This window comes from Cheilinus undulatus, linkage group 15 (genome assembly GCF_018320785.1).
Source record: "Cheilinus undulatus linkage group 15, ASM1832078v1, whole genome shotgun sequence".
In the NCBI taxonomy this organism is placed as follows: Eukaryota; Metazoa; Chordata; class Actinopteri; order Labriformes; family Labridae; genus Cheilinus; species Cheilinus undulatus.
The window spans coordinates 14,860,581-14,932,669 of record NC_054879.1 but is presented as its reverse complement, the minus strand read 5'-3'; the positions used below and the strand labels follow the sequence as shown (position 1 = coordinate 14,932,669).

Below are 72,089 nucleotides of genomic sequence, written 5' to 3'. Positions count from 1 at the left end.
CAGGATTCGATCGGCTTCATCAATGATCAGACACTGCAGGTTCTTGAACATGAAACCAGGAGTGTTCTGAAAGCACAGAAGTCCCTTTATTAAAAAGGCTTTCTTAAGCATTTGCAGCATAGGTACATATCAATAAAGCATGATCTATTGCCGCATGCATGACAATTTGTGAGGTAATGCCACATATTACGCAAACTTTCAAGATCCAGAAACATTTGCAGAAATGTTTTCTGTACTAACAACAGATGCAGAAAAAAGGTTAAAAAAACAAGATACACACATTGTCAGCTCCCAATGGGTAATTTTTCTTGTTTTGCACCTGTATCTGTTTGCCTTGATGTGCACACTAGTTTAAAACTCCCTTGTTATTCCTTCTGTGCTCACCTGAAGATGGTCCAGCAGACGGCCAGGTGTGGCCACCAGGATGTTGACTCCATTGGCGAGTTTTTGAGCCTCTGCCGAGCGGTTGCTGCCACCCATGATCAAACCAAAGGTGTGAACATGATGAGCCATCAGTTCCTTCATCACGCCATATGTCTGCATCGCCAACTCACGAGTGGGGGACAGGATCACAACGCCAGTGCCTGAGGGGAGAAACAGAAGGAAAATAAAGACTCTGAGATTTTATAGAATTAAATAAAAGAATGAAGGATAAAGTAACAGAAAAAATCTTACCGTTTCTAGGCATGAACTTGAGTTTGTAGATTAGTTCTATAGACGGGATGAGGAAAGCCAATGTTTTACCACTTCCTGTTTTGGCTGCAGCCAAAACATCCCTACAGGAAAGAGAAAAAAAGTTCAAAGTTCAAAAGTTTGATGAAAGGGGTTAAAAAGGGGGCTTAAAGGCCGGCTCAGACTCAACGAATTCAGCCCGCTTTGAACCAGACTGCAAAGTCGCAGCTCGTCATCAAAACTCCTGCCCGATATACAACATTGGGAAAAGCAGTGTGGAATAATTAACAATGCATCCAAGACACCCCACGACCACGGTTCAACATGACTAGCATGTCAGAATTTTTCTTACATCGTCGTCTAGTGTGACACCCTGTCCTGATGTCAATGCTGGGAATCCTGATGTCTACCAACAGGAGAGCATTTGCTCCTTATTTATGCATCATCATTCTTCAGAATCCCCTTTTCTCCTTTCAGAGAACTAATGCGTATATTTTACTCTATTATACTTAAGTTATCACATGCATACCTTAAGTTCTACCTAAAGGAGAGCCAGTCCATATGTCCTCCTCTTGATACATCCATAACTATTATCCATGATGCAATCCATAATTGTTTCTTATTTTCCTTTTTATGAGCAAAAGACCACTACAGTAACATCGAGCACTTCTGGTGTAGATTGATTTATAATATTTGACCTGCCCTCCCCCTTACCTTCCCTCCAGCAGAGGACGAATACTTTTGTGCTGGATCTCTGTCATGTGTGTAAATCCCATGTCCTTCACAGCTTTCAGCGTGTTCTCACTCACCAGCTCAGCGAGAGAGGCAAACGACGTGTCCTCAAACGCCCCTGGGAAATAACAACAAACAGGTAGGAATTAGGCATGAGGCATGGATTCTGAACAGTCAAATAGTCATTAACTTGTCTTTAAAAATCGAAAGCTTTGTGCAGCTCATCACTCATATAATCTTTATTTCTTTCATGACTTTCACCAGCACCTGGTTGGGGTACAGTACTACCACCAGACACTGGCTCTAGCTCATCTAGTTTACTAACCACTATTAAATAACAAAAGTAGTATACAGCACAACTGTGGTGCTAAGGATCAAACTATGCTTCTCTGCAAGAAACCATCTTTTACTAAACACTGTTAAGAGAATGATCACTAAAACAATCTGTTCTACAGTCTAAAGCATAGTCAAGTCAATTGACTGTTACCCAAATTAAAATGACAGCAGTCAAATTTACATCTTTAAGCCTGTTAATGTAAAATTCCATTACATATTAACATAAAACTAATCGAGTTTACGCAGATTGTTCAGTCTAGCATAGTAATATATTTGTGCACTTCTCTCTTCATCTAATCTGTCATCATCATTTAGCGTTTTAAAGGGGTGGAGGAGGGGTTTGTAAGTGTTTATCAAGTTTATTCAAGCAACTTTCGATTCAATCCTTTGATTCAGAATGACATCACTTTTAGCAAATGGAGCAGAGCTTTCCAAATAACAAATTTAACTTAAAGAAAGGCCAACAATGAGGATGTGAACGCAACGTTACAAGACAACATCTGTTTATAAAAGAGATAATTGTCCATATGAAGTGTGTCCTTGCAGTCAGTCCTGTCAGGAGAATTACTATCAACTCTCCCAAAGATAACCACAAGTCTCTCTGTATGCCTTAGCTGACACCCGTTTCATGATGGAAACACTGAAAGGGCAACACATAAAGGCAACATGGCTCAACTTGCAACAATAAAGTGTTTTTTCAACTAGACTTCACATATAGGAATACAGAGAAGAAGAAGCAGACACAAAGATCCCAAACTCTGGGCCTTATCTTAATTTGATATCATTAAGCTATGACTTTGAATTTGCAGTGCAACTCAAAACAATTTCAATTAGATACTTTTTCAAAATTGTTCAGCCCTACTTTTAGTTTCAATCCAATTTGTCTCAAAGTTGATGCTTAAATGTGATGCTTGAAGTGTGACTTACTGATTGATTGTATTAATGGGAATGAAAGAGATCCCATTAAGTATTAAAGAAACATGAACCATATCATTACTACCTGTCAATCCTGAGGGTAACTCAGGCATATCTTCCTCCTCATCGTCTTCATCTTTGTCTTTATCATCCTCTTCTTCATCATCATTATCGTCTCCCTCTTTTTCATCTGCAGCTTCCTCTGGCATTTCTGTAGACTTTTCTCCATCCTCATCTGCTGTTGTTCCCTCATCTTCCACCTCATCCTCTTCTTCGTCTTTCACTGTTTTGGTCTTCTTTTCAGCTAAAGGGTTAATGAAAAGAATGAAGGTTCAACATAAAATAGAGTCAGTGGTTGTCATATCCAAGTCTACACACACTTTTAACCATTACCAGGTGACTCAGCTGTGTCAACAGCTTTTCTCTTCTTTTTCTTCTTCTTCTTCTTTAGGGATGTTTCTTCTGTTGTGGTCCCCTCTGTTGGTTTTTCAGTCTTCTTCTCCTCTGGTTTGTTTTCAGTCTCTGGATTCTCACAGGACTCCTTTAGTCCGTTGGCGTTTACTGTCAAACACAGATGGACATGTCACATGTTAAAATCTATCAACAGCTTAGTGCCATTCTGAGAATGAATCCTAGTCAATAAACATGTTCATCTTAAGTAAGCCCGTTAATTTGAAGTTTTAACCTTCGGCTTTCATCTTCTTGAACAGATTAACTTAATAAATCTGAATATGACACAGTGTTAGCTGGCTAAGTGTTTATGACGCTATCATTAAAAGTTCAATAAAATTTAATAGATAACAGAAAAATTAACATACTATATCCACATTATAAGTAGTATTCATTTTGAATGACGTGACTTTGATATTTATGTTGTATTTAAAAATGTATCGTTTAAGAATAAAGCAGTGAAGAGCTAAAGATGCTAGCTTAGCATGCTGCGTTCGTAGCCGTGTAGGAAAACGCATTGACCAGCTAATATTTTTCTTTAAGATACACACCTGTCTCTTCTTCTTCTGTCTGTGACTTCAACAGTTTGCGCTGTTTGTTCTTTTCACTTCTTTTCTGAATTTTCTTCCGAAGAAGCTTCATCTGTAGGTCCGCCATGGTTACTGTAGGCAGCACACGTGTGTATGTGTGAGGCGTTCAGGACCCCTCAGGGTAGGAAACTACACTGCCTGAGTAAAAATACTAAGGACCTCTACAGCGGCTCGAGGTCGGACCTGAAGATTACCTGAAAAAAAATAATTAATTGAACAGTAGCGATATTTAAAACACAAAACTCACAAAAAGCTGATCGCCTGTAAAGGGCTCATAAACCACAAAAACACTGCAAGTAGCAAGACACATTTTCTGAACAGCAAAACATTTTGTTAAATAAACACAAGTTGTAAAAAGCAATGATGTATATTTTCTTCTCTATTAAATTTGAACGTTTTTGCATCTTATAATGCTTGTAATGTAACATACCCTCAGGCCCTCCTTTAAAAAACATCACACTTTCCCTTTTAAAGCCCTTTTATGACATTGGATATAATATTTAAATATAATAAAAAATAAAATAAAATGTAATATTTAGTCAAAATATTTAACATGAAAGAAAAAAAACTGTTTTCCATCCTTAACTTCAGTCCTCATCACGTAAAGCAAATGTGAATTCATTTTCATAATTTTAATCCTATTATTGCCAGTCTATTTACATAATGCCATTTTTTCAACAAAAAATGAAGTATTTTCTATTTAATAAATGCGAAGTGTATTTTTTTGTGTGTGCATGGATTATCAGTCTGGGTTTCTCTCTTAAATCCCTTTAAGGACATTGGATATATTTAAAAAAATATTAAAAATGAAAAAAAAAATTTTTTGTGTGTCTGTGTCCTTAACTCCAATCCTCATCATGTATTTCAGATGTGAATTCTTTTAATAATTTTAACCCTTTAAATGTTTATTTACATACTGCCACTTTATAACAGGTGCACTGCATAAATAAGTGGACGCAGATGGTGGTATTGTTTACACTCTGCTCTGCAGGGATTGGCTGCTTCTTGGTTCCAAAACTTTTATTTATGCAAAAGAAATGGTTGCAAAGGTCATGTTGAAGAAAGAGGAACTTTAATCATCTTTTATCTTTTCGAAGATATCACTTCAAAGACATAAATCAAAGAAAATGCCATGAGAACCACTGATTACACAGACCACATCTCTCACTCGCAAACACACGCACATGCACATGCACATACCTTGAATGACAATATCAAGAGCCATTTCCAAATGAATAATCTTAGTTTTAACCCTCTAAGTTGCTATAATGCCGAAAGTAGCATTGTGTGCTATATAATGTAATCTACTGTAAATACCATATCATGTCTCTGCACATCAGTCATATAAGAAATGAGTTAATCAGATGAAAAACCCTAAAAACTACAACTTTGAAGGCCTCAGTCAAGGATGTATTCCTAACATAATCCACCATAGTCCACCATTGCTCCTAAATGTCTTTGTCATGATCCAGGTTCTGATTTGTTATGTTTTTGAGATTCTCTAGTGTTTTCCCCTGATTATTCTGTATAGTTCAGTTTAATTCTTGATCCCTCGTGTTTTCCTTGTTCTGTGATTTCCATGTTTCTAGTTTTACATTGTACTCCTTGTGTTTCATGTTTAGTAATTCCCTGCTTCATGTTAGTTTTATATTCTCTGTGTTTCATGTTTAGTAATTCCCTGCTTCATGTTAGTTTTATATTCTCTGTGTTTCATGTTTAGTTAATTCCTGTGTCTCATGTTTAGTTTTACTCCCTGTGTTTCTTGTGTAGTTTATTCCCTGTGCTTCTTGTTTAGTTATTCCATGTTTTAGATTTACTCCCTGTGTTTCATGTTCAGTTTTCCTCCCTGTGTTTTAGTTTCCCTCCTTGTGTTTGGTTCTTTGTATCCTCCTGTGTTTCCTTTGTTCAGCTTCTAGTGTTTAGTTTTGTCATTCAGTCCTCGTGTGCTTTTTGCGTTAGGTTCCATGTTTCCTGTTTTACTTTGTAGTTTGCCTTCCCTTGTGTGTGATTTCAGTTTTGCTTCCTGCCTGAGTTTCCCTCCACTGTGATTACCTTCACCAGTTCCACCTGTGTCTGATTGTCCACACCTGTCCTCTGTTGTTAATCACTCCCTGTGCATTTAAGCTCTCTGTCTCCCTGTGTCTGTGTCGGTTCATTGTAGATGTCCTCCCTGTTGTTACTCCTTGTGCTCCTAGTGGATTTTGTTTTTGTTTCGTTTCATGGACTTTGAGTTTCCAGTGATTTAGTTTCTAGTAAGTTCTTGTGTTTGTTTGTTTTAAATCCGTTCCTTAGTTTCATCTGCATTTGGGTCCTCCCTTCTGAGTTTTTTCCCTGGAAACGTGACAGTCTTGTTTCACTTAAAAAAAACCAACCCTTACAGACAGCTCAGTGGAAAATTTAAAAGTCATCTGAAAATTGTGACATCACACATTTAGCTCTTTACTATTCACTTATTTTCTTTTCAATCCATAACATTATTTTTCTGAACTGCACAAAGGCTACTTATTTGCTTTCAAAATAAAATCAGGTCTGTATCCTGATAGGAAGTCAACTACATTTAGTTTAAGAGTTCGAGTGTTTTTGTTTTTAGAGTCTTTCAGTTCACTTTTTTAGTTTTACTGCCTTAAAATTCACTTTGATAAACATTTTTCTGTCACATAATCCCATTGTGTTAACAACAAAGGCCTTCCTTTGAATTTTCTATAATATTTGAGCCTGTAACCTTTAAAATGCTACATTTTAATCAATGCAATATCTCCAACTTGTCACTTAGAGTCAAAGACACATTAATTTGGTACTAACAGCAGCTGCCTCACACATAACATCAACACTGGCTGACAGCAACAGTTCCCAGTTGAAACCAAAACAGTCTGAATGCAAAATAGTGGAACTCAATAACAATGTAACTGTGGTTAATTGCACAATTCTATTTAAAGTTTATGGTCTACCATCTGACATAAAATTAAGCAGATAGAAAGTGCAAAGTTAATTTTATAATCTTATATCTACTTATAAAGGCAGGTCTGTATAAAAACAGAAAGTTGATCACCTTAAGTTTAGACACAAAATACAGTTTTCAATACAAACTAGTTAAAGTTTCATATATATTTATAATATATATATTTTAGTCAAATTGGATTCATTTTCACTCTCTCACACTTGTAGTCATAGATTTCATCAACAAAATGAACACCGGGAAAAAACTGATGTTGATAGTTGAATAAATAAATTGATAAGTGCTGTCAAAATATTCCAATATATAATCATGATTGATCTCAGAATTTCTGTAGTTTATTGCAATTGATTACTTTCTTTTTAATTACATTTGAAAAGCCCTCTATTTTGCATTAAAACTGTTTTTGTGTCATTTTTGGAATTTCTAGTGTCTAGTGCCCTTACCCCTTAAGGATAGTTGACTTCCTGTTTGGATTCAGACCTGCTTTTAAAAGTCGATTGAAGATTATACTCTCAAAACAGATGTGTTAAAAATAACACATAATGTGTTAATTCTTAACACATTGGTGTGTCTAGTTAAGGACAACACATTTTGTGTTACTTTTAAAACATCCACTATGTTTGCACGTTTAACACACGTGCAAACACAGTGAATGTGTTAAAAGTAACAAAATGTGTTGTCCTTAACTAGACACACCAGTGTGTTAAGAATTAACAAGTGTTATTTTCAACACAAAGATAGGTTAAAAATAACAAATGTTTTATTTATTTTTTTTAATTATCCTAAAATGCTTATTTTTTACCGGTATGCTAAAACTCAAATAAATAAATAAATAATAATCACAAAATAACTGCATTCAGGTCAGATTTATTCTATTTATTTTCTAACAATATATATAAAGTATAACAACATACAGTCTTGGTGAGTCTACTGTATGGATGGAAAATAAGCTTTTTAGACCATAATATTGCATTCTGTACTGGAGTATAGGTCTGTCTTACAAAAATGGTGACTGTAAAAACTTTACGAGACACAAAATAAAGTAAATGCATTAGAAAAGTCAAATCATTCTCCAGTTGTATACTGACATTTGAAGGACTGATTAAAAATCAAACTGAAAAAAAAAAAAAAAAAAAAACAGTTCAGCGTGAAAATTCACAGAAGTTCAATTAATAGAAAATCAACAAGAGTGCACTAGCCTACAAATAATTGATGCATCAGATCATGCTATCATTAAACTGCACAACCAATAGACAGGGGGCACCATTCACTTGCTGCATCCTCTGAGACATTACTGAAATTTACTTGTTCCAAAACAGCTTAGAACAGCGCGTCTATGGTGCATGTCAAACTGTCATCTTGAAGTGGAATGGTGATTTTGTCGTTCTTTACTGCAGTGGCATACTGAGTTGTTGTGCTGGGGTGTCCTATACGCGAAAGATTGAGCTGATGGACTGCTGGCTCAGAAGCTGGGGATGCTGGTTCCAGTCTGGAAAAAAAAACTAAACTAAACAGGGGTGTCAATAAATCAATATTAATCATCTTTGTTAAAATGGGTTCCATCAGTGTACAAAATGTGTTGTCTTTATTCATGACAATAAACAATATCTTTATTTGAGTCAAACTTCACTCAAAATTCTGAAAATATTTAAATATATAATCCCAATGGTTTATTATCACTTTATTCTATCAAGAAGTAGATATTGTTTTTTTTTAATATTTTGAAAATGAAAAATTTCAACATGTAAATTAGTTATTCATTTCTTAAGTTGTGTATTTATTGAAGAACCCAACTGTCAAACACTGTAAGGGTCACATTGAGCCACCAACGTAAAATTTATTCTCAACCTGTGTGAAACGTCGAATACTGGTGCATACATCTCCCTACCAAGCAGTCCACTATAATGATCGATTGCCTAACCAAAGGTGATTTTACAAAAACCCTTTTAAACATTTGTTAATAACTGAGATGGGAATCACTAATTCAAAAGTGTGAGACATTCATAGTCAAAAACATCTTTCTTACCGGTCTAAGGTCCAAGATGTAAGGTAGGGCTGATTTTACACTGTATCTGGTCCATCCTTTGGCCCTTTCTAGAGGCAGATAGTGTACCAGGAGCTGAAGAGCTCTGAAGCAAAGTGACTCTGAGCAGAACACAAAAAGCATACATATAATTAGTGATTCCACCTTTCACATAGGCTGTTCAACAAATTACTACCACAGAGAAAAACAGTACCCACAAGGATGTGCTGGAGGACTTACGACTCATCAGTTTAAAGAATCGCAATAAACACATTTTTTGTTTTCTAACAGTTCAGAACAAGTGGCGATATGAATTAAAGTACAATTAAATATATATTATGCCCTATGGGGTTCCCCTCAGATAATATTCCTATAATAAAAATGAATGGTACAGGCTATGTGCACACCAAATAAAAACACATTAGACTGGCAGTCATTGTATCTGGTATAAATGGAAGGTAACTTACCATTCTCTCTCCATGGGGTTGTTTTTCAAGTGTTGCCACTTTTGGAATGATGTGTCCTTCCCATATCCAAAGGTACTCCTCCCCCGGACATTTTTCCAAACTCTGCATCACACTGAAGATAGCAGACAACACAACAATATTAAAAACCATTCCCATTTTACTCCTATCGTCTAAGACCATCCAAAAAATAAACAAAAATGGAAAAAAAAAAAAAAGCCCTAAATCAAAAACTACTGCGCTTAAACGAGGAGAGCTCATTTGAGTATTTAAAAGAAAATAAGGATTTTTTTAGCAGACTATGGTAGGGGACTGTCTAGGGGGTATCAGGGTGTGTTCCCCCAGGAGAAAATTTTATTCAATTTAATGTTAAAGGCATAAAAATTGCAACAGGTCACATCTCTCACTTTAACTCCAACTAATCTACTCCAAAAATTGTGTGCCAGACCCTTTATTTCCTGTTTTGTTTACATGATTGCACTGGAATCACACTTTAATATTTTTCAGCCTAAATAAAAATAATGTGTCAAATTATCTATTTAAATAATAAATGGAGTTAATTTCTTGCTCAAGTTCATACTCTGGAAAGATCACCACTGTTTATTCATCTCTGTTTAATGTCCATTTGATAAATCTAATCATAGAAACAGAAACGTTTATTGCAGCTGCATCTCTTACTGATGAAGGAATATAACAGGAACAAGTATCTTAAATCAATGACCGTTTCATTCAGCTGTTGCTCCACATCTTTAACCTGACAGCCACTCTCCTTCTCTCTGCCTTACTGAGGCAAAGGGGAGATTATTTATTCCCACTAATTATCAATAGTAACCCATACTTCCTGTAAAATTCTGACTGAAGCTCTGTCTTTATATCACACCCTCATACTTTGAGGCGTTATGCTTTGAGAAAAGAATATTACTGGAATATTAAACTGTATATGAACGTAACGAGCTATCCAGCCCCTGTGCGAGAGTCAGAGAAACACCGGGGGCGCGTACGTGTATAGCGCAATACCTTCACTGATCCTGCAGACATTAAAAAGAGAGGCGTGCAGAGAAAAGCCTGTGTCTATCCTTAAATGCTTCAGAGTTTCCTTTAACTTGTGTGTGTTTGTAGCTCACAGACAGTAAACAGCCTTCCTCCGCGCTGTTCACCCAGAGCCGTTAATCCGCTGCGTGTGCACCACGAAGCAGCTCGCATGCGTAAAGGCGGTCTCAGCCGACTGAAAAGGCAAAATAGGTGTGGCAAATCAAACTATAGCAAGAGTAATTAAATTATGGCGGATAAAGGTAAATGGGAAAACACTAGAATGGATGCCAACCCGCCGACTGAAACCCCCGAATACACGCCAGCGGGGGGGGGGGGGGGGGATAACGAACAGAAAACAAAAACTACCCAGAAGAAAACACTGAAAGTGCGTTGTCCGGTTAACACAGAGTGTTATACCGGTCTGTGTCACATTAAAACACAACGGTCAACAGTCCTACTCCCAAAGGTCCTAGTTTGGTCATAGTTATATAAGAAAAATGTCCGTTAAAACGTTAAGTAGTCTACAATATGAGTTCAGCCTCCCGATAAGCAACCTAAATCTGTCTGTCCCTTCCCAAACCAAACCCTGCAGTGCAGCTACAGTAAAATGGCAGCGTTAACAGACTGTGTGACTTTAACTTAAGTAGCTAAATGTTAACCGTGACCAGGTTTCATGCCGACTTTACTAAAAGGAGCGGTTGTTAAACCGACTACAAGGTCCCAATTGAACTCTACATTGTGTATTTTTGCCAGTAAGGTAGAAATAAAATTAAAAATCAACAAATGGAGTTAGGCGATGTAACATTAGCTAACTGCAAGGCCGCCCTGCTGAACGCAACCTAACTTAATCATGAATTTCCTTTAAAAAACGATTTAGTTGGTGGATTATATACATGCTAAATTTACCCTAACACATTATTTTTTGATGATATATATCTAAATAAAGTAAAAATGAATACTTACTGAGTTGTTGGGGAGCAGACCAAGTGAAACAGCCTCCTTCTCAGTCTCCTTTGTCTCCTTTGTCTCCCAGGCGGGAACAGTGAACATGAAAAAAGGGCGCCCCCTTCCCGCCACTCAAAATAACACAAATTTGGGTTGAACTGTCTAACACATGCACTAAAAATAACACAAAATGTGTTAATCTGTCTAACACATGCAGTGTGTACAACTTCTTAGGCTTTTTTTTAACACATCTTGTGTTGAAATCAACACAAATTGTGTTGTGCATGTAACAGCACATTTTTTGTGTCATTTTTAAACACATCCTTTCTGAGAGTAACGAAACTTGTTATTGATTGAAAAGCATGTCTTCATGTCTTCATGCAATAACTTGACTATTTATTAATACCGCGGCATATGATATTACAGCTCATTCCGAGCTGGAGGTGACTTTAAGTTGAAGCCTTTGTTTTTACACCTTACAGATAAGCAGAGATACGTCAGGATGAAACCCTCCTTCGTCTCTCTCGCTCTCTTCCTATCCGTGTCTCTGTGTGTAATAACTTATCTATATGACATCTTTACCCTACAATACGAGGATTAATTAAAATAAAAATCCACAACTGTTATTATACAGTATCTATGAGTGTGAAGTAAAGTCCCGTGTGCTTTAAAACAGATAAAGAACGGCCTTTATCATTTATATCCCCTTTGTACAGCCCAGTGAGCTCTGTCGCCGCGAGTTTACTTTGTAGGAATCTTATAAAAAGTTACAGACTACTTTAGAGCTGGAAATAACTTACAAATATTGATAAACTTTATCTACATTTCCCAGAAAAGGGGGCTAAGAAAAGTTCAGACGTTTCTAAATCTGTTGATGGGGTAATTATGCTGGACTTTGCTGCTGCAGCCACGTTGCACCTGTGGTTATTAATAGCCTTAACGTTAACACTTCTCATCACTGATCTACACACAGAAAGAAGAATTTGTGTGTTTTTTTTTTTTTAACTCACGATACCGTGGATCACATTACAGCCAGCAGTGCACTTAAACACTTGGACTTTAGAGAAGAGCACACCGCTGGGCCAGCGCCATGCCAAGGAGACAAAGAGTTTAAATACGCTCTATATATAGTATAGCTCTGAGCGCCTTCATTATTTGCCAAATAGAAATGAAATCATAAGCAGGATTTCATTTAGAAGACCAATGCAGGCAGGAAAACGTTTGTCATTCATTTATTGCAACATCAGTAAACAAGCAGGGTTAGTGGGGGAGTCAAACAGCATGCTTTCACTTTGGAGGGAGGTCTTTCCCATAAACCCCCCTATATGGATGGATAAATCTATGGCAATACTTTTAAACATTCTGAAATCTAGTTAAGCTGCAGTCTTCTCTGTAGCAGCAAAAAATGAATATGAGGGCGCAACAAAGCTTGTGGCTGAGATGCATTGTAGCTGTTTTTCCAGAAGCTTAAGGCCTGCTTTACCTCCACCTGTCTGCCTTTTTCTTGACTAAATAAACATTAGATGGAGTTAGCATTTCCAGTATGATGGGCTCCATTATTGAGCTTCTTAAGGTGGCTTCACAAAGCAGTGGTTGACATCACTGAGACAGCATCCATGTTTCAACCAGTCTGGCAGTAGAAATGAACACTCAGCTGTGTCTATAAATCCTGATTTCCCTGGAAACAACTCCTAATGAATGAAGTGCATAAGGAGCCCAAAGGTCAAAGGTCAAAGGCGGTGATTCACGACGGAAGCTGGAGGGAAGCCAAAAAAAACAAATGTGGCAAAGTAGGGATAAGGGCTATGATAAATTTGCACCAATACAAGCCAGACAACGCCACCTAGGGACTTTCACCCTAGGAGTTTTACCCAGTTCTAAAGATAAGAGGCAAACACAGGTTCACTCTACAAGGAAGACAGAGATGTGGTTCAAAAAGCAACTCAAAAATTTATTTATAAGTTTAAATGCAAAAATATATTAATGTGACTGGAAGTGGCTGTGGGAAGAAAAGAGGAGTTAGTAATTGGCAATGAATTTTAAGTCAAATTTATGGAAAGGATGTATCAAAATTTTATTACAATTTATTCTTTTTAACAATTGGTCTTTAATTAATAAAACACTTCCAGGTAAAGTGGCTAAAACCAACAAAAAGGGAAGGGGGAGTGAGTGGGAGCTAGCAAGAGGGAGGCAGTCTACCAAAGGAAGTGTCCCAGGAGTGCACTTACCCACCACACGTGAACTCACTGCAAAACACGGCAAACAGGTGCAGACTACTGTGTCCCAGTGCGCCTATCACTACAACAAAAAGGTGCAGGGAACCACCCAGAGTGCCTAGCCTCCACCGCTAGCCAGCAACCACTGCACTGTAAGGGACAAGAAAGAAAAAGTTACACAAAAGAAATAGTTAAAACCTATATAAAACCAGTTGGTCCAGCTAAAAAGGCCTATTTTAATGACAATTTGATAAAATGCTACCAAAACAGAACAAGCAAACTACAGCAAAACTAAGGACAAAACTAAAGGCTAAACAGTGGGCAAAACAAGACAAAACTCAGGACAAAACTCAGGACAAAACAAGACAAAACAGCAGCTGATCGTGTCTGAAATAAAAAACCAAAATCATTACGCTGTCATAAAAGATGTAATTTCAGACACTTCCTGTTGACAATATGCAGCTTCTCATACCTGCCCAGGTAGCTACATTTACCCAGCTTTCCGCTGATCCCGCTTAACACCACTAGATTCAATGGACACCAAGATGACCAGGTAAAAGTGCACAACCAGGAAGGAAACTAAAACAAACACAATTTGACTAATGATTAAAAGGTTTAAACTCAAAGGAAACTACAGACTAAAATTACCAAGGCCACATTACCTACCTCAGGTCTGACCATGTGACAGCCACCAGGCAAAGACAAAGGAGAAAGAGGCAGCTACTTCTTCTTCTTCTTTGGTTTTGGCAGACTAGACGCATCCAAGGCGTATTGCTGCCCTCTACTGTTTCCATGCGATTTCTGTTAATACTTAATCATATTCTGTTGTATACTCCAACGGAGTGCAGATACTGCAGAAGCTTCTTCATATTGTTCCAGTCTTCCAGATTCAGCAGTGTGTGCATGCTGAAAACAGTCTCTCCAACTGCACCCAGATTCCTGAAAAGTTTCCTCCTTTGAGATGAGTATCTCTTGCAGTGTAACATTACATGTGTCACGGTCTCTGTCTCTCCACATTCACATTGTCCATCGGGGTGTTTCCCAATCAGAGCCAGCCCACTTCTAAGACCACAGTGTCCGAGTCTTATTCTGGTGATGACTACAGCATCCCTCCTGCTGCACCCAAAGCAGTTTTTCCTTCCCCCTACGCTTTTTTGTATATTATAAAATACCCTGCCTTTGCTTTCCTTATCCCATGAGTTCTGCCACATTTCCTTTGCTGCCTGATTTATAACAGATGAGTATTCTGGTGGTCCAAAAACCAATTCCAGTTTAACTTTTCCCTGCTTTACTGCATTTTTAGCCATAATGTCCGCTTCCTCATTCCCCTGTATACCCACATGTGCTGGTATCCAGATGAATCCTACCTCACACCCTAATTTGTTAATTCTATACAAAATTAGGCACATTTCTGTTATTAAGTCAGGTCTGGATTTGGAGCGTGTCTCTATTATTGTCTGTATAGCTGCTGCTGAATCACTGCATATGACTGCATAACTTGGTTTGTTGTTCTCCACCCACTGAAGAGCCTTCAAAACTGCCATCATCTCTGCTGAGTATACTGACGTGTGATCTGATATCCTATAGCCTTCCCTTATACCTAACTGGGGGATTATAATGCTGATCGCCACCCTCCCACTTTCTGGTTCTTTTGACCCATCTGTATATATCTGCAAATGTGACCTCCATTTTTGCTGCAAATGCTTGTGAATTTTGTCAACGATGTCTTCATCCTTTTTCCTCTTATTACTATTTAAAAGGCTCAAATCAACCTCAGGTTCTGTAAAAAGCCATGGTGGAACAGTTGCCCAGCAGACTGGGGGACACACTCTCTTCTCCAGAATACCTACTTTCCCTGCAATGTCTTTTAGCTTGACTCCAAAATTAACTTTGATCCTTCTTCCCCTCCCCTCAAATTCCCAGTGCTGGTCTAACAGTGTTTTAGTTGGAAAAGACTCATCTTGCCCTTTTATTTTCATCAAGTACTTCAGCCCAAGCTTAACCCTCCTTATTTCCAATGGCATTTCTCCCAATTCTACCAATAATGCTGACACTGGGGTGGTTCGAAATGCTCCGCTGCATACTCTTAAGGCCTTTGCTTGCACAATATCCAGAGCTTTCAGAGTTGTGTGTGCTGCTGACCCATACACCATACACCCATAGTCTATGCACGATCGAATCATTGCTCTGTAAATCATCAACAAGGTTTCTCTGTCAGCCCCCCAATCAGTTCCTGCCAGACATCTTAAAACATTTATTATTTTTTCACATTTCACCACTGTTTTCTGTATATGTGTTTTCCATGTCACTCTTTCATCCATCCACACTCCCAGGTATTTAAAACTCTTAACTCTTTCTAGATTATGACTGCTGACCATCAGCCCTTTATCCGGCACTTTCTTTTTACTCCCAAACACCATAAACTTTGTTTTGTCTATAGAGATTTTAAATCCCCATTTTTTTGTCCAATCAACCACTTTATCCAGGCTTCCCTGTATTTTATTGAAAATGTGGGAGAGATTCCTTCCTCGCTTCCAAATAGCGCCATCATCTGCAAATAATGACAAACCAAGGTCTCTGCTCACTGTACTAAATATGCCATTGATTAAAATGTTGAAGAGCACAGGGCTGATCACACTTCCCTGGGGGTTGCCATTCTCCACTTCTACCTCTTCAGATAACACACTACCAACTTTAACCTGTATTGTCCTGTTGCCTAAAAAATCCCTAATCCAGTTAAATAGTCTCCCTCTTACTCCTGCATCATGTAGGGTGATTAATAGCCCCTCTCTCCATAACATATCGTATGCTTTTTCAATGTCAATAAATACTGCGACAACTGCTTCTTTGTTCGCAATAGCTCTCCTTACATCTACATCTAAGCTCATGACTGAGTCCATTGTTGAATGACCCTGCCTAAACCCATTCTGGTGCGGCACAAAGTATTTTCTTTTTTCCAGCATGTACACTAATCTGTATGTTATCATGCGCTCCATGATTTTACATACCACTGATGTCAGGGCTATTGGTCGATAAGAACTGGGGTCACTTGGCTTTTTCCCCGGTTTCAAAATTGGGATAATAACTGCATGTTTCCATTCTCTGGGTAATTTGCCAGACTCCCACACACTGTTAATTAATGCTAGCAGCTCCTCTAAAACACAAATTCCTGCATGTTTGAAAAGTTGATACTCTAGCCCATCTCTACCTGGACTTGTGTCCTTGCCTTGGTTTATTGCTCTTTTTAGCTCATCTAATGTAAAATAATTATTAATACCATCTGAGTTACCGTTATTTGCCTGCAGCTTACTAATTTGCCCTGTTACTACTTCTTCTCTCATTCTTTTGTTTCCCTCGCTTACATTGTCTGAGCTATGAACTTTTTGAAATTGCTTTACTAACATATCTGCTTTCTCCTTATTGTTTGTAGCCTCCTCTCCACTATGACAAAGGACAGGCAGACAGCTCTGCTTGCATACTCCAGACATTCTATGAATTAAGTTCCACATTTTCTTCGTAGAGGTCTCCGGCCCCAGTTTGCAACAAAAATCTCTCCAGCTTGTTTTCTTTGCCTCCTTTATGATCCTTCTGGCTCTGGCCCTCAACTTCTTATATTCAATTACATAGCTTTCTAATGGATATCTTCTTAGTTTCTTGTACGCTTTATTCCTGGCATGAACAGCTTTGCTGCACTCTTCATTCCACCACGGGACCATAGAGCCTCTTTTAGGGACCTTCATCCTAGGGATCGTCTCTGCTGCTACTGACCATATGTATTTGGAGAATGACCTATTCCATTCCTCTATACCATGTTCACTATCTATCAAGCCTATTTCTTCACTTAATTTTTCCTCATACTTTATCCAATTTGCTTTCCTGAAATTAAATCCCATTGCTAGGTTTTCTGGTTCCTCAATCAAACACCTTCCAAATTTGCTCCTTATAGGTACATGATCACTCCCCATTGTACACTGGTCCATTACTTCCCATCCACTTACTGCTGCTAACTCTGCTGATACCATTGTGATGTCTATTGCAGATGAAATGGATTGCCCTTCCCTAAACCATGTTGGCTGACCATCATTCAACACTGCCAGATTATTTTTATCCATAAACTCCTCTATCATATTTCCATTCCTGTCATTTTTCTGTTTTCCCCATAACTCATTATGAGCATTGAAGTCCCCTACCCAGACTGTTGGTGCACTAATTTTATCCATTACTTCCTGCAAATGCTTCCCTTCCAGATTATTACTAGGGTTATATAGGTTGATGATAGTGATTTTCCCTCTATTGGTCCCACCCCTATAGTTTACGTCCTGAGTGGACATAACTTCCCCTGCTTTGGGAATGTGGCTTCAATTTCTCCCTTGTATCTGGGGACCTGCAGATCAGTCAGAAGCTGAGCTAGAATACCGTCGTACCGGGCCAATAGGCCGTCGGCCGATATCCCGCACCCAACTCCCCACTCAAACCACTGGCACCCCAATGCACGATCCAAAATCCAAAATTATAGCCAGTTAGTCCGTTTGAATCCGATAACAGCACTGCTTCAACTCACACTCCCGCCAACCAACCAAGAGGCAGCTAACCTGCCACAGGTGGCTTAAGTAGGCTCTGCCAATCTGGAGGGGGAGGAGTTGACCTACTTTTGAGAGGCTGCACAGCTCACAGCATCTGCACTCAGATTCTCTCTGCTACACAAACAAAAAAAAAACAACAAAAAAAAAACTTTGTGACACTGGCCGGCTATACGCAGGGGCAAGAGAGGGCAGCGCCCCCTCAAACAAATGCTTTGCCCCCTCAAATCAAATCCGCCGAAAAGGGCACAAGCTTTCTCATCCCTCTCTCCCCTCCACTCCGGCTGTATGGGATCTACTCATGGCCGTAACTACCATTGAGGACACAGAGGTATGTCCTCTGTATTTTTTTCAAGTGACAAAAAGAAGGTGATATAACTGACTGCAAATATACTTTGTGTCGGACATCATTTGCGCCTCTACGTCACCGTGCGTTAGATCATCTTCTCGTTACTATACGATCTTTGGCCATCACAGTGGTTTGTGGGTGGGCTGCCTCAAAAAACCGCCAGATTTGTGCTGATTTCTAATGTACAGACCGCTACGACAGAGTCCAGCTAAGGTAACACAGTAGAAGTTCACTTTACATTTAACGTTATTCCCACCCCAGATAAACATCATCTGACCCGACCAAAATGTGCTGTCAACGTTACGTTAGATTATATTGACGTCACGTAACTGATATTGGTTTCACTTGAATGAAATAAATGTTAACGTTGTCGGTATAATACCGCTGTGGACAGTGTTTGTGTTACTCCGCGCTGACTGCGTCGTCGGGTGATTATTATGTTTACAGAGATGAAGCAATTTACCCAAACATACCCAAAAAACGGGACAGGAAGAGGATGAGAGGAGGAGAAAAAGAAAGAAAAGTGATGAGTGAGAAGTCAAGCGCTGCCCACAGTTCCCACCCAGGACAGGATTATCCTTGAGGTTTTCTTTGGCAATCATAATGGAACTTATATAGCACTGACCATCAACTGGCGGCTCGGGGGCCATATCAGGCCCCCCAAAACTTCCTGTCCAGCCCCTAGAAGATCATTAAATTCAGAAAAGGAGGAAAAGAAGATGTGGTGGTTTTAAGAGTATCCCTTGGCTTTTAATGTCTGCAGCTGTTAAATAAATCCCACAAACAATACTGAAATACATTTAGAATGACTCAACATTTGATCTGTTGGCAGATGTGTTGCAAAAATGACCAGATAAAGTGGTGAAAGGGGGTTAGAGATGAGCAAAATAGGTGATAAGTGGTGAAATGGGCAAAAAGGGACAAAAATTGACTGAAAAAAGTGGTGAAAAGAGGTTAAAATGTGGCAAAAAGTGGTAAAAGAGAAAAAAGGGGCAAAGAGTATCAAAAATTGGTTGCAAATGACAAAATAGTGCAAAAAAGTAATGAAAAGTGTTTAAAAGTGGCAAAAAAATAGAAGAAAAGTGGGAAAATGGGGATAAAACATGCAAGAAAAGTGGTTTAAATGGGTTAAAGAATGGCAAAAAATGTGTTATAGAGGCAAGCCCTGGCTTACCTATTTTAGCTACTTTCTGACCCTTCTCCTTTACATTTTCACCCATTTTTGTTGCTTTTTGACCATTTTTGCCACCTTTTTCTTATTGTTATTGGTACTTCAAGCTGTTTTTGCCAATTTTCACCTCTAAAATTGTGGCTCTTGCAAAGGTATTTCTCAACAATTTGGCTCTTTGGTTGAGTAACACTGCTTTACCAGAATGGAGGTACACTGTGGGTGGCTTCTCATCCCCATACAGTCCCCCATAAAGACAGCCACACATATATCCCATATGAAGTGAATGGGAGAGATTGTGTGTTTGTGTGTGTTGACGCGCAAAGCGCGCGTGTGTGTGTGTTCGTGCGTGTGTGCAAAAGTTACATGCATGTGTGAATCTGCACAAACTTCTCAGCCTCATGTTCCAGTAACTGCTATTAAACTATGACCAGGCCATGTGAGTAAGAGAGACAGGCACACTGTTTCATTAGATTGATTTCATTGTTTCTTTGTATCACAGCCATGTCCATTTGTAGTCATAATGTTACCTCAGCTCATAGGGAGGGCCAACACCACCAGGTATATCAAGAAGACAGCTAAAGCTCAGGTGCCAGGTGATCAGCATCAGCTAATCAGGCCACACATGACTAAAACACATGAATAAAGTCTCCTGTCATGTACATTGTTTCTCAACCATTTCACCATGTCACTGTCCAGCTACATGCTGCTTCAGCCTGGACTTGGACATGACTTTGTAATGACAAGTCGGGTCTATTGTCATAAATGACCCTGTGATGAAACCAGCTCAGCCCCCAGAGCCCCTCTTGCGATTTCCACTTGTGGAAATTGTCTAGTTTGACATCTTATTTAAGAAACATTAATGTGCTTTGCTATTTTTTCAGGTTATTTGTAAGTCAGTAAAGTTGAAAATTCATGGATAACAATAATAATTATATTTTAGCATTAAAAATATCATTTGGGTTAAAGAAATTCTACATATTGGTGTATTAACCATTGTAGAAACATCAAAAATGATGTTTGTAATTACCAGTGCTGTTAATTTAGGGCAACTGTGGCATAAACCTTACTTTGGGTGGTGGTCTAATAAATTTGTTAGGCACTGTATGTCAACAAATGTATTAGTTCTGCACAATGCATCCATTTTTCTGAGCTTTTAGAAAAGGTAGTGCTTCTCCTGCCTGTACCAGTAGCAGTGATGCTGCTGGCACGTCACAGGAAACAACAACAAAAAATAAGCTGGAGCATGATGTGTACGCATGCTGCCCCTTTCACATTTCTGCCTGCCCTCTCATGTATGCATGCCTAGAACCGGCCCTGACACTGACAGTGAAGTGTCTGTGAATGACAGGGTGGTTAGACAACACATACTGTTGGTAGTTATGATAGGGAGGGTTAGAAACAAAAGAAAAGACTGGGACCACATTAATGCTGCTGTATTCACATGCTCCTCATGCAGTGCCAAAACTTCAACCACACATCACTAAGCACAAGTTTTGCAACAATTTCTATTTGTTTATGGGAGGCACAGGGGTAACAGTAGTGCAAAACAAGAAAATGTGACCCACTTATGCATCTAAGTTTTATCTTTACATTTTATTTTATTTTATTTATTTTTCATTATTTATGTCTTCACTGCCTGTCCTGTTCAGACTGAAGCCAATCCAGGGTTTACCTTCCTCTAAATGGAAGTTCACCCCGGACTGGTTGTCAGTTTATCACAAAACAGACATAAAGACACAATAATGGGAGGAAACCAGAGCACCCGGAGAAAACCCAGCTAAACGTGGAGAGCATGCAATCTCCGCACAGGAAGGCCCCATCTGAATCAGGGATTCAAACCAGGAACCTTTCAGTGACGTGACAGCACTAACCTTGCTCCACCATGCAGCCCTATTATTACCTCTGCCAAGGAGGTTATGAGATTGGCAGGGTTTGTTAGTTGGTTAGCAAAATAATTTAAAAAAAGTTATGGATGAATTTAGATGAAATTTTCAGGAAATGTCAGAAATGGCATAAGGAAGAACTGGTTAGATTTTGGGAGTGATCCGGACCACTGTCTGGATCCTGGAATTTTTTACAGGTTTCTTTACTATTGGGAGGGAGGGCTAATGGCAGAGGTCTGCACTCTCTGAGTGCTTTTCTAGTTGATGTTACTTTAGTTTTTGTTCTAGTTGAATGGAGACTCATTTGTGCTTTTTCTGTGCCAAACCAGTCAAATCATGGCAACAGGGAGGTCTTTCTAATTTCAATTTTGTTCAACTTCCTGGATCTTGAGTTTCTCCTTTATCTTGGTCATGACAGCCCTCTTTTATCTGCAGGTTGTGTTTTGAGAGATCACTAGCCTGTTTGAGGCTTTCAACCTCACTCTTCAGGCTATTATTTTGATTCTGGAGCAATGTTACGGTTTGGATGAGCTCGAATAGCCGCCTCTGCGCCTCCTGAGACGTGGCCAACTCTCTTCGATACCAATCACCCATTTGTCTGAGGGAACGCTCCCTGTCATCTAGCTCAGCTGTCAGTGTTTCAACCTGTTCCCAGTTGGTTTGACTTTCCCTCACAGCAGAATCCAGCTTGGTGCTGAGTTCTGCCGCCTGCTGCTCTGCCTCCTCCTTCTGCAGTTCCAGTTCATCCTCGAGCCTTCTTATGATTTGGCAGAGCTTTATTCTCCGCCTGTGCTCCTCCTGACACTTGGCTTCCTCTTTTTGAAACATCTCCCCCATTTGTCTGAGGCAGCAATCCTTGTCATCTAGCATAGCCATCAGGTACTCAAGCTGGTCCCAGAGAGTTTTATTTTCCTCCTCCTCTAAAACCAGCTTGGTGCTGAGTTGTGCTACTTTTTCCTGCTCTTTACAGATTGCCTTACTCTGTTCTAACATGAGGGCTGATATCTGACCTTTCAGATTGTCTGACTCTGCCCCGCTGATCCTTCGGTACATCTGCATGACCTTCTCTCTGGCCCAGTTAAAGAGGCCCAGGATGTATGAAGACAGTCCCCAAAACATTTTTAAAAATTCAATAAATGCCTCCTGAAATGTTTGAAATAAAAATCAATTCTGATCTGGACACCTGAATATGTCTAGATGACCGGGTGGACAGGATTGTGGACTTCAACCTTTACCTACTCTTAAGAGTGTGCGAAATCCTGAACAAGGCTCTATATGCTTTTTTTTTTGGCTTGGAAGACGTCATAACCAAAAGTGGCTTCGATCTATGACCAACGTTCTGACGTCAGTAGGAAGTGGAATAAACAGCCTGACAACCAGTTGTTGCTATGGCAACCCATAGGCGTAATCTCGCGAGATCAAAAGGTCAGAAAAAGTTTTGACGGTCACCGCTCCAACCCCCACCCCCTCCTCTGCATGCTCTGCTTGGGGTCACACACGATCAGCAAATGCATAGTAAGTTCATCATTAGAGTGAAAAATTATGAAATGCTACTACTGGAGACACGTACAGCCTCCGTGAGGAGAACACTGTGTTTATTTAGGTCGTGTTTGTGCGTAGATTTGCTCGTAGTGTCGTTATTTGTGACTTTGTAGCTTTGATTCAGTCGCTGCTTCGTCATGTCTCCTTCTCTTCTCACCGTCTGACAGCCGTCAGAAACGCTCGCGGACCAATGCGCACACATTAACACACACGCTCATCTGTGCGTCCTCTCCAACACTGTCAAAGCTCACCTGAGGTAAAAAATACCATAAAATTTTGAAATAATCTATTTATCTAAATAACAGCAAACGTGTTACTGACAGAAAGTTTTTCTTTTGAGTGTTTTAAATATGTATGTCCTTAAGAGAATAAGAAATAGTTTGATTTTACTGATGCAGCTCTTTATATTTCAGTCTGTTGTAAAAAGTTTTTAAAAAGTTTCAAAATATATCTAAATGCTTTTATTATTTTTGTATGGGTCCGTAGTGTAGTAAAATAAATATATGGTGGACTATTAAAATGAAAGGTTTGATGTGAAGTATAGGCACTTTTTAACACCGTCATAACCTCCCCAAATTTTACCGGGGTATAGCCTATTGTATTTTTAAATTATGGACTTTTTTTAAAAAAAAGATTAATTCTGTAAATCTTAACAGCCCTACTTAAAAAGAAAACACTGACATAACCTCGATGTTCTACTTGTGTTTGTGCGATTAAACACACAGTGGAGAACTATCATATATTTTGAATATCAGTTATCAGCATAAACTGCATGCTGGTGCCAAGAGTTAAATTACATGCCTGGTTCATCACACAATGAAAAGAGAGTAAACAAACACTATGATGAGCTTTGTTGTGCTGGCTTTGTCGCCCTCCTGTGGACAAAGTTATCTTTTATATCCCTGATACCTTGTAAATGTGTTGGTATGCATAGTGTTGTTGAGTTTTTTTCCCCAAAAACTTGCATCCTGCTGCAAATAGCTCTTTACAGTAGAACTAGTCCAATTTTATATTTTCTAATCTTATCATAATAAAACATCAGACAGTAAGACAGTGACTCAAAAAGTTCAATGGTATGTCATGGTTATAATACTTGTTTTTCTGGATTTACCATATCCCTGAATGCAGAAAATATATATCAATGTTCTTATTATTATATATTAATGTATGGGAAAATCAGTCTTAATTTTGGTAGCTTTTTAAAAATTCAGTCTTAGTTTAAGTCTTAAGCAGGGCGGTCAGGATTAATCGGATTAATCACAATTAATTAAGGGCCACAATTGGTGCCCACATTTTTTTCAACTGCTAGTGATCACATGATTTATTGCCGCTTTAACACACTTTGCTAAAAAAACTTCATCATATCCCTGCAGTGATGTTAAACAAGTCCACCTCTGTTCTTCAATGTACCATTACACTTTTAAAAGTCATCTGCACCTTGTGTTATCAAACATTTACCTTTATATTGCTCCCTTATTTCCTTTTCAGTCCACAAAAAGGTACTTCTTTCGTGCATAAGTTCATGTTAAAACCCTCCATCTACCTACAAAGAAGTCAATTACCCTTAGTTTAAAAGCAAGAAAAAAAAAACAAACATGAAAAAAGAATTTTAATCTCTTAACAGCCCTCTCAAATTGTAGTCATTTTAACTCTTTCTTACATTTGTAATCGCAGTTTTATTCGACAAAACTGACACTGGAAGAAAACTGACGTTGATAAGTGAATAAATAAGTAAATAAATTAATACATATTATTATATCTGGTCTGATAAATATGATGTTTTCCTCTCTCGATGATTGACAGCTGTACAGCCCTGCCTGTATCTGCCTGTCTCTCTACCCGGTGTCCGCCATCTTGCCTCTCCCTGCCAGAAGCCGAGTGCGGAAGTGGAAACGGCACTGTGCGGGCTTGGGGTTCCGCCTGTGGACGCCTCGCCAGATTCCTCCAGCCGAAACAAACTGCTATCCTTCACATTTTAAACCCTTCCTCAGCAGCTGAGACCCGGGAAGAGATGGCTGGACGGTTACCGGCGTGTGTTGTCGACTGCGGCACGGGGTAAGCTTTTCAAAGTGGACCGCCGCGCAGACAGGGGGGCTCGGGTGTCACCGAGAGGCTGAGTACGGTTAGCGACTGTCAGTGTCAGCAGCAGCAGCAGCAGCATCAACTGGGTGTGTGTCTGTCTGTGTAAATGTAGACAGTGAGCCGTGGAGCTAATATGCTAACAAACAACTAAATGTGACCGTTATCACACTCCCGGTGTCATGGTTTAAGGTGTTACTGTGTTAGTTGATGACTTCCAGTCGAATGCGTCTGTGCGTGGTTGTCGTAGTTACAGAGTGAGTCGAGCTGCAGCTGTTTAACTGCTAAAACCACCGATGCATTCCGGAGAAGTCACCAATTAAAAGGGTCACTCTTTACACCGTAACACCATTAGGCATTCCGATACAAGTCGATTAAAGTGCTCCGCAGCTCATTCACCGCTATTTTTCCACAGCTAAAGTTCGTTCCTCGGTCATTGTCTAGTATCATCATAAGTAAGGTTTCATCATGGGAGTATTGAGTCTTCTTCCTGTTGAATGGCTTTAAATGCAATAATTCAACCCATGTTTGCTTTTGCAAGACCAAAGGAAGACCCTCACAGCTGGTTCATTCATTTTTTATCGTGAAGGCCGTTATAACGTTTTAAAATATTCGCAGTGTATTAAATCTACAAAATTTTCCACAGTAATATGTCTCACATGATGAGATAACCGTGTCTTCAGCGAATGCATTTCATAAATCATTTCGTTTGTCCGGATTTGCGCAGGCGCAGTAGTACTTCCCATTACTACCGACACTTCCTCATTCACGCTTTTTAGTCCATATATGGTCGTTTCTCGGCATCCGAGCATGCTTTTTTGATTAACTTCTCTCGTTTCTCGCCACAACCGAGCAAATATTTATTTTCCATGCCAAATTATCTCTTAACTTACCGTGATAATCTTCAGTTCTTGCATTAAATGTTGTTGCAATGGTCAAACAAGCAACAAAGTGCTGGTAATTGTGGCTCTTTTTGCTTCAGTGTTTATCATGATCACTTAGTTCCTCCTTTACTATGATTTACTTGAGGTATCTAGCTTGTCTGCTTTTCCTTGTTCAATACCCAACTCTCATTTTTAAGAACCTTAAAGATAAAGGGTGAAAAAATACATTTCTAGAGTACCTATACACCTTTGCTTGCATAAATAACAGTACCGTGTATGCTGGATATCCTCTGCTAGTTTTGAGGGCTTTAAGTATTTTGCATTGCTTGCATGTAGGGGCTTGAACTGCTCACTCCTAACACTGCATACCTCTTCATTCATCCCCCTCCTCGTCTTCTCTTCAGACTGTTCAGCGGTCTGCAGTTTCTGACCTGCAAACAGCAGAGAAGTGCAGCTGAGATTATAGTTTGCCTACACTAGTTTTGATCTTTATTCAGATGGCTATAACTCTCTGGTCAAATCTTGCAGTCAGAATACATATGTTCCAAGTTAAGTGGGTTATATTTGCAAAACAAAAACGCCTAGTCACAGTTTAGTTAGGTGGAGTGTTGGTTCTTATGATGAGGTAGTTTATGTGGAAACTCTGACATGCTACATCTTTTCAGTTTGGCTAGAGAGGACAAGTTATCTGCAGATGTTGAAGGAGTTTCACAGCTGTCTCTGAGTCATGCTCATGGTTTCCAAATAGTGACAACTCCACTTCCTCTTACGCTTTATAATGGCTTGACTGCTATTTATAAAGTTGTATACATGCAAAGAAGGAACCAGACAAGTCTGGGTTAGGTTTATGTATGTGCAAAATGACCAAAATGAATGATTTGCAAGGAGTTAGGTGAAGTCTTTCATCATCTCTTTCAAGTAAGCAGATGAAAATCACAACCTATGGCTGTAATCATTATAAAGACACATTTAGAATTGGTCTAAATTGAACCACCAGGTGAATTTGTAGTTTTCTTGAAAGATTCTTCACAATGCTGGAGATATAGACCTCAGACATGTGTATTGGTGTATTTTTAGCCTGTTGAGGCAGGTAGAGAAAGACAAGCTGGGACTGTTCTGTGGTATGAAGGTGTTCATTGCTCTGCTGTTATATTCTGCTGCTGTCAGCCAGTGTTGATGTTATGTAGGAGGCAGCTGCTGTTAGTACTGAATCAATGAATCTTTGACTCTAAGTGACAAGTTGGAGATATTGCATTGATTAAAATGGCCTTCATTGTTAACACAATGGGACCATGGTACAGAAAAACGTAATAAAAGTGGTGCAACTGCATTAAAAAGTGATCTTAAAGGCAGTCAAACTAAAAAAGTGAACTGAAAGACACTAAAACACTCCAACTATTTTAAGGCAACTGCAGAGTTTTGTGTTACATCTCTATGAGTAATCCTTCATATTAGACATAATCTCTTTATTCATGGTGTGTGTAATAATCTTGATGATTGCAGCGTTAAATTTAAAGGATTAATGAGCTATGACATAACATAATACAAAGTTTTGACAGATGTAGGACACACTCCTGTGAAATGACCTTAATACAGAAGTCAGTATTTTAGCCATACTCTTCTCAGTAAACGTTCCTGTGCTAAATTTTACGACATGAATTACACGTTTACAGACTGTGTTTTTAAATTATTATAAATGCTTGTTTGTAGGGGAATCACAGGTGCATTATATGCAACTTCAGTTTTGGCGGGGGATGGGCACAGTACTTGAGTAGCTGCGTTCTCGATATGAACGTCATTATTCCAGTCCTGTTTTATCACTCGCACACTGTGCACATTCTGTTTTAGGCTAGAGTATTGAAACGCTTTTAGTGTTACATGTGTAACTAACAGGGATGCACAATATTGTTTTTTGCCGATATCTGATATGCTGATATTTATAGATCCATTTTAGACAATTAAGTCATTGATACTGATATATATTAATATAGTTCAGATCTCAAACTTCAGACCTTAAAACATAGGGTAAGTGTACCCATTAAGCCCACCAAAATCGAAGTTCATGTATTTTTCATAGATACTAAGATGATTCATAAACATGATCATTTTTTAAAATGAAGAATTAATCTCTCATTTGAAAGTATATTTATTTACATATGCATTTTTTTAAACAAACTAAAGAAATTTTGTGAATAAAGTCAAAAGTCTGGAACGTGGGCTTAATTGGTACCGAGGTACCATTTAAGCCCACGTGTGACAGAAATATCAAAAATTATTATATTTTTCAGGTAGTAAACACATATTAATTCAGTAACATGTTATACATGTTAAACACAATTTATTTTTTGATCTTGGATTTAATATTTGGCTTGTAACAATGGACCACCACAAACATGAATAGATAGGCCTAAAACTAGTTTTCATTGGCTTCAGTATTTAACATTTCATTGAACATTTTATTTAATGTTTACAAAATTTGATTAAATGTTGACAAAATAAAAAAAATGTATTTGTTTTTAAAAGTATTAAATGACATTACAGTTTATCAAAAATATCTTATTGAAATTGGATTTAATGTTTGGCTTGTAACAATGATGATTTTAGGACAGGTGCTTCCTTTTTGTTGGCATTTTTCTCACTGTAAACAAATTATTATGCAAAATTTACTGACGTATCAATTATTCTGGGCAGTGTGTGGTCTGTGATGTACTCGTGTTAATGAAGTTAGTGAGGTATAACAACATCCAACACAGGATTACAGTGAAAAGCTATCAAACCTCAAAATTTCATTATTTCCTATTGAAACACATAAGATGGGCTTAAATGGTTCAACAGTGACTACCAGGGAAATAAAGATAATATGTTCTCACCAAAATGAAACAAATGTATAAAGAAATGCCTGTAGCCTAAATATGCTGTAAAACTTTCCATCGCAGTTATCCCTCTTTTGCCAAACTTTCTGAACTATCAAGGAGTTCTTGTTCAGAGTTAGCTTACACTAGCTGTTTTTTGGGTCACTGTACCATTTAAGCCCACCTTGGAAAAAAGACATTTTTTGAAAATATTTCACCCACCCAAACCCTTTTTTGTGTCTTAATTTGAAGATTTATGTAAAATGAATGAAAAAACAGTTTGTGTACTTATCATTTTTAATCCTTAAGCAGTGTATCTTTCAGTGGGGCTACATGTATTGACTAGTGATTCGCTCGCTACGCTAGCTAGCATGACTCATCTTTTCACATGAAACTAAATAGTAAGAAATGACAAAAAACTACTTGTTTATACACAAAAAAACCCAAAAGAATAATCTCTCAAATTACATAACATGACTGTACTTAACAAGTCAGTGGCTGAAAATAGTTGAAAAGAGGTTCTTTCTGAGGGGTCCTGAAACACCAAAGTTTTGTGGCGACTTTATCTGAGACTCCTTGAGACTGCACGAATGTAGGTGAGCCTTATTCAATATCCACAAAAACTGGAATACAATTAAGAAATTGTGTGATTGGAAAAAATAAAGTGTAACATTAGACAGCCCCCCCCCCCCTTTTTTTTTTTTTAAATTGACTTCAAAGTTGCAAGTGGGCTGAAATGGTGCCTGGGCTGAATGGGTACACTTACCCTACTTAAACCTGAAGAAATGAGGATGACAAAGAAAAACAAACTTACATACACATTTCGCTTCACAGCCAAGGTCAAGCTTAACAGCATGTTTTTTGTCTGGGCCTTTTCACCCCTGGTGATGCTCCCAGAGACCGCTGGCAGTTTTCAGGCCCTTAGAACATCCACAGCATGACCAGGGGCTTGTGGCAACCCTACTCCCCGCTTGGGTTGTATCTTAGGCCGTGATTACTCTCCACATCCACCCCTTACTGTGTCCTAAAGGTGTGGACTTTGCTACATTTTTTCAGCAAATTATTCTCTTAGGCCCCTGGTAATATACAAGGGCATCCAGACAGTTGCCTGGGTTGTGTCAATCTTCCTTTCCATCTGATGGTGCCCTTAGGCCTCATTTCAGCCTAAGTTTTTTTGCCCAAACATGCCTACTACCAGTACTGTGCGTCTAGTATTTACAGCTGATACTTATTGCTGGTACAGAATTTGCAAATATCAGCGGAAATGTTCATATCTGGCAATACTGATATGCTGATGACACCATGCATCTGCACATTTATGCATTTACAGTAAAACATTACAAAAGTTATGTCCACAAATGTGATTGGTGTCAAACAAACCACCAATGGTCAAGTAATTATTCAAGAACTGTAATCAATATTAAATCCTATCCCTGTCATTATGTAATATCAGCCATGTTAACAAACATCAGCTATTGTCAAATAAGTCATGAACAGTTGTCAGTAGCAGATGTTTATCTGTTGTTCATTTACATGCTTACATCTAGCACACCTAACTGCTTAATCAATCAATCATGCTGAGATTTTTTGGGGAGAAGAAGTCACATGTTTGATGAACTGATAGGTTTTAGCAGTCAGTGTCTAAGAGTTTTACACCTGAAGAAAAAAGCAATGAAAAAAAAATAGGCATCATCATCAGTGATCTGCTAAATTTTTATTTTAAACCTTGGTATCAGACCAGATTTTCACACTTAAAATATTTTTACAGTATCTGGACTGCTCCAGAGCATGCAGCAAGCCACTTTCAGATGAATTTCTCCATTCTGCAAAGCAGGACAAACTAAAAAAAATCGAATAAAGCATGCTTTTGTTTACCTATTCCCCCTAGATGTACTGTATTTGAGTTTCTACTGCATGTTCCCATTGTGCTCCTATTCCTGGCTCTACCTTAAAAAAAACCAACACTGGCAGCTCTATTGGCTTTCGAGTGTGCTTGACAGGTGGGTAAAGTTGCCAGAATAGGTTATATAACTATTCAGACACCACTCTGTGTTTTCAGCTTAATAAAAATGATAAAAAGTTGGTTATAATAATGCAGTAAGCATCATCATAGCTTTACAACTGTGCTCTACCAGTTCATCAAAGTTATTTAAGAAGTCTCCATTTGATTGGTGTAAAAAACAGACAGCTTAGTTTTCATGAAACTGTTACAGATAAGATTTAAGGAGCTGTGTATTGAGTGATCTGAGTAGAGCAAGTTGACAGTTTTTGTCCTCTAACTCACGTTTAGGAGACCAGAGTTTGCCCTTGTACAACTCCCTGCTCCTTCCTTTGAAAGACTGCTGATGTGGCTCTTCTGACCTCTTTTAAATAAAACTCAAAGAGCCTCTTTTTTGACCAGGATGTGGCCTATTATGCCCACAGTGCTTTGGCAGTCATCAGCAGTGTCCTCTATCAGTCCCGTGGGCCTTTTTGTGCGGGAAGTTTGGGAGTCTTGTCTGGGCCAGCCCAAGTCAGGAGCACATCTGGTTAGCATGTGCCCCACAAAACACCATTTGCACAAAGCAGAAATGTGGACCAGGCTGTTAAGTCTGAAGTCTTTGGTGCTTAGGTTGGGTCTCTTGAATGGAAATCTTTTATTCTTAACTGTGGGAGCCTGATGGAAGCTTATCTGCAAAAAGGATCTTTTTTGACCACTGAAAGTCTGAGGTTATTATTCAGAGTTTATGACTGTTTTATTGAAAGTATCTTGACACAAACAGATATGTATTATTATTTTATATAGGGGTGCACCGATCGATCGGCCAAAATTGATATCGGCGCCGATTTCCTTAATTTTAGGAGATCGGCAATCGACCGATCCTTGTAAATAAGATCAGTAAGATGGATAAGATCGGTTTCATATGCCTCTACCAACTAAAATGTGAAAAATGAAAGACTAAAGGAACTGATGTAATTTAGTAGTTTGGACAGCAATGCTTTAAACTTTTCATTTTTATTTGAGAGAACTACCTCATGTGCAGTTAAAACAACAAGTTTGCATTGTTTTATGGGTATTGTTCACTGTTATTCAGTGAAATAAGATTGGAACATTGAAGGTGTATGCTGTCAGTTATAAAAAAAAATCGGTATCGGCCAAAATCGGAATCGGCAGGTCAGGCTTTTTAAAGATTGGTGATCGGCCAGAAAATTGCAATCGGTGCACCCCTAATTTTATATACCACTTGCAACCGTTCAAAGCCACCAAACACCTTAGACAAAATCAATCAGTTAAGGTTTCAGCAGACAGAAGTTGCTAGTCTACCTCTGCATCATTCAGCTGGAGAGAAATAAGAAGTATGACTGTTGTTTCTGCTTTAGGAAGGGCTGTGTTGCTGTGATATTTAGCTTTTTTTAATCCTCTAATTGTTTTTTTAAATATAGGAAACGTAGTGAACGGTCTCCAAACATGCCACATGCATTCATGTAACCTTTAATCTTTCTTACAAAATTTATACAGCAATGAGAGAATTCAGAGAGTTGGCAATTAAAGAGGTGCCTCACTTACTTATGTTGATGGGTTTTCAGTGTGTACATTTACATGCAGTGCTAATAAACTGATCATTATCTGACTTCTGGAATAACTTGATTACTCAAGTAGTCTTTTAAACCGCACACTGATATACTGCAAACTAAGATTAAATCATTGTATTATGAAAAAAATGAAGACACCTAGATTGTTTCCACTAATTTGTTTTATTTAGTGTATTTATAATATTTAATCAGGTTTCTTTTATGTACTTGCATCTGTTCATGAGTAAAGCATATGAGTGGAAGTGGAAGAAGAGGAAACGGCAAACATAGCAAGTAGCATTTTTGGAGTGAAGCTGAATAGAGTTCATGCTGAAAATGAAGGATATAAATATCCCTAAACTCCTAGACTGGAGAAAATATAGAAATAGGGAAATACTTACCAAAGTGAGAAAATGGCCGATGCGGGGTTTATAAAAAGCGTAGATTGGATTTGCTGCCATTGGAAATCACTTGATGTAGTCATACAGAACTGCTCTAGCCCCAGGACCCTCAGCTACTATTGTACCTTGATGAGAAATTTTTAACCCTTAAAGCTCACTGCTATTTTTGTCACCATCATGTCTTGTCTGGACTTGTCTTAAAAAGCATGTAAAACATCAACCCTGTGGTGCACAGTCAAGCTCTAAACATTTCTTTTTTTCAGGACAACCTGGGCTTTAAGAATATATCTACTACAGCAATGTTACTTCAATTTAAAAAAAAACAAAAACTTCATACGACAAAAGAACAAAACGTATCGAAATTTGAAACTCAATGATTTTTATTGATAACACACAGTTAACAATAGAGATTAGGCCTTTTCTTTGCATAGACTTCTCCCATCTCTTTGGGACAAAGCAGTGAAAAAATGAACTTTTTGTGACAAACTGCTTTCAAAATATCTATATATACAGAAAAAGTCAATGCAATTTTTTGCAGTTAGATTCATTTGTGCCATTCCTCAAAGCAGTAGAGATGCAAAAGCTTGCCATTGGTTGACAGCCCCTCCCACAATGCACTGCAGGTGAACAATATGGCGATCTCCATGGCAGAACACCATGGAAGAAATCTAAACTACTTTTAGTCAGTTTAATTTATCAAAGATCTTTTTTGACTAGTTTTAGTCTAGTCTTTGTCATGGAAAAAAAAGTATGACAAATACATCTTTAGTCATAGTTTTAGTTGTGGAAGTTAACACTGCTGAGAACAGCTCCATGATCCACTTTTAATTCCCGACCCATAGACCATGGCCAATCACAGAGGGCAATGACGTAGATGTAGATATTGTTGATAAGCTTACCTCTTCTCTACGCCTTGTCTGTAATCCCCATGTATGCCCCAGCTGACCATTTTGTCTTCCTATGATTGATGTGGAAGCAAATCCAACTATTGCCAACATCATGCAAACAAGCAGCAACAAATGACAAAGTCACAAGCTGCTGTCTTCATGAAAACACCTGTAAGACTGGAGAGACTATGAAATGGAGGAGACTGTGCTCTGTTTTAACATGTTTTTTTAATTATAACTCATCATCATGAGGTGTGTTTGTGGGATGGTGAACAGTGAGTTTTAAGGGTCAACTAATTATTGACTTTGGCAATCATTAGGGTTGATACTCAGTATCGATGATTTATTTTACTGATCACTGATAAAAAGTTTTAACTTAAAGGTGCACTACTTTGGCTCTGCTGTGATGTATGTATTCCCACCTGGCTCTGTTTTCACTCTCCACAGTCTCACCTAATTTTCCCACCCACTACACTATCTAACTGGCAAGACATCATGTGTAATAGCCAATCAACACTGGAGCCTGAGTATCACTGACACATATCAGTTCCAAATAGCTGTTACTGATGTCATTAACTAGCACTACGAATGATGGTTTGAGGTTTGACTGATACCAGAGTAAGTGTTATGTTTGCCACAGTTAAATCGAGTGTTGAAACCGTCTTGCATCTTTTTCTGTGTTGAGAAGGAGGCAATACAGAGCACAACCGTGTTGAGGTCAGAGTAAGTTTATATTGAGTGTGCTGAGTTTATGCAGAAGGCTTTTTCCTCCTGTAGACAAATATGAATAGAGTTCGGGTTCCCCATGCAACATGAATGGCTCTTTTATGGCCTCCCATTAACAAACTCCAGAGCTGCTGCTGCTGCTTCTTTTGGCACCGAACCAACCTGCCGGCACACAGTGATAGCATTGATCACAATAACTGTGTAGTAGATAGCAGTGTAAACTGTCCTGTCCTGAAGTTATAGGTTTTATGAAAAACTAAACTGTGATGCCTTTTCTCTTGCAGTTACACCAAATTGGGGTATGCAGGGAACACAGAGCCGCAATTCATCGTTCCATCATGTGAGTATTTCTCTGTATAATTCTGTCACACCAGCCTAACAGGCTGGTCACCATGGCAACAAGGACCATGATGCATCATGATACGTACATTTCTTTATATGCCATAATGGGCAAAAATCACATGAATTTCATCATTCTTTTAAATCTTAAAGGTCTCTTTTACTTTCATTTTCAAATTTTTAGACTTTTTTCATGAAGTGCTAAATGATTTTAAAATGTTTCACAACTCTAAACAGGACTGGGTGAGAAGGTAAAAAAACCAAATGGGTTACTTGTCTCTGTATTTACATTTTTTGAGATTTATCATAGCATTCATTTCAATAATGCTGTCAGTTTATGAGCAAAAACTGCAGAAACCAAAGGGTTAAGCTGCTAAACTTTGAATGAATTTTGACGCATTCCACTGTTTTGCACATAATGGTGGAATATCTGTGGTGGCAGAGCAGCAAGATACATTGAAAATACAGTGCATCTGGGGATTATTCACAGTGCTTCACTTTCTCAAACTTTTGATTTGTTACAGCCTTATTCCAAAATTTCAATTTCATATTTTTACCTCAAAATTCTACACACAATACCCCGTAATGGCACAGTAAAAAAGTTTGTTTGAAAACTTTGCAAATACATTAGAAATAAAGAACAAACATAAAAAAATCATAGATATAAAATCGAGCTCAGGTGCATCCTGCTTCCACTGATCATCCTACAAATGTTTCTATAACTTGGTTGGAGTCCACCTGTGGTAAATTTAGTTGATTGGGTAAGATTTGGAAAGGCACAAACCTGTCTATATACTGATCCATAGTTGACAGTGCATGTCAGAGCACAAGCCAAGCCATGAAGTCAGAGGAATTGTCTGTAGACCGTCGGAAAGATTGTATTGAGGCACAGATCTGGGGAAGGGTGCAGAAAATTTCTGCAACATTGAAGGTCCCAATGAGCACAGTGGCTTCCATCATCCATAAATGGAAGAAGTTTGGAACCACCAGGACTCTTCCTAGAGGTGGCCACCCAGACAATCTGAGCGATCAGGGTAGAAGGGCCCAGGGAGGTGACCAAGACGCTGAGGGTCACTCTGACAGAGGAGTTCTGTGGGGAGAGGAGAATGTTCCAGAAGAACATCCATTTCTGCAGCACTCCACCAATTAGACCTGGAAGCTACTCCTCAGTAAAAGGCACATGACAGGCTGCCTGGAGTTTGCCAAAAGGCACCTGAAGGACTCTGAGACCATGAGAAACAAAATTCTCTGGTCTGATGAAACAAAAACTGAGCTCTTTGGCCTGGATGCCAAACGTCATGTCTGGAGGAAACCAGACCACTCATCACCTGGCCAATACCATCCCTACAGGGAAGCATGGTGGTAGCAGCATCATGCTGTGGGGACATACTAAAATTAGGCACTGTAAACTGTAGTAAAGGCTAAATTAAAATGATTTCCTAAAATGAATATAAAAGAAACACTTTCTCTAAATCAGGGATGGGTAACTTAAGCTGCCAAGAGAGCCAATCTTATTTTATTTAATGCAAAGGGTCATATTGTTACAAAATGCCATCTTTAATTTCACAACTAACTAGTGCTTTTGAGTGCAGAAAAGGAAATTTTGTGCTTTGTGTTGACCAGCCTTTGTCAGCTTTGAGTAGTTTTGCTTCTGTGTTGACAGAAGTCAGCAAATGACATATTAAACATGGAGATGCTTGTAAAACAAGCTAAACAGCTCTGTGGAGTAAGGAAAGTGTAAGAAAATCAAGAGTATGTTTCTTTCCAACACTCGTGGTGCCTCATCATCTCTCTCTGGAAAAAGACATGCCTGCATCGCACGGTGTGGCTCACATGCTGCCAGGAAACTCCAACATGAATCAGTATAATCAGGCTGTTTTGTCACTGATGCTTGCTTGAGTTGCATGCAGTGTTTGCCTTTAGTGTTTGAGTTGTGATGTGAAGCTCACAGTAAAAAGTCTGGAGGTTAGATGATACAGAAAAACTTTCAGGTTAGGGATGCATAACTAGCATAATATCAGTATCTGCAACTATGAAAATTTCAGCTGACATCTAAAACCGATATATCAGCTGTTGATATTACCTTGTATTAGTGGTAAGTATCAGCCAAATATATGAATAAACTTTTAGCTGTTCATTCTTGTTTATTAAGCTGCAGCAGACACTCAGCTGCATTTTTTAAAATATTAATGGGACTTGATAAATTGCCAACCAGTGAATACAGTCCTTGGTAGTACAGTATGGCAAGCAGGAAGGAGTACAATTTAATCAGCAATTAAACAAAATCTTGCACATTGGTGTCAGCATGTTCCTGAATTCTTTAGAGCGTAACCACTGTAAAACAGTTTGAAAAAAGTTTGTTATAACTGTTTAAATGGCAAGTCAAAATCTACAGGCACAGGCTTTTTTGCGTATATTTCGACTCTGTTACTGGGTGTTTGCTCAAGTCATATCAAGTTAAAACACACTGATTATTGTCATTGGTATACCGTAACCCTGGCCAGATTGCTTTTGTTGTCTAACCCTCATCCTTGATCATTTGAACTATTTTCCCATTCCAATGTAATCTTTACATCGCCGTCAGAGAGTAATTTTATTCCTCTCTGTTGCACCTTATTGAATCTCTATTTTCTGATCAGGTATCGCCATCAAGGAATCAGCCAAGGTCGGAGACCAGGCCCAGAGGAGGATGATGAAGGGGGTGGATGACTTGGATTTCTACATTGGAGATGAAGCAGTAGACAAGCCCACATATTCCACTAAGGTTTGTAAGCCAGACAGTATTACACACCCACAGAAACTACTGGCAAAGCAATTACCATGTTTGGTTTGTTTCTTTATAGAGCTGAGGTATTCATCATACATACTATGCATTTAGAGACTTCTGTCTTATTCCTCCAACATTAGGATCCAGTCTTTAAAATTAGTGTTAATGGTTCAGAGGTGAGAAAGGTTTGTCTGTTACTAATTATATTCTAATTTGTAAGAACATAAGGGTGAGCCAGACATAATGCATTGACATAAATATGATATAACGAAGAGACAAGATTAAGATAAAATGAGATGCCTCTGAATGTATTCTGAGACTCTGTGGACATAGATTTTATCAAATGCAAGTATCCTATCTTTGACCTCAAGCACAATAATTAAGAGATTTTGCTCTGGGAATAAATGGACACCAGGAGATATTTGATAGATAATTTGCTGCATTAAACTCCTATTCAAAGAACATCTACCTGCTAGAACCATTTTTACTTGCATTAAGGTGTTCTGCTGTAGCCAGTTTTCCCTGGGAGCACTACTGTAGATACACTATATGGACAAAAGTCTTTGGCCACACCTGTTAATTATTTAATTGAAGTGTTTGAATCAGGATGAACAGGTGTATAAAATCAAGTACCTAGCCATGCAGTCTCCGTTCGCAAACATTTGTGATACAAAATCAGTCGTTCTGAAGAGATCAGTGTCTTTAAGCGTGGTAATGTGATGTCACCTTTGCAATAAGACAGTTTGTGAAATTTCGTCCCTGCTGGGTATTCCACAGTCAACTGTAAGTAATGTTATTAGAAAGTGGAAGCATTTAGGAACAACAGCAATTTGGCACAAAGCAGAAAACCATGTAAAAAAGAAATGACAGAGCAGGGTCAACAACTGCTAAGGTACATTAAAGTCCAACGCCCTGCTGATTCCATAGCTAATAAGTTCTGAATTTCCACTGGCCTTAATGTAATCACAAAAACAGCGAGAGCTTCATGAATGCTATGGCCGTACTGCTATATGCAAGCCTCACATCACCAAGTCCAATGCCAAGTGTTACGTCCCAGTCTAGGGGAGCCTGGACATAACACAATGTGTGGCCCCACTCATCCCACTCCCAAGGAAGCCAGGTACAAATTAAGCAAAGTTAAGCAGCAGTTTAATTGAATTAATAAGAGTAACAAACAAATTAGCAAAAGTGGTTACTCCCTGCTGCCAAGAGCTTAAAGTTTAACACAAATTCACAAATTTACAACAGTCACAATCTAAGTCAAGTCACCAAAGCTAAGAGAGCTACTTCTAAGTCTAAATACTCAAATCTACAATTCACAAAAAGTTAAGCTACAAATCACAGAGCTGTTGGCTTCTTTGTAAGTGGCTGGTGAAGGGGAGAGCAGACTGCAGCAGCTGACATTTAAAGGCTGGGGGGAGTGGTCGGATCCAATCAGCAGCAGCACCTTCCTCTTCAATGATCCAATCGGCTACAGCCACCTGCATCACCACCTAATTACTTAGACACACCCACAGAGACACACTCACACACTCAACACTGCAGGGGAGGACACACAGAGCTGCACATGTGCAGTAAAACAGAAACAATATGACCCAGGGTCATAACACCAAGCATCTGATGGTGTAAAGCACACCGACACTGGACCGTGGGGCTGTGGAAACATTCTATAGAGTGCTGAATCTTGCTTCTCTGTTTGGCAGTCAGATGTGCGAAGTTTTGTGAATGCCAGGAGAAACAGGATCATGCCAGGTTACCTGACAGACTGCATTGCCAACTGTGGAGTTTGGTAGAGGAGGGATAATGGTATGGGGCTGTTTTTCAGGGTTTAGGCTAGGCACTTTATCTCCAGTGAAGGCCAGTCTTAATGCTTCAGCAAACCAAGACATTCTGGTCAATGCTATGCTTCCAACTTTGTTGCAACAGTTTGGGAAGACCCTTTTCTGTTCCAACATGACTGTGCCCCAGTGCACAAAGCAAGAACTATAAAGACATGGTTTAATGAGTTTGGTGTGGAAGAACTTGACTGGTCCTGGTCAGAACTTTTCCTGACCTCAACCCCATCGAGCAACTTTGGGATGAACTGGAACGGAGATTGCGAGTTAGGCCTTCAGTGTTTGATTATGGGTGGCGTTTCAGGTTATATTTTATTACAGGGGTGGCCAAAACCAACACTAAATTCAAGTTCATGGCTATAGCTTTAACTTAGGTATTATTAGAGTAAAGCTGACAACTGAAACTAAAATCCAGGCGTGGTGAGGTGAGATGTTAATGTTCTGACTGGACTCTACATCTGCTTTAAAGTGTATTAGGTAGTGTTCCACCTCCTTCAACATAACACTACCACCCTTTTTACCATTTAAATATTGATACACTTCATAGCTTCACTTCACACCTCATTGATACACTTTTTAGCTTTTTTGTTCATCACTTTCACTGTTTGCACAAGCAGTGGTAATAAAGATAGTCATATGTACTTGTGCACATTATCAGAAGCAAGGCAAAAATCAACATTTAAAAAAGAAAATCACTAGGCAAGTAGAGGGGAGAAACATAGATGAAAACAGAAGAGAGAAAAAAGTTCCTGCCAGACCACTGGAGCTGACAGTGACACGACTCGGCAAAAGATCAGTCATCTCTTTTGCTAAAAAGATAATGTATTTTCGCTCAGGTCTTCTGATGTGCACATAAATAATGTTTTTTGGTCAGTGGTTACAACGGTTGGGCCAGTGATTTTGAAAGTCTAATCTGTCGTAGCCTGATTTGTGTCACATATTTATGCATTTCTTCAGTCATAGTATCTCATATGTGGCTTTCTAATAAGCTGAACCCTTTTAACCAACAGTGGCCGATCCGTCATGGGATTGTGGAGGATTGGGACCTAATGGAGCGCTTCATGGAGCAGATCATCTTCAAGTACCTGAGGGCTGAACCTGAGGATCACTACTTCCTCTTGGTAAGATGGGGCTTTGAAAATGTCATCAGTCCAGGACAGATTCCTTAAATCAGTGGTTCTCAGCTGGTGGGTTGGGACCCAAAAGTGGGTAGTGGAGCTGTTTTCAGTGGGTTGCAAATTGGTGCCTGAAAAAAAAATGGTTGCACAGTATTTAGGATCTATGGAACTTCTGGTCAGACATGTTTCCATATGTTTTATTTTACTCTTTTTTTTTTTTTTTTTTTTTTTTTTTGAAAAGGACAAACTTTCTGGTTGCTTTCTTGAGATTCTAACTTATTTATCCAAATATCTTTGGTAGAGGTAGCTCAGAGAAACCTGGTTTTCCCATAAAAGTCATTTCATTTCTCAGGATTGAACACCCCCCCCCCAATAATCTACATTATCACAACAAAACAGGGCAAAATATCTGTTTGCATGCCTTTCCTCACAAAGTTTTGTCCATTTGCTTTGTGCAGTCATATGTTTTGTTTCATCTAGGATCCAAACTGCAGCATTTTTCATCAAATCAATTTTAGTGGTTCAAAAATCTTGGAAATTTGCATCACATTTGCTGTTAAGGAGGTGGTGGTGGGTCAGTTGCGAACCACTGCCTTAAATGTTCTTCATTCTCTTATTATTGTGATATTGCACATACTTTGACTCATGGGAAAAGCACAGGCAAACTATAGAGATGTTGAGTAACATCTATAGACGGTCTCACATGTCCCTATAAAAACAACAGAACCAAGTATTGATACTCCATTATTTGCTGTAGAATAGTAATTTTGAGAAACAAACTGAATTAATCATATTCTCTCTCTATTTTTTAACCTGAATTTAAAGAATCACTGGACTGTATGTGTTATTATTTTCTGTTTGCAGACCGAACCCCCTCTGAATACACCAGAGAACCGAGAGTACACAGCCGAGATCATGTTTGAGTCCTTTAATGTACCAGGGCTCTACATCGCTGTGCAGGTGAGACATTCTGAATAATGCACTTGACCTTGTGCACAGCTTCCTATAGTGCCTATATGAGTGTAATCAAATATCAGTAGTGTTTTTAATATTGATATACAACCAAAACATTATTGCTATCACAGTGATCCATGTGTGTTTTTATCCATCTGTATTCCAGGCTGTACTCGCTCTAGCAGCCTCCTGGACGTCCAGACAGGTGGGAGAGAGGACGCTGACAGGAACAGTCATCGACAGCGGAGACGGTGTTACCCACGTCATCCCTGTAGTGAGTTTCTCTCCCAACACAGATGATGGCTAGCAGCCTTGGCGAGAGGAGGCTGACTATTTCCGACGATGGCAATGACTCAGCTGGCCCAGCTTACGATGTGACTGTAGATCTGCTAGCTAAGGCTAAGATGAGGGACATGTTTGAAAAGGAGTAGGATATTGACTTGATTGTTTGATGATATTGAAAATGACAACAAACTTTAAGGCAAAGGCAGTTCCTTACAGTGAAAGCCAAGGGCTTAAACTTCCAACTGCTTTTTACTTTTGTTTCCATCTGTTACAAAGGAGAAAGAAAGATTTTAGTAAATAGCAAAATTCTGTGCAATTTTGAAGAAATACCTGAGGTTTTAGGAGGTTGTTTGAACAGTACTTAAGTTTCAAAGGGTGTTTTTTTAAGCAGCCAAAAGGTTAATTTTTACGTTCTGAATGAATACAAATACTAACGGACCTTTATGTCCATACTCTGTGTTCATTTTGCCCGTTTTTCAACTGGTCTTTCCAAGCTTACAGATACAAACCAAACATTGCAGCACCACTGCCATTCACGAGGGCAGTGTAGAGCAATGCAGCCGACAGTGTAACCCAGAGTAGCGAAACACAATGAAGAATCGTTTTGAAAAAATCAGAACTTAATCGAGTTTTTTGATGAAATATCTACAAATATTGAGCAAGTTGTTAGAGAATGAAAACATATCGATGAAGTTAGCTCACCAGGACACAAAGACATGACTACTACAGCACAGCTGAGCAGAGGACTGACCGTTCTTGCTTCACTCTGTAGGACAGGGGGAGCAGCTTCAAGTAGGTCCAGGAGAGCGAGCAACCTCTAATGGATTGGTTTCTCAATGTCTACTCCAACATAACAGATGCACTTCTTTATAAGGGCAGTGGTGGTTGTAAAGTTAAAAATGCACAGATGTTTTTCATACCTGCATAGAGCATAACGGAGCCTTTTAAATGGGTGAAAAGCTTGCACCACAAATGGCATTTTTTCTGCTAGCATTGTTTATACAGTTCAGCATTGTCAGTGATCAGTGTCCTTAGAATACAACAGCTTTTTGGTCACTGCACTTTCAGTGGAAATTGGTTCAACTTTTGAGAAACAGACGTGGACACCTCTCCTCACCAGCCAATCAAAATTGAAAAATGGCTTGTTTTCTGCTAGCAACTCTGCCAGCAGTAATGGAGAAAGAGAAACTAATCCTTTATCTCAAAGTTCATCTCCGGCACCCAGAATTGCTTTTTGTGCGCACAATTTCCAGGTCTAGAGCTGGTTTTAATGCCAGTAAATCTTTCTTCTCCAATGTTTTTAAATTTTTATTTGCAGTATTTCCTTACAAGCAATAAATAAAAGCAAACATTGGGCAAAGTAATTTAAACAGACTTAAAAGGCACCACTAGAGGAGCACCGTTATTTTACTCTTAACATGACCGTTTCAGTACAACTGGGTTTATGGTTGCTGCTAGTGAAATAAACACTGAATGTGGACATAGGGCCTAATGAAGGTGCAATGTGAGGTGCAGTTCCACAAGTAAAGAGATGTCATTTGGCAATTCATAACTAAAGAGTATTGGCTTAGGAAGCACTTTCTATATTCCAGTAAAATGTGTCATTGTCAGGTTTAGCTGTTGGTCTTGAGCAGCAGTTCAGTCTTATTTTATGCTGATAAGCATAAGCAGTTTTCATTTTACCTTAAAAAAGGGCAGTAACATCCCTCAAAGTTTTTATAATGCGATTTAATACAGGAGTATGTGGAAGAGTATGAAGACATTCTTGTTTGAGAAAGCTGTATTTTCACTTTCTACTTTGACAGTAACAGGATATTTCTGAAGTTTAAAAGTAGGCCGCAGTGTTTCAGGGGATGGAAGGAATTGCTCAGTTTAAGGAAATGTGCTTGCAGAATATATTTAGTGGCTGAGTGACTGAATCAGCATGTCTGTAGCTTCTGCTGAATGTGTGCAAAAGTGGAGCCAAACACAACAGCGAGGGGACATAGATGAGGCTCCGCAGTGCAAAGATATGGTGGAAAATCCTCAAATTATAGCAAAAAATGTTCCCAAATATCTAACCATCCATCTCTGTGTTTTCTCCACTGTCTCTCCCAGGCTGAAGGTTATGTAATTGGCAGCTGTATAAAGCACATCCCCATCGCAGGACGAGACATCACCTACTTCACCCAGCAGCTCCTGAGGGACAGGGAGGTGGGAATCCCACCGGAGCAGTCGCTGGAGACAGCAAAGGCAGTAAAGGTTGGTCATCATCAGCCATTTCCTCCCTCTAAACCCTTCACTGCTCCTCCCTTGAGTGAAATAAGTCATTGCATGTATCAATAGTGGGCTACAACACATGAGTCTCTAGTTTCACAGCAGTTAAATGGAAAATAATGTCAGGGTAGTGTTTTTTTTTCCCCGGAAGAAGTCCACGTTAGCTGTCAGTGCTCTCGTGTGGGCGTGTTTTGGATACTGTGTTTACAATGTGCTGCCACCGACAGCTGGGATCTGTCTGGGATCAGCTGGATGGAATCATTGTGTAGTGACGAAAGGACATTGGTTACTATGTGAGATGACACAGCAGTTAAAGCTAGATGAAGATAAGAAACAAAATCTATGAGCCCTGGGTGGCTTAGCGACTTCGTATAGTCCTTGAAGCAGGCAGTTAGACTTTAAATCAACCCTTGAGTTCTGTCTTGCCAGATTACCGACTATCTACTGTAAAATAGCATAAAAGCCCCAAAATCATTCTTAATCACTAGAGAAACAATTCTATACCCCCCTTTTGCAACTGTAACAGCCTCCACTCTCCTTGGAAGGCTTTCCACAAGATTTTGGAGTGTTTCTGTGGGAATTTTTGCACATTCACTCTGTAGAGCATTTATGACATCAGGCTCTGATGTTGGACTAGAAATCCTGGCTCATAATCTCCTTTCCTGTTCATCCCATAGAGGCTTGATGGGGTCGAGTCAGGCCCCTGTGTGTGCCAGTCAAGTTGTTCCACACCAAACTTATCAAACCATGTCTTTATAGTTCTTGCTTTGTGCACTGGGGCACAGTCATGTTAGAATAGAAAAGGGCCTTGTCCAAACTGTTGCCACACAGTTGGAAGCATAGCATTATCCAAAATGTCTTGGTATGCCGAAGCATTAAGATCGGCCTTCACAGGAGCTAAGGGGCCAGACGGGTAACAATCATCTGCGAAACCCAGACTCACCCATCGGCAGCCAAACAGATGAGCGTGATTCGTCCAGAGAACATGTTTCCACTGCTTGGTGTGTGGTACGCCACTCCATCAAGTGCTTGGCATTGGAAATCTATTCCATGAAGCTCCTGCTGCATAGCTTTTGTGCTTACTTTAATGCCAGTGGAAGTTCAGAACTCTTCAGCTGTGGAGTCAGCAGAGTGTAGGTGACCTTTCCGCACTGCGAGCCTTGGCAGCCGTTGACCCTGCTCTATGATTTTATGTGGTTGTCTGCATCATGACTGTTCTTCCTGTCTTGTTGCAAAGATAACATCCATCCCAGTACCACGTTTGAAGTCACTGAGCTATTCAGAAAAAACATTTTGTATCACAAATGTTTGTAAATGGAGACTGCCTGGCTAGGTGCTTGATTTTATACACCTGAGGCAACAAGTCTGATTAAAACACCTGTATTCAATAATTATCAAGTGTGGCCAAATACTTTTGTCTGTATAGTATATCAGGTAGGGGGTACAAAAAGTGTAAATTATATTTAAAGTGAAACAAGCTGAAATGGCTCCAAAATTGTCCCTCCAAGGTAAATGTATCAGTCCTAGTATGTCAATAACACTGAACAAAAGGTCCCTTAGCATACAGACCTTTAGAGGAAGGGCTAAATGCTTTTCTAAAAATTCAAATTTAAACATCTTCACAGCCACCAAACTCCATTCACAACAACAGGAGATAAAAAAGCCTTCCCACTATATTGTCTTTTTCTTTAAGAGTTCTTTAAAACCAATTTCAATGACAAGTTTTAGCATTTGAGTGGCAAAAACAGGCAGACAAGTGAGCGTACTTTGACCTATATTCTTCTTAAATAATTTTTGCTGTAATTTCAGTTATTGCAGCAGTTTTGCAATAATTGTAAGATTCATGCTATATGAATACAAAATGTGTATGTATTTATTTAATATCTTATTCAGTATATTATTGTTGCTTTATAGTCATAAGTTTGCATTTTTTCTGAATATCATAAAACCCTAAAAGCTCTCTATTAAAAACTAAATGGGCACCAATTTAAGGTACAATATGTAGAATTTTTGCTGTGAGATGTCTCGATACATTTATAATTAGTAAATTTAAGGAATGTCTTGATCATCTAATCCAGTCCACTTTATTTATATAGCAAATTTAAAAAACATTACATTTATCAAAGCACTGCACAGTGAGTAAAACTTAATAAAAACATAAAATCACAGTGAACATAAAAACATCATAAAACACATAAGAATTAAAAGGAACTAAAAAAACAATATAACACACATAACAAAGTGATTAAAATAAAAAGCAAGCAAAAGAAAATAAAGGACACAGGAGAGATTAACCAGCTTTGATGCTGAGTTAAAAGTCAAGGAATAAAAATGTGTTTTAAGATGCATTTATACCAATGTTAACTGGTAGTTTTCCTTATGCTTCATCTGACTGCGTCAAAAATGAATTGGTCAGTTTACACAATTGTTTGGCGTTAGATGGTTGGCCATATCTGTTCTTCCTGTAGACACAAGATGGCACTGTCGGTCTGCCTTCAACACCCTGTTTGTGTCCTTCACAAACACACTACTTTTGTTTGGTTTGTTTCTTTAGTTGCTTATAATTAACACAGTGCACAAAAGAAAAGTGAAAATTTTTATTCTCAGGACATGCACACTTAAAGAAGACGAACAATAGAAGCGCTTTAAGCTTTGTCTCTTCACATAATTACCAATTTTTCATTTTCTGATTTACAAACAGGCCCAGCTTTATGTAAATGTGTTAAATGAATGTCTTATCTTGTTATTGCTTTGTCTGTCAGTCAACACATTTTATTGATTCTCTTGAATTCATCCATGTTTATTAAATAGCTTGTTATCCCAGACTCTGCTTTCTCTGTCAAGGACCACTCTTCATCACCCCAAGACACACAAACAAGAAATAATGTGAATTCTAATAATGAGTGTTAGCACAGAGGCCATGGGCATGAATGCTGCCCTTCATGTCTGCAAATGTTAATTCCACCTTTGTGCTGTCTGCCCTGCAGCGTGGAGCACATTCCCTGCAAATCAAACTAATGACGTCTCCTCTGAATACAGCATCCTGTTTCGTCCTGCTCATTCATATTCACCGGCACATGAGCAAAATCTATTACTCTCCTTACTTATGATGGCTCTCAAATTGAATGTGTTTCCATTACTCTCTAAATAGCAGCAGAAAACACCTGCAAGGTAGAAATAACAACAGGCGCTCATTACTGTTGTATTAGAAACAATGACAACGAAACACATCGATAGAGAAGGATCGTGTATTCACAGCAGGGTTGGAAATGATTTTTTTCTGTTTGTCAGTCTCTCTGTACACAAGCCTGTTCAGGCCATATCTCAGGAAACCCTTGTGGGATTTGCTCTAAAATTTGCACGAATGTCCACTCTGACACAAGGATGATTAGATTGGATTCTATTTTTGAGATCAAGGTCATTAAGTTGCATGTTAACCTTTGATTTTAAGGCCATATCTCAGGAACTCTGTTAGACTTTCCTCAATATTTGCACAAATGATAGTGGTGATAAAAATAATAATTTCCATGATGCATTGTGATAACCTGACACACCAGATCGACCACTGAGTATATCCATTGCATGAATATACTTTACATTCATCTGGGAAAACTCCCGTAGAAAGTGTTTTGGAAGCGCAGGTCTTTTTAAAAATGATTGGAAGGTGATTATAGGGAGGTTCTGTCTCTTACATTCATGAGGGGCCAATCAGAGCGACAACACAAAATTACACTGTACGCATGCGAAGCTCCTGACAGGCTAGCACTACCGTAAATTGTTAATAGCAGAGCTTTTTAGTGAATAAAACCGATGCCAAGGTCGGTTAGGAGACATGCAAAATCATCTCTGCCAACACAAGCTTTCCCTGTGACACTTGTTTTAAGAGAAAATGTGGTCCAGTTCTGGTTAAACTGCAGCTAATCTACAACTACATCCAAGCTAATAGCTACTGCAGCAGCAGCCATTGAAAACACAGGCAAACCCCACCCATAAAGATCGCAAACCTATGCCGAAGAAGGCCAGGAGAAGATCAAAAACATCTTTTCTGTCATTAAAAGCTTTCAGTGTGGCTCTTCGCTCTCATAATAATGAAGAAATGTTGCCCAGTTCTGACAAAACCTCCGCTGTGGCTAAGTCCAAGCTAATCACTACACTAGCAGCCATTGCATACAACCACTCACAGTATAACTAACCACCACCCTGAAACTCTCATAAACTCATACAAAAGCAGGTTGGCAGAAGAGCGACAACATCTTTCCCATCATGAACGCTTCTGGTGTTGTTTTTACTCTTAATTTCATGAAAAAAGTGGTTCAATTCAGTAAAATTGATGCTATCTAGAGCTATAACCAAGCTAATCACTGCACTGGAGGCAGGCAACCAATGCAAATGGCTAGTATGACTAAATCCCGCCCATAGCTACCGCCTCTTTCTTCTCAAATGACTCTGATTGGTCCAGTTCAGTGCTCAGTTCGGCACAAATGTTGTTTTCAAGATGGATTTGCCTGAAGACGGACATGGAGTCTGGCAAATTCATATTTTAAAATCATTCAGGTTTGCTGTCCCCACTGACAGTTTAAAATCAGCACATCTCGTCTGCTTTAGTACCATCAGAATCATTAAATGCGGCAATGTTACACAATACTGACTTACTACAAGCACACATTTGTAGTGCAGAAGACCAAAAAAAAAAAAAAAGAGCTTAAAGCCAAATAAGATCGATTTACTTGTATCCTGACACTAAAACTGCATTGAGCCACCTGCAGACGATGTGTTTTCAATAATCTTATAAGTTTCTGACATGCTACACTGTGTGACATAAATCTCATACAACATCAATTTTGATGTTTGCAGACTCGCTAATGACAGCTCCCACTAATCCCCGCTGAATCCCTGGCTATGACAGACACTGATAATGCAGTAAATAAATGTCATTATTACTCATCTATGCCGCCAGTGCCGTGGTAAATAATCAAGCGAAGCAACAACAAAGCTGTTGTAATTGAAGCTTTCATATGTTAATAAAAAAACATCTGAGATCAAGATTTTCATCCATGTTTAAATTCCACAGACCTCTGTGTTCTGACGTTGTCTCCATTCTAATGCTAACTTGTTTGTCTGTAGGCACCGATGCCACGTTTATCGTCATGTCATTTCTTGCCATATTCCTATTGGTTGAGGGGGTTAAGCAGTAAATAAGCCTATATAACCTAATCAGCTCTTTGAAAAGCTATTTTGTGTTTTTTAAATACAACCATTTTGCATGAAAGGGGAGATTTGCTTTGATATTTTAATTGCTGTTACTACTTGATATAATCGAATTCTAAGTTAACCTTGAGTTTATAATTGAAGATGTAACCTATTTTGATGCATCATAATGCATCCTGATATTGAATTAAATTGAACCACTGGCATGATAATGTTAATAGAATCAGATGGTCAGACTGAAGAGATGCACAGCTCTCAGTCCACCATCACTCAAGGATGATAAGACTAGATTTTGGAGGTCAAAGGACTTGGGGCCTCATATACATCAGTAGTTTATAAGGATTTTACAATACGATAGAAACCAACAAAGCCCTTCCTTTAATCCGCTGCTGTACTTCCACCATCTGGCCTTGTATACCTCCTAATGATATCTAACCACCAGGCAGGCTTTCTGTTTTTTTACCAAACACTTTAACTGGCATCACAGTGGACAATGATGGCCTAAAGAAGTTATGTAATTCACCATTTTATTCAGAAAATGTTTCAGCTACTAAAGAAAACATTGACATACTCTTTAATCTTGTGATTTTAGTTTATTGTTTTGAGGCAGGTTTATTCTCCCTGATAGTCATGTGTTCAAACAATTCAGCTGCGTTTACTCCTCAACTGAGAGGCAAATAATTATTATTTTATCGAAAATAGGAGTGTAACGGTCCACAAAAAATGTGGATTCCTTACACCGGTTTTAAAAGCATGGTTTGTTTCCTTGCTGAATAATGACTGTACAAATGGAACCAAAGTGTCCCCAAAAAAGAAGGCCTGATATTGACAGTGATAGTGAGGGAAATTTTCAAGCTCTTGCCTGTAGTTTGTTGTGGTTGCCATGAAGTCTAAGCATGCTGTCTGTTTTGCACACAGATCATTTGTTCAACGCGTACTCATATCATGTCTGCGCTATACCAAGAGTCTTATACCGAAATGATATGGTAACATACATGTGCATTTACACCCCTGATCTAAGGTATATGAGTCTAAACAAGCAAATCATCACCTTCATAACCTCACAGCAAACTGGGATTATTGTAAACTTTGGAATTTCCCCTTGCGGGACTAATAAAGGAATATCTTACTTTATGATTTAGGAGTACATACAGTATGAGTATGATGATACAGTATGACTGTCGTGATGCCATTATTTAATCAAGCTTGGTTTTGTTTTTTATGTTTTTGCTTTTGTTTTATGGCTATGTTCGATAAAGACATGAAATATTATAAATGCTTGTGTAGCATGAGGTTAAGAACATTGTATTTGTTTATACCTGTGATTTGTATCCAGCTCAGATCACATTTGACAACCAATTAATGTACGAAACGAGATAATTTCAAAGGGTTCGCACACTTTTTCATGCCACTGTATTTGATTTCTGCACCCTCTTGGTGATTCTTGCAAACCTCTCTGTTCACAAAGATAAAATCTAGGATTGCAATCAAGGAAACTTCCTTAACCTTAACTTAGGCTGCTTTTGTAACTTCACTTGTTCTTTTCTTTCCAGGAACGGTTCAGCTACGTGTGCCCAGATCTAGTCAAAGAGTTCAACAAGTACGACACTGACGGCTCTAAGTGGATCAAACAGTACACCGGCATCAATGCCATCAGTAAGAAGGAGTTTACCATCGACGTGGGCTATGAGCGCTTCCTGGGGCCTGAGATCTTCTTCCACCCAGAGGTTTGTCAATAAAGTGTTCAATTGAAGCTGGGAACACTATTTAAGAGTATTGAATAATACAAAGGCTAGACAGTCAGTACTGAACAACGTTCTGATTATCTGGAAGAAGAATAACAGAGGTTAACAGGGAGGTAGGGAGAGATAACACAGAACATCATGCTTGATTTAAAAGCACAAAAGCCAGTGCACATACTAAAAATCAGGCTATACATCATCACCTTATTATTTCAGTTTCTTAAAGGTCTTTAATAAGAAAAGTTGAATTGAATTGGTCTCTGCTTTTTTCACTGTCTAAACTCTGCACAACATTTCTTCTATGTTCCTTTTCCATCCCAGTTTGCCAATCCAGACTTCACCCAGCCGATCTCTGAAGTTGTGGACGAGGTGATCCAGAACTGCCCCATTGATGTCAGACGTCCTCTCTACAAGGTGAGCTGAGATTCTTGGTGGTGACAGGATGGTTGTTTGTGCTTAACAAAAAACCCAGCTGTAAACAGGTAGTGTGACCTCAGTTCAAAGATGTAGTGGACTAGCATGGTTTGATTCAATGGTGCAACTTCCTTTTCTATAGAAAATGTTAAATTTTAGCCCAGATCTCTTTTAATTCATTTAAAATCATAAGTTTTGTGTCCTTGGTAATTAGTAGGGTGTTGGTTTTTCTGTCAAAGTCCTGAATCAACAGAGCAGCAGTTCTCAACTGGTGAGTAGGGACTAAAAAAGGCTGCAGCGCTCTTTTTGTGGTAAGAAAAGGTGTACCTGGGAAAAAAGTGGCAAAAGGCAACAATGTACACATGCCCTAAGAAGATGAATGATTGGACAGGTGGATAATCAGTTGACCCACTAGTATGCTTCTATACAGCAACTGATGGGTTGGCACCCTAACGTGGATCGTGGACCTGTTTCCAGTGGGTCGCGGATGTGTGCTGGGGAAGAATTAAATTATCAATGAGTCTATTTTACTTTTTCTGTAGTTTAAATTTTTTGATAGCAGAAAGGAAACAAAAAGTTTATTACATGTTTTTTCTTTATTATTCAGGAATTTTCATTGTGAATTTACCTGAAATCTTTGAGGAATTTTCCCTGTAAAGGTTTTTAGGGCATGTAAAGTAATTTGTCTTTATTTTTTGGGAGTTTTCTGCAGGCATTTACCCTTAAAATTTTGGTGAGTCTCCGGGACTTTTCCTGTGAGTCTAAAGAAATTTTAGGACTCAGAACTTTGTAAGGAATTTTCAAACAGCAATTTTTAGGTCTTTTACAGAACCTTTCTGCAGTCCTTTCCAGTGTGAAGTGTGAAGAAGTGAAAACTTCCTGGAAACTTTTTCCAATTTTATCTGGATTGTGTCTCAGAAACTTTTGGGAATCTTCTATGATACTTTCCAGAAACTTTGGGATATTTTCTTCATTCTTTCTTTTGTCATAATCTGTATTGTCTGAGGTCCAAACAGCACCATGTTTCATTAAGTAAAAATGGTTGGAAAAAAAATAGATACTGTGTTCCTGATTGCTCATTAAAGAGTTGATAGTGGGTCAAGACCCCTTGGGAACTACTGCCATAGAGGATACATGTTTGTATGTTATCAACCTTGTTTTCATAATAACGTGGTGTATTCTCAGTCTAAAAACTGTCCAAAGAAGAGTCACAATACCCACAATCCTAGAGCCTAACAGCAACATTTTTGATTGGTGGAGACCACTTTAACCTACAAATTTCAGCTTTCAGCTGCTGCTACTGGAGGTAGTGATCATGGGAACAAAGGGCGATCAATGCGACCTCTGTGGTGATGAAAGCTGGCACCAAACACTTCCTTTTCCACCAGATCAGCCCTCAGAAAATTCCAGTTGTAGCCAGGTTTCAACCTGTGGAAGGCAGTCACAAAACGTAAAAGATACTTGTACACTGAGATTTGAACCCTGATTTATCAATAACAGTGATAAATACTCATGTATAGATTTTCAGCTGGAAAAATGGTCTGGAGGATCAGTTACTCTTGAATAAACAAGTATTGAGTTCTGTTATTTCATCACAGTTTCCATCAGGTTGTATTTTCCATCACAGTGTTGTTTCTCGTGGCACTGGAAAGCCTGTTTACCCAGACTGCCTGGCCATCAGCCAGCTGCAGGTCGCAGGTGTTAAGTGCTTCTTACTCTACAGCTCTGTAATCCTCGTCACCTTCTCTTCCACAGAACATTGTTCTGTCAGGAGGCTCCACCATGTTCAGGGACTTTGGGCGGCGTCTGCAGAGAGACTTAAAGAGGACGGTTGATGCCCGGCTGAAGATGAGTGAGGAGCTGAGTGGAGGCAAACTCAAGGTGGGAGAAAACATTGATCTATATACTGCATAGATCAATACGGCTCGACAAAACACAATTAATGTCGGAATGAAACTGAGAAGAAAGGATTGTCCTTTAAACACAACAATTACTGTTTCTACAGATGTGCACTGAATGCAGATTAGTTAATGTCAGTGAATTATAAACCTAACAGGAGCTCGAAAACTATCATTGACATGTTTCACCTTCAGGTATGAATAAACAGGGAGCTTCTCCTACCTCTGTGCATGGAAGGCTGAACTTGTGATTCATGCTGATTAGTTGTTTAGTCATTCAGCTTGAAGCAGCTGAATTGATCCATTTGGCGTAGACGTCATAGCCCTATTCACATTAGCTCTATTCACAAAACTCCTGAGAATTTCCTGAGTTACCTGGGTGAGCTGCATGTGTGAATGCAAACAGCTGAATTTTTCACCCTGAATTTATCCTGAAATTTTTCCTGCTAGCCCCCCAGTAAATCCCCCCGCCAGAAATTCACTGCAAAACCACCGTTACACCTTTTCTATTTAGTTGGATCCTTGACCTACTCAGCAGACAGTGAGGACTGCTCAGGAGACCTCAGCCTTTTGCCAGTCGTTAGCCTGTCACTTTAAGGCAGCTTGTCTTCTACTGCCAAACAATTTGAATAACTGGAGAAGTTAGTCCATAACTTCTTAATGGTAACTGACCATAAGGTACTGCTTACTAACTTTCTGCTACCAGTTGGGCTGTGCCAGTAACACACCATCACATCTTGTAAAACCTAAAAATAATCGTTTGCATAAGTTATTAGAGCAGGTGTTTTTGTCTGCAACAATTGTGTGCTGCCCCAGTCAGCACTGACACTGTAAAGTTAAAATTTCCTTGGTTTTCAGAAGATCACAAGTGACGCTTGAATGCCTTATTAATACTAGAGCAGCACAGCATAGCAAGCGCTTCAGGCCGCTATTATTAACTGTCAATAACAAGTGAATAATAAGTATTATTGTTTTCTTATAAACAAAAGAAAGAAAACAAAGAGGGCCATCTCAAGCTTAAAAAGTTTAATAAAATTGTGTTTGCATTCATTAATAGCTCAAAGACTAGAAACAGAATATTTAGATTTACTTCTTGAATGTTTGAGGACCTGGATTTGAGTATTTTAAGTTCTAGGATCCTTAAAACTTTGCTGTGATTCTCTATGATAGGTTGTTTGCAGATGACGTTGCATCACATTAAAGAACTCTTGATCAGGAGCAGGAAGTGAATATCAAATGCTGCAGTTTTGTGCTGTTCATGGCTGTGCCAACAATTCACCTTAGAAAAAAGATAACTCTTGAGCTACTTTTGAGTCCTGAAATGAGAGATACATTAACCCGCTGAGACTGACGTTGGTGATTATGACTAGAAGAGTTACAGGCTACAGAAAGTTAAACAACTTTTGAACCATAGATTGTAGCCAATTACTTTCCTCCCTCTTGAAGTCCTCAGTTTTGCCATTCCAGTGACACTTTCCATGTCTCCAAAGCCCTTACAGGCTTTTCTAGTAAGCCTAGAACTTGGGTGATTTCTGTAAATATTAAATCCACATCAGTAACTCCAACATTGAACATCTTTTTTTAGCCAATTTTAAATCAATTTTCCATCGTTTGTGCCACTAGCAGTTAATGTTATCCGCTATATTGTCTATTTTGTATCCCACAATGCATTGTGATGGGCTGTGACAACCAATTGCAGGTTGTTCCATCTTCACATCATGCTTTTTCAGCTTAAATCCTGGAGGAGAAAGCTTGAATAGCTAATAATGGAGAGAAAAGAGACAACAAGCCTGGAATGTGTCCCTCTGTGTCTCTGCAGACAGGAACTGCTTTGGATAATGGCTCAAGTAGAGTCAATGCAAAAAAGCACATAGGCTTTTTTGTAAATTTGAGAATATTGAGGTTTTTGTGACTGAATGATTATTTTTTCACTTTTTGGTCCCAAAGAGATGGGATAAAGAGTTTGTGTCAAAAAAAGTCAAAGTAATGATTGTTTACTGTGTGTCACACATCGAAATCTTTCTGTTTAGTTCATTTTTTTCCTTTGTAGTCCCATAGGCTTTTTTTTTAATTGAGTGGACAAGTCAAAGTCCAGACTTGAATCCAATTGAGATACTGTGGTGTGACCTTAAACGGGCAGTTCATGCTCGAAAACCCTCCCTCCACCTCCACCCCAGGAAAAATGGTTAACCAGAGAAAAAAAAAAAACTATTTTTTGCATAAAGTGTAGAGAGCATACCTGATGCATGTATAAATTATGTAAGGGTTAATGCCCGACCAGGTGTCGAATTATCAGGGTTGAATGGACGACGCGGAGGTGTGAACTGTCCGCGAAGTCCATTATCCCTGATAATTGGACACCTCGAAGGGCATTAACCTGCTTATACCATGGTCACTTGCAAACGAAAATAATGAATAAAACTACTAATTTATAATTTCATACGTTTTGTGATCAAAACTGGAGTAGCCATTCCAATCCCATAACGTTCTTAGGGAATGTAAAAATCATTTAGTTCTCCAGTAAATAGGCGGGCCATAGATACCAAGTCACAACAGAGCAAAAAAACTCATCCTATTTGGGGTTTAGCATACTGAACCATACCAAATTGTACTCTTTCAAACCGGATCAACTGGTAGAAACACAGCTCAACACGTCTTTAAAAATACCTTTTATTGTCTATAATAATATTACCCTGACTTTAACATGCAATTTGGCTGATCTGATCGCATGTGGAATGAAGTTACAAGCCACACGCTTGTAGCTGTGCATATTGCCTGTTTGTTGTACTTTTCACTGATAAACCAAAAACCTGCCAAGTACCACATAATGACAAGGTTTTTATCCCATGTTGGCACCTCTACTTCTCTCTTGTTTACCCTACTTTCTTTGTTTTCTGCTGAGGTCTGTATCAAACTTTCTAGTGAATCAATTTATGGTTTTCCAATGAAAATGATGCACATGTTGATTTGCATATAGAGTGAGAAAGTGAGGCAGAGAGAGGTTATTTATACATCTTTTAGACATAATGAATAAAGTACCATTAAAACAGAGGACATTAAGAAAACATTAAAGTGGCATTTAAACAACACAAACAAACAAACCACCAGGAAGACAATAAAAGACAATAAATGCAATGATGAAAATTTATCAAAAAATAATGGTAGTTTTAAAAGAAGCTGTTTCTGATTTATTGGAAAGCTGCAGTGAACATCAATGTTTTCATTCCTCATTTAACAGGTGTGCTTTACCTCATTTGTTTTTGATTCTGAAAGTAAGACGTGCAAGAAAATCCAATTTTTCCAGCCCTGAGTGCAAGTACGTAAAGGAGTTTTCCAGTTTTTAATTAATCTGTCTGCCCTCTCTCCTCAGCCCAAACCAATCGATGTCCAAGTCATCACTCATCACATGCAGAGATATGCAGTCTGGTTTGGTGGATCAATGTTAGCGTCAACTGTAAGTATTCCTTTTTTTAAAGTAGTTCTTATTGAATTTCATGCAGAGAAAAGAAAAAGCACAGACAACCATGAAGAGAACAAATCAATTCATGACATTTGTAGGCCAGGTCAGTGAGTCACATTGTCAGCATTGGAAGTTAAGGAAATTTATTATTTCAGTCTCTATGTTTCTCTTCAGTCTGTTTATTTAATCATATTTAAAAGCAGTCCCTTTTTATGACCATACGTTGAGCAATGTGAGTGCAATTCACTGACAAGAGTTTGATATTATTTTTGCTCACGGGAGGGCGCTGTTGTACCTGTTATGCTGTCATATAATGCCATTACTGTAAAGGGCAGAAAAATACTGTGATTGCAAATTTAGGCTACATTGCTAAGCTCTACTTCCAGGTAAATGTAGGACAAAGAACAGAAAATGACCAGTTCTATCTTCTTCAGGTTCAGCTACATGATGATAGGTCTTACAGAGAGAGCCAGACTCTTTCTTTCATATTTTTTTGATAAATATTTTCATCTGCCAAAGGGAGGCCCAGCAGAAAAAGTTTAACCACTGATTTAAAACATGATTACTCCAAAAATTATTTTCCCAGCCCACCTGCAGCACGTCCTGGGTACTCTTTGGGAAGCACTGCTGTCAATTTTTGGCCAACTTTTCTTCACATACATCCTCTTTTGTGTCTCCACAGCCCGAATTCTACCAGGTTTGCCACACCAAAAAGGACTACGAGGAGATCGGACCGAGCATCTGTCGCCACAACCCCGTGTTTGGAGTCATGTCTTAACTTGGGAGTCTGGCAGCAGCGGGCGGGGTGGGGGCTGCGGTATGGAGGGAGCAGGGAGGTGATGTTAGACTGTGTTAATGACAGACAGGCTCAGGAGGTGGAGGACGGTGGTGCTTTGTGCTTTTTTTTTGGTTACTTGTTCAGCTATGTGAGACGAGAGACGATCCAGATTTTAAAAGAAAAACAAAAGAAGCCAGGTGAAGTCGAAACGGCTGGAAAAATATCATGAATGTTCCTTTATTTTCTTTATTTCTGTTTATTTTTCTGTGAGGGGAAACGGTTTGCAAGCCAAACGATTTTAGGAACATTTGTGGATCTGTCGAGCAATGTTATGATTAAAATGATGATGATTATAAAGAAGGTGTTGGTGGACGGTCATAAAAGAACAGAGAAATTTCCTGGCTCCAGAACATATTTATGTTTATAAATGTCCAAGCAGGAGATCATGAATGAGTAAAGAACATATTATTATTTCCTTTTATTTCAGCATAATTTTTCCCAGCTTCAAATGAACACATCTGTATCATTAAGAGCTTGTTTATATTTCATACTAAAGTTTTTATATGTAAAACCTGGGAAATAAGGGGTGAAATAAAAAATATCAGCACCAGAAAGAGACTGTTTTAACCCAGGATGCAGCTTTGATACTCAGTAGTTTCTCTAGTGTTTTTTTTCCCTACGTTTCATAGCTTCCTGCCCTTCTTCAAACATTCAATTCATATCTACTTTGACTCCAGATGATGTCAGGATTCCACCTCAGTAATGCAGAGAAAGAAAAAGAGAGAGAGTGGATTTATGGGGGTTATAAAGATGAAATAAGAGAGACTGTCAGACCAGTATTGTTAGACGTTTTTTATTATTATGAAATACCAAATTATTAAAAGAATGGGATTTGTGTATTTAATGCCTTGTAACATTCCAATAAAGGCTGAAATTTGTTTCTAAATTTGAGCATTAGTCCTTTATTTATTCTGTCAAAGTGCAATAAACATATTTGTGCTATGTCTGTTTATTTAATGTTTAGTTGCTCAGTGATACATCATACACAAAATGCACAACTGCAACCCAAATACTTAAAACAGGATGCTGCTTCTCAGTTTAAAGATTTTCTTTTTTTTTTTTTTTTGGTTGGAGTGATACAATCCTGGGCTTGATTTAAAAGGTAGTATCTGCAGTGAACACTAGATGTCACTATCACTAGTGAAGATGAGAAATAACAGCAGTTGAACTATACCTATTACCGATCAAGAAAGTTTAAGGTTTTAAAATAAAATGTTTAAAAAAAGTGATAAATATACCATCATCTCAAAGTTTAAATAGACACAGCCAAGGACATGTAGAATAACAATCCAATGAAATGTTTGTGTCCTCTATGAAGAAAGTTTAAATGTAAAATACAACTATATTATTTAATAGCTTCATAAAAATTTGAACAGAATTAAACTTTGATCTACCAGAAAGTTACAATAAAATCATCTGAAAACTGTCTTGATCCACCCGGGGAACATAAAGAATAAAAATCAGTGTAAAATTCTACATTCACTGAAAAACCAGTAATGTTTTGGATGTTTCAGGAAGTATGACATAAAATCATCCCCAAATTCACAGGATCAAAGCCAGGGATGTTTTATTATCACCTACTAAGACATTTCCAAAATGAATATTCAAATTCAAATTGCACTGATACCACACTCTTTCATTTCCACATGCAGCCTCATGTAAAAAAGCATTCATCTGAGTCAAAAAACTGAATGCATAGTGAAAAGACGCACCCAAAAATCCACTGGGTGTCACCACAGGTAGTCATATTTTCCTCTCCCTTGCAGCAGCATTGGAGAAACGTCTCAAGAGCGGGAGGACTTCATTTCCAGAGCAGCACTGTGCATATAAAGCCGTTCAGGCTTCATCCAGAGAGACTACAGGAAGGTTAAACAGTGACATGTCACTGCGGGCGGATCGATCAGACAGTACATTTCCTTTTGGAGCCCAAATCTGTGCTGCTTTCACTCCTCACGCACACAGAGTCCTGATTCATTTCAGGCCTAATGGCACATACAGTGCAGTCATCAGAGGTTATAGAGGAAAGTAATGTGTTTTATCTGTAACAAAAGACTGGAAATCACATGTGTGCTCATCTAAGAGAGCTCCAATCCCTGGACTAAGGTTGACACACAATGTTAGGAGGTGGTTGCTGAGTTTAAGAGATGGAGATTCTGTATATTCAACATCAAAGAGGCTACTGATTGATTTTACTCAGTTCAGTAGATAAATGTAAGAAAAGGAGATCTATTCTGTTGGGGTGACTGTAGCGTTAGATAACAACCCTACTCCTCAGATAACTGTTTTTCCTATTTAGACAGCAGAAGCTTTCGAATACTATTGTGTTATCAACACAATAAGTTAAACCCCTTAACCACTCGTTCCACTTATTGGTTATCAAATGCCATGATAACAAAGGCCGGATCAGTTGAGGACACCACCAGCAATGTTCAACCCACCTGCTGTGCAGGGATTTCCTCCTAATCAAGCAACAAGGGTCCAGAGTAACGTAGACAGGCCCACCACAGAATTGTCTGGGCCCCTGAAAGACCCAGAGAATGGACCCTCCCCAGCTGTGATTTACTGATGATATCAACGTGTTGGATCAGTAGAGCTGGTGCTAGCATCTCGGCTAACAGTCACGTCATTTTGGAGCTGAAAAGTATGTAAAGCTAATATTGGGTCCTGATATTCCAATTATTCATTCATGCCATTTTTAACCCCTTTTCATCACTGTTTCTGCCTATCTTGCCACATTTGTTTGCACATTTGTTTCCACACTTATTTCCACACTTTTTGACAATTTTTAATGCATTTTTGTCAATTTTTGGCTTTCTTTTGCAATTATCGAATTATTTTTTCTTAAAAGCTATCTCAATTTCTTCTGCTTTATTCTCTGGTTTCATGGAATTTGTGCAAGTCATGGCTTGGCAATAAAGTCTGACCTTACTTTCCAGATGGTTTGGTTCAGCTTGCCCATCCACATTGTAAACATTACCAAAAAAGGCAAATCTGTTTTTGGAAAATTGGTTCACATTTTGAAAAAGGCAATCTTGCACTGCAGCATAGATGAATAAAATCTAATTTTTATTCTTGCTTTGATAAGAGTGGTTTTTATCCAGGCTTTCCCCTTTATCACCTCTTATGGGCGGCTTTGATCGCAGGCCAAAAGTGCCAATATTCACCACTGTGCAAAAGCTTTTTGGTCACAAAATGCCAGGAATGTTGCCATTTTCTGCATAGAGGGCCATAAAAAATTACATTCTTGCATGCAAAATGTCCTTTATTTTTAAAGTCTCTTATGTTGAACAAAAAAACAGTACAAAAATGGCGACTTTCCCAAGTTTTGCAGCCAAAGCATTTGCAAAGTGGCAGTAATGGCACTTCTGGTCTTGTGTTGCCAAAAGGCTTTGCCCTGCAGCTCATCGAGTCAGGAGTACTACACCTACACAGATGGACTCCTTTGTGAAAACTTCTCCTTAGCACATTTTAAATTGGTATTTCAGTATTTTTGAAGTTGGGCCATATGAGGTACCCAGCAGTAGCAATGCATGCGCACTGACACAGCCGTGCCTTGAAGCAACACGCCAGGAGGAAGGAGAGAAACAGAAACAGTGCCGATGCTTCCTGGAGCTTCTTTTTCTTCTTTTCTTTTTTTGTGGCCACAGAGGAAAAAAAGAAATAGGGGATTTTTCTTTCGGTAACAGATTACTTTATAAATTTCTTTTTAAGTAACTCATAATTCATACTTCAAATGTAAGACAAACACGTTACATTACTAGTCAAATTAAAGTCATCTGAGCACTCTTGGATTACTTTGTAAGGTGTTAACCCAAACACTGGTTGTCAGTTTCAGGTCCTGTAAAGTTCAGCTGCTTCCAGGATTATGTCGAGTCAAAAAGAGCAGATTGAAGCAAACAGGAAGTCACGCTGGGAAAGCACAGATCATCCAGCTATCCTCAAACTAAACATCAGGTACAGACTTCTCATCTATTTATCAGCATTATGTCAAAACTGGGCGCAACTGAACAACAAATCAACCCTGGACAGGCAAATTAATATGTTGTTTGTATGTAGTTCTCTTTATTCCCACATGGCCTTATGATCCAGCTGCTCTGGGATGCACTGAGCTCTGCTGCAGATGTTGGAGGTGTCGGGTTAAACTGTAGTGCAGGGGGAATGCTGCAGTCACAAATGCTGTCTATGATAGCGGTTAGCATGTCCCTTTTGCCATGCAGGCTGAGGCAGGAAGAATTTTATGACATCAGATAAAAAAGGTCAATAACTAATAGCGTCTGTGTGTATGATTTTAAAAAAAAAGCTGCAGGAGAATTACAAAATAATGCTGAAATACATAGAAAACAAAAACAAGTTGCTCCATTTAGAAATATAAAAAAATACAGGGAAAAAACAAGAGAGATTTTTTGTTAAAAAGGAACATTAATTTAAGATCTGAAGGAGTCAATATGACACATAATCCATAATTTATCCTTTTGTCTACACCACTTAATCTGTCTGGGTAGGACTGTTACTAGCTGAGAACTGGGGAGACAAACAAGCAGTCATGCTGTAACTCACACCTATGGGCAATTTAGAGACACCAAGTAAGCTAATGATCACCATTTTGGATTGTGGTAGGGAACTGGAGTAGGAAGGAACCCACACTTGCATGAGGAGAGCACGCAAACTGCACAGAAACTTGACTGATTGAGATTCAAAGCAGGAACCTTCTCCTGTGAAAAAGCAGTGAAACCCTAAATCAGTCAATAAAAAAAATAACACTAAAACGATAACAGGGATAAATGACTAATGACCACATCTTAAATAACATGACTCCTTCTCCGCAGGGTCAACAGTTATGGACATGCCACATTACAAAAGGCAGTAAGATCAGCTAATGAACACTTTACCCTTTTAGTTAAACATCAGGGTCGGATTAAATTCGCACCGTCTCCGTTTTAAAATTCAGTCACATTTTCTTATAACTTTGCCACACTGGACCCTTTTTAAACTTCAGATTCAATCTCCATGAAGCCTAATGGATCTGAGTACTTTTGAAAAGTTTAATTTTCTTCCAGACCTCTCCTCTAAACTCCTCTAAACTTTTGATCGCGTATAGCAGAGCAGAGAGACGGAGAGAAATTGGAGTTTTTCTGTGTGGACAGAGCTGCAGACAGAGCTGTCCTCACTGTCCCCAGTATAAAAACCTCAAAATGACTTTTTTTTTAATATTAGAAATGAAAAGGACTAATGTTTTTTTCTCTGAGAAGATGGGACAAAAATCACTTCTTTATCTTTCAATAAAGTGGAGTTTAACCTCACTGGTGTGGAAAAAAGAAACAGATTTGCTGGCAGGAAAACAGTCAGGCTGATGAGATTACATCAGTAACTTCAATCAAGCATAAAAAAATCATTGTTTTCTCTCTTTCAGACTTTTTATTTAACTGTTACCACATGATCTCTATCATGCACTCAATGAGTTCAAAGCAATCATAACATGAAATGATGTAAAGCCTGCAGAAATGAGAGCGTTCCAATAATAAACATGAGTTATTCTTCATTTTGTCTGTAGTGTGTGACATGTTAAAGCTGCTGCCAGTTCCTCGGTCTCCTTGTAAAACTTTACTACGTGCTCATAAAGCCTCAGACAGACGTTTGTTGTTGAAGCTCTGCTGTGCCTTGTCCTTCTCTAGTGTCCTTGAGAGGAAGTCTTCAATGCAGCCATGCTTTCATTTTAATAGAATTTTTTTACTATGCAGTATGTGAACGTCCAATCAGTGCTGATGTTTAATGTAGTTAATTATAGCAACAAATAGCTGACTGTGTCTAAAGGATGCACAGGAAGCTGCATCATCTATCTATCTATCTATCTATCTATCTATCTATCTATCTATCTACTAATGATATCTCATTACAGTCCAAATTCCAAAAAAGTTGGGACATTGTGTAAAACAGCATGCAATAAATCTCATAAATCCATATTTTATCCACACAACATATCAGATGTTGAAACAGAGACATTTTATCATTACACGAAAAATATTACCTCATTTTGAATTTAATGGCTACAACTCATCTCAAAAAAGTATGGACGGGAATGCTGTCCCATTCCTGCAATCCGGAGTTCAGACAGGCCACTTCAGCACCTGGACCTGGCCTGTTGTTGTGATGGATGTTTAGCATTATCTTGCTGAAATAGTGGCAGAGATGTCTGGATGGGAGCATATGTTGCCCTTTACTTTTCAGCATTGATAGTTCCTTTCCAGATGTGTAAGCTGCCCATGCCATAGGCACTAATGCAACCCCATACCATCAGAGATGCAGACTTCTGAACTGTGCTGTGATAACAAGCTGGATGGTTCCTCTTCTCTTTAGTCTGCAGCACACATCAGTCATGGTTTCCAAAAAGAATTTCAAATTTTGATTCTGACCACAGAACCGTTTTCCATTTTGCCTCAGTCCATTTTAAAATGAGCTTTTACCTGGAGAAGATGGCAACATTTCTGGATCATGTTCACATATGGCCTCTTTTTTTGCATGATACAGCTTTAACTCACATTTGTGGATGGCACGGTGAACTGTGTTGACAGACAGTGATTTCTGGAAATGTTCCTAAACCTGTGCAGAATCATGCCTGTTTTTAAGGCGGCACCACCTGAAGGCCTGAAGTTCACAAGCATCAGATTGACCTTTGGACTTTCACCTTTTGGATTTTCAAAGTCGTCGCAATTTTACATTGAGAAACATTTTTCGGAAATTGTTCCACAATTTTTAGACGCAGTTTTTCAGAGTCTGGTGAACGTCTGCCCATCTTCACTCCTGAAAAACTGTGCTTCCAGCTGTTTTTTTTTATTAGTACTGCTTGATTTCCCAGCCTTTTGTTCCACCGTCCCTACTTTTTTGAAATGTGTTGCTGCCATAAAATTCAAAATGAGCTTTTATTTTTAGATGAAATTATAAAATGTCACAGTTTCAACATCTGATATGTTGTTGTTTTCTATTGTGAACAAAGTATGAGTTTCTAAGATTTACAAATCATTGTATTCTGTTTTCTTTACATTTTTAGTCAGTGCTCCAACTTTTTTGGAATTGGAGTTATTATAACTTCAACTATAAGTATAAAATCCAGAATATAACTCCCCCCACTTTATCAGCCAGTCTCTTTTTTTAACAAGGAAAAATGTTCAAACCTTGCAGAGGGAAAGAAAACTCAAGAGCCTGAACTGTTCTTGTTTTACGTCAGTTCAGAAGTTGAGTAACTTCTCCATCCTTTTTGTGCACAAGTAAACTTGATTAAAGGCTTTATATACTTTCATATACAGTAAATAAATAAAGAGATAAATGTAGCTCAAAATTGGCAGTGCTTTTAGATTCGAGGGCCTTTACAGGAATGGTCTTGGTCAAAATTAAAGTCATCACGCCACAAAAGGCCTGCCTCTGTCTGATCTTCCTTTATGTCGATTTTCCGTCAGTGAACTACAAAGAGCATGGTCAAGCTGAAGAGAGGAGGGAGGACATCAAGGCTGCTCGATCTTTTTTTTATCATTGGGGGGCTGAACTTGGAGGAGTCAGGAAAGATCGAGTCAGGGGAGAGTGGTGCAGATAAAAGCGGCTGAAGTCTGAGGGCTGTATAGAAGTGGATGAGATAGAGTCCAGGAGGACGTATCAAGGAGACAGGCCGAGATGTGGAGGCTGATAGGAGTGTGAAGGAGGCTGGGTGGATCCTCTCCTCTGGCGGCTGAGAGCAATCAGGAGGCAGGAAGAAAAGAGGCGACTCAGAGCAGATGTGTCATATGCTCTTCGTCATGGCCTCTTTCATCTTTGTGGAAATTATTTCCTTGAAGAAAGCCTCAGATAACATTAGTGTGGGTGTTACAGCCAGAAGAAAAGCAATGATTCAACACCGCATATGAGTATATGTGACCCCTGATCTGACCACAGGAAACTGCATCTAAATAGATTTATTAACTCTTTACGATAAGGTTCACTAATAATGGCGTAGTGATGAGGAAGTTATGAACTGCTAGTTAGCCAAACCAACGAGGAGCTGATTGTTAAAAACTAAGTACTAACTAAGTAATATAGTGGTTAACTTTACAATCACAAAACGAATAAATAATAAATATGTAATGATGAAATAATGATTCAATGTTGAGCAGCTACCCAGTATAAAATAATCAGTAACTTGATGTCTGATGAGGAATCACTATCTATCCCTGGTTACCAAGCTGATTGTCACTCATTAATTTCCTTGTTAATATATTGATTTTAGTTTAGATACACTAGCAGTTCATTTATTCCCTGTTTAAGCAGCAGTTTGTCACTCATTCTTCCCCAGTTAACTATCACTTATTTACTTATTCATTAGTAAATATGTCATTTTTGTGTAGATTAACCCATTCGTGCCCATTTTTTTCTTATTGTTTTAGTGCACATCATCATTTAGAGCCCATCATTATTTTCTTGGAGTCCCATATGAAGATGTTCAGCAATTATTTTCTGCATATTGTGCTTCTTATTATAAATTCTTATTTGAATGAGTGGTATCTGTTGCTGGTGGAGACATACCTTGTATCGATCATTATAATGGTAAGATATGAATTACAGTATAACAAAAATTACATGTTTTTTTAAGCACTGTGCTCATTTATGAAACAATTTCATACCACAACAAATGTAAGAACAAGCCATTCTGTTATCAAAGAGGTGGCCCTTAACCTGTTGTGTTATAGAAATAGAATTTTCTAAATAATCAAAAATGAAGAATGTTTAGTGATTATTTAAAAAGAGTTTAAACTATTTAAGCATTTATGGTTGGACTTAAATTTTAAAAAGTTCAAATTTAAGTCACATAAAGGTCTTCTAAAAATTACATATCATCATTTCGCTAGGTAAAATGAGGTGTTTTTGGTCTCAAGAGTTATTGTTATCAGAAATGGCTATCAAAGCTTGATTCACTGTTATTTTCTCTGATCATGGAACAGCTGTAATACTTGAGATTTTCACAGAGGGGTCGTCCATGAAGGATGTCCAAAAAATCGAGAGATTCTTGTAAACATCTCCCAAGAAGAAACATCTGAGCAAATAATAGAGAACATAGAAGATTATAACTGGTGGCAATTATGAAAACAAAACTTATTATTGTGTGTGACATGATATGGTAACACATTACTGTCTAAATTTCAACATCTTAAATGTTGATATATGTAAATATTCAGTCATGGATGAAAGTATTGGCACCCCTGGAGTTTTTCCAGAAAATACACCATTTCTCCCAGAAATAGTTGCAGTTACAAATGTTTTTGGTATGCACATGTTTAATTCCTTTAGCTGCATTGGAACAACACAAAAAAACTGAAGAAAAAAGACAAAATTGACATAATTTTACACAAAATTTAAAAAAGGGCCAGACAAAATTATTGTCACCCTTTTAAAACTGTGGGTAAATCATTTTATTTCATGCATGCGATGCTTGTTTAAACTCACCTGTGGCAGTAACAGGTGCTGGCGACCAATTCTGTGTTGCCAGTGTTTCTCACTGGTGAATCCATCTTGTAAAGCTCCCGTCTGAATTGTTTGGGCCCGGTTAGAAAGTGACAGAACGGGGGGCAGGTGGCAGAATGGATAAGGCGTGCGCCCTATGTACGCGGGCGGCCCGGCTCGAATCCGGCCTTAGGGCCTTTGCCGCATGTCTCTCCCCGCTCTCTTCCCTGTTTCCGACTCTATCCACTGTCCTCTTCTCTATCAAATAAAGGCACAAAATGCCCAAAAATAAACCTTCAAAAAAAAAAGAAAGTGACAGGACAAATCAGCGTTGAGGGGCAGTACGTTCGGGAGCAGCGGAGTCATGATGTCAGCAAGCAGCAACAGGAGGCCGGGGCAGTGATGGGGGAAGACATTAGCGTGGATGCTGTTAAAGCGCCAGTTTTATCAGAACTTTATCAGACTTTTCTTCATTTAAGGAAGAACAAAGAACAGCAGTGAGTTGTTTTCTTTTTAAAGATTCATTTTTGTGCCTTTGTTTGATAGATGAGGACAGTGGATAAAATCGGAAACAGGGGAGAGACATGCGGTAAAGGGCCTCAGGTTGGATTCGAACCTGGGCTGTCCGCATACATGAGGTGTGCCCTTTACCACTAAGCCACCTGCGACCCAGCATTGGGTTTTCTTTTCAAAAGCAACAAAAGTCGTGTACTGACATGTCTACAGTCACCATGGTTTGCGTTGTGCAGTTCTCTATGGAGTTTACTCCTCGGCAGGGCGCTTGGTTGTGGCTACGTCGCGTGTTTTGTGTCTCTGATTGGCCGTTAAAGATGTGACAGACAGAACGTTCATCCAATCACCCTCCAAGTTTTTTTCAAAGGCTCTGTCCTTTCCTAAATGCGTTCTCATGTAAATGGACAGTCAAAACGTGGCAAAAGTTTTGCCTGTTCAACTGAAAACATTGTCGTGTAAACGGGGCCTCGTTCTTCATTGGCTGTTTACCAGTTGTTTACTCATTCATTAATAGTAAACAAGCCAAGTTTTATGTTAATTAATGAGCTGTTGGTAACTAATTTCTTCCCTTGTTAACTAGTATTTAGTGACTCAGTTATTCTCCAGTTAACTAGCAGTAAGTTAATAGTTTATTCTTGAGTAAATAAGTCTTTCATGCCAAGGAAAATTGCCAAATAGGAAGCAACAAGTAATAAATTCCCAGGTTATATAGCAGAAAGTATCTCATTGGTACCCCAGTTCAGTTTTTGTGTACTTTATTTTAATGTATTATAGAAAATGTAATGTTTTAAATAACCTTATTTTTCTTTAGCTATTCATGTAAGCACAGAAAATGTTTAATTATTCTCCACAACCTGCCCGGATCAGCCAAGGTAATATCCTTGGCAGAGAGAACATATTTGCATAGGGATGATAATATGTGTGGCTGGAGGTAGCAGATAAGATGGAGTCAGTTTCTGAATATCTGCAGGAGGCGTACTGTCAGTTGGCAAATGTACACATAGAGGATGTAGAGGAGCAGATGGTCAAGCTGACCTTAGAGAGCGTTTCCAAAAGCTAAAGCTGCGTTCACCAAACAAAGGGCAATGAGGGATGTCACCATTTAACAGAAGCTGTGCCAAACAGGGGGAAGAACCATTATCAGAGACCAGTATCATGCAACATTGAAGGTGAAGCTGTTATTTAATGTTCGACAAATCTCATTAAAAGACTCAAACCGCAAACTCTTTTCTGCATTTTGATTTCCCTGTGCTGTGTGAGGCTCTCAGAGACTGTTTACTGTGAAATATCCAAATGTAAAAGCTGCAGTAGTATAAAAAAAAATAAATCTTATGTGAAAAGGTAAAACGGGTTTACTAAAGCCACTGGGAATGTAGCTTGAATTCTGAAAAATTAAATTTGATGTGTAATTAAGCAGCCATAAAAATCTAAATTAAAATCAATATTCATAACTATGAGGAAATCTTGTCAAAATACTTATTTTGGTAGTTTAGACCAGTGGTTCCCAACCTCTTCTTTTCTTTGACACCCCCCAAAAGTTGAGCTAACCGCAGCATAACTTTCAACAAGTAGAACGGTGTCTATCCTATTTCCTTAACATGCAAAAATCGACTGTAAATTGCAGTTTATTTTCCATTAAAAGTCTCATTCATTGGTCTTATCTCTAGATGCTAAGTACCCTCTTAAATAATGATAAATAAGTGTAACCACATCACAGAAAAAGCTCTTGTCTGAAGTGTGAAGTAACAGAAGTGCTCTAAAAATGGGTCAAAAAGGCTGGATGTTAATTAGCAACATTTTAGAAATGAAGAGGTCTGAAAAACAGCACTTTGATATGCACGATTTTAAAGTGACATCAGACAGCTCGCTGTAATTAGGCCAAATCATCTAAGTGCATGTTTAACAGCTATAAAGATTAAAAAGAAGCATTTAAACGTCAGAGAAACCGCTTAAGAGCCAAGGCGATGTGTTCCAGTAATTGCCTCATAATAGATATACATTTCTTTTCTTTCCCATCTAATTTATTGACCGAATTGATATTCCATCAAGTCTCGTCATTATTTTATCTCCATTTCTGCAGCTCAGTAAACTGAAACATATCCATGTCCAGCAGAAAAAAAGCATCTGGCCGCTCCAGTGTTGCATCTGGTAAATCTGAGCTGTTGTGACAACAGCAGCAGCTCTTGAGCCAGGTGACAGGTGTGGTAAATAACCTTGTTCGTGACCTGGGATTTCTTTCAGGATGCTTCTTGCAGCTAATAAGGAGCGAGGCGAGCTCCAGCGCTGCTGTCAAGGCGGCAGAAAGAGCAATGTCAAGCCGGGTGTTTGGAGGTGGGTTTTAAAGCCTGAGTGTCTCCCAGACTGATCTGAGGTTGTGATACAAGTGTCAATGGTTCAAAGGCTTTTGTTGTGACCGCAGAGACAAGAGCAAGACTGCAGAGCTGATGAGCAATTTTCTCTGAGGAGACTTGTGCAGGGATTTTGGGTGGATGATGTGTGCTTGTAAAAATATCAGAGAGAAGAGGAAAAGCAGTGCACTTCTACGTTTCAGCATTGCAACATATTCAGCATTTAAAACAGCGGACCAATCAAGCATTAAATATGCTCACAGCCCAGCCAGAGCTCTGAGGTCTGCCAATCAGCTGCTCATGGATGTGCCCAAAATAAGGCTAAAAGCAAGGGGAGAGTGAGCTTTTGCAGTAGCTGCACCAAAACTGTGGAATAGCTTACCCTTTCATGTAAGATCTGCTCAAACTCCAGAACATTTTAAATCATTGTTAAAAACTCATCTATACCCGTTGGCTTTCAATTCAGGATGAGATTATTTTATCCAAACAGATTTGAGGTTTTACTCTGTTACCATTACTGTATAATGTTCTATTTTGATTTATTTTACTATTTTATAGTGATGTATTCTTGTTTCATGATTTGCTTTCATACTGTGAATCACTTTGGTCAACTGTGGTTGTTTTAAATTTGCTATATAAATAAAATTGAATTGAATTGAATAAAATCATTATTTGACAAAGCTTTCAAAAGAAATAATCCTTTTGATGAACAGCATACTCACATTTGAAGAACAGCTGTGTTCCTTTCTTCCTGTCGATTCAAATGTAAGTATATAACAAGTAAGCAATAATAATAATGATAATCATGATAACAATAATAACAATAATACATTTCAAAATCATAATCCCCCTCTGGTTGGCCATCAGGAACGCTGTCATGCAGCTTAAAGAGTGCAGCTTTCATGTAGCCCATGGGCACTGCTTTAATAGGAGTCTGTATTGATACAGCTAATAGTAGTCCTGCATTTACATAGCCATAGCTACTTTCATACAGCTAAAAATCACATAGCCACAGCGGGCTGCTGTCATACTGCAGGTATGAGCTCTGCTTTCATGCAGAGAAAAGGAGGGCATTCTTCACATAGCGCTGCAGTTTTTATACAGCCATTAAGGCTGCTTTCACACCTAACCTGTTAAGTTCGATTGAAACAAACTTGAGCTCACTGAAGCGTTTGTGTAGTTCATTTGCACTGATGTGAAAGCTGACCCCTGAACTCTGATGTGGACTTAACATCCAGATTGCTTTGAAAAGCTGGATCTCTGTCCGCTTCCATTTGCACTCTGGCGGGGCTCGTTTGTGATGATACAAACAGACCTTGATCTTGTCAACATAAAGCTTTTTTAAATTAAATCAGCTACTGTAGCCAGAGGAATATGTGTTAAAAACCACAGACAGACCTGTCCTTTTTCTTGCTCTCATCAACCTGCTGTGTCTGAAGAAAATATCACAAAGATATTGGACATCAATCATGTGGAACACATAAACTTACCAGGATTTATATTTATTGGTTTACCAGCTCTGACCTTTCAAGAGCGTCAGATGTCTCTGTATGTTGAGGCATCACTCCCAGGAAGGGTTGTGAAGGTTTCATACAGCCAAAGGAGAACAGAACTGATGCAGCCAATAGGAGAGCAGGTTTCATACAGGCAAAGGGAGAGCAGATCTACACCACGTTAAAAATGATTATGCAAATTGAATTTTAGTCATAAACATTCAATTTTTTGTTTTTCAATGAAACTCATGGATGGCATTGTGTCTCGCCCTGTGAATGACTGGCAACCAGTCCAGGGTGTATCCTGCCTCTCGCCCAATGACAGCTGGGATAGGCTCCAGCCCCTAAAGATCTATGAGGGTGGGAGGCAGTTCACATCAAAACAGCAGTTCTGGGAGGATATTCTGACATCTTACAAAGAAATTCCAGCAAAAACTCTCCAGAAACTCACAAGTTCAATGGATGCAAGAACTGTAAAGGTGATATCAAAGAAGGAGTCCTATGTTAAGATGTTTTTGATTGAAATAGCTTTTGATTTCAGTAAATATGATCTCCTAATGCTGGAAATTCAACAAATGATCATTTCCAGTCCTTTACAACCTGTAAAATGTTCTGAAACTCTGTTGTGCATAATAATGTGGAATGGTGTATTTTGATTTTTTTCTTTTTTCTTTTAGAAAAAAAATACACAACCCAGTTTGACCATTAAAAAAGATTAAACTTAAAATATCCAAGTCAGTTTTCAATGAATTTCATTCAGCATTACTGGGTATATTTTCAGCATAAACACATAATTGATTGTTTAGAAATCACTGTCATGAATATTTGTTAAAACATTTCATTTTTTTGTCTTAAACATAGTTATTGTAGATTCCCAAAGTGCCCTTTAAGTTTTCTGCTAATCAGTTTACCAGGAGTCTCT

General features: G+C 38.7%; 2 protein-coding genes and 2 long non-coding RNA genes across 5 annotated transcripts in view; 1 reads left to right on the top strand and 3 right to left on the bottom strand.

Annotated features, from left to right (window-relative positions):
* Positions 1-3,821, bottom strand: part of ddx18 (DEAD (Asp-Glu-Ala-Asp) box polypeptide 18) — a 10,471-nt gene extending 6,650 nt beyond the window's left edge. Inside the window, exons 1-7 of the mRNA XM_041806661.1 lie at positions 3,657-3,821; positions 3,049-3,216; positions 2,741-2,959; positions 1,387-1,522; positions 676-776; positions 385-584; positions 1-66 (exon numbers count right to left, since the gene is read on the bottom strand). The exon at positions 1-66 is cut by the window's left edge and continues 49 nt beyond it. Coding sequence (XP_041662595.1) covers positions 1-66; positions 385-584; positions 676-776; positions 1,387-1,522; positions 2,741-2,959; positions 3,049-3,216; positions 3,657-3,762 — 996 coding nt within the window. The 5' untranslated portion in view covers positions 3,763-3,821. The remainder of the gene's footprint in view (positions 67-384; positions 585-675; positions 777-1,386; positions 1,523-2,740; positions 2,960-3,048; positions 3,217-3,656) is intronic.
* Positions 3,822-7,586: 3,765 nt separating this feature from the next.
* LOC121523046 lies at positions 7,587-9,296 on the bottom strand. Its single transcript, XR_005993016.1, has 3 exons — positions 9,142-9,296; positions 8,678-8,796; positions 7,587-8,158 (listed from the first exon to the last, which is right to left on the bottom strand). It is a non-coding gene; the product is annotated as an uncharacterized LOC121523046 (long non-coding RNA).
* Positions 9,297-13,045: 3,749 nt separating this feature from the next.
* Positions 13,046-14,133, bottom strand: LOC121522958. The gene is made up of 2 exons (XR_005993013.1): positions 13,998-14,133; positions 13,046-13,910 (listed from the first exon to the last, which is right to left on the bottom strand). It is a non-coding gene; the product is annotated as an uncharacterized LOC121522958 (long non-coding RNA).
* An 8,630-nt stretch (positions 14,134-22,763) lies between these two features.
* On the top strand, positions 22,764-58,237 carry LOC121522916 (actin-related protein 3-like). Of its 2 annotated transcripts, none has more exons than XM_041807613.1 (13): positions 22,764-22,829; positions 24,660-24,911; positions 34,522-34,577; positions 37,216-37,340; positions 40,189-40,299; positions 41,161-41,256; positions 41,417-41,524; positions 43,633-43,776; positions 50,553-50,726; positions 51,063-51,155; positions 52,911-53,036; positions 56,424-56,507; positions 57,196-58,237. In XM_041807613.1, the coding sequence occupies exons 2-13, from the start codon at positions 24,868-24,870 to the stop codon at positions 57,289-57,291; spliced, it is 1,257 nt and encodes a 418-aa protein (XP_041663547.1). In that variant the 5' UTR covers positions 22,764-22,829; positions 24,660-24,867; the 3' UTR covers positions 57,292-58,237. The 2 variants fall into 2 exon arrangements, with proteins under 2 accessions (XP_041663547.1, XP_041663546.1); XM_041807612.1 differs by lacking the exon at positions 22,764-22,829 and adding an exon at positions 23,043-23,112.
* Positions 58,238-72,089: the final 13,852 nt, after the last annotated feature.

Excerpts from the sequence above, each read along its gene's own strand:
- LOC121522916 (XM_041807613.1), top strand. The coding sequence starts at position 24,868 with ATGGCTGGACGGTTACCGGCGTGTGTTGTCGACTGCGGCACGGG. Across the intron at positions 37,341-40,188 it reads AGCCCACATATTCCACTAAG|TGGCCGATCCGTCATGGGAT; the intron begins GTTTGTAAGCCA and ends TTTAACCAACAG. Across the intron at positions 56,508-57,195 it reads GATCAATGTTAGCGTCAACT|CCCGAATTCTACCAGGTTTG; the intron begins GTAAGTATTCCT and ends GTGTCTCCACAG.